General features: G+C 39.4%; 2 protein-coding genes across 2 annotated transcripts; both read right to left on the reverse strand.

Annotated features, from left to right (window-relative positions):
- Nucleotides 1-5,907: 5,907 nt before the first annotated feature.
- On the reverse strand, nt 5,908-54,214 carry LOC146745456 (uncharacterized). The gene is made up of 3 exons (XM_085499483.1): nt 51,926-54,214; nt 6,298-6,369; nt 5,908-5,964 (listed from the first exon to the last, which is right to left on the reverse strand). Exons 1-3 carry the CDS (start codon nt 54,212-54,214, stop codon nt 5,908-5,910), a joined length of 2,418 nt encoding a protein of 805 aa, XP_085355609.1.
- Nucleotides 54,215-54,594: 380 nt separating this feature from the next.
- On the reverse strand, nt 54,595-55,329 carry LOC146745457 (uncharacterized). The gene has a single exon (XM_085499484.1). It carries the CDS (start codon nt 55,327-55,329, stop codon nt 54,595-54,597), a length of 735 nt encoding a protein of 244 aa, XP_085355610.1.
- Between the last annotated feature and the right edge of the window lie 12,486 nt (nt 55,330-67,815).

The following is a 67,815-nucleotide window of genomic DNA, read 5'->3' on the forward strand; positions in this document are numbered from 1 at the left end:
TCATCGATACCCGTCACTGGTTGACTGTACCATATCTCCCACTTTAAGACATCGATACCCATCACTGGTTGACTGTACCATATCTTCCACTTTAAGTCATCGATACCGTCACTGGTTGACTGTACCATATCTCCCACTTCAGGTCATCGATACCTGTCACTGGTTGACTGTACCATATCTCCCACTTTAAGTCATCGATACCCATCACTGGTTGACTGTACCATAGCTCCAACTTTAAGTCATCGATACCCATCACTGGTTGACTGTACCATATCTCCCACTTCAGGTCATCGATACCCATCTCTAGTTGACTGTACCATATCGCCCATTTCAAGTCATCGATACCCGTCACTGGTTGACTGTACCATATCTCCCACTTTAAGACATCGATACCCATCACTGGTTGACTGTACCATATCTTCCACTTTAAGTCATCGATACCGTCACTGGTTGACTGTACCATATCTCCCACTTCAGGTCATCGATACCTGTCACTGGTTGACTGTACCATATCTCCCACTTTAAGTCATCGATACCCATCACTGGTTGACTGTACCATAGCTCCAACTTTAAGTCATCGATACCCATCACTGGTTGACTGTACCATATCTCCCCCTTCAGGTCATTGATACCCATAACTGGTTTACTGTACCATATCGCCCACTTTAAGTCATCGATACCCGTCACTGGTTGACTACACCATATCTCCAACTTCATGTCATTGATACCCGTCACTAGTTGACTGTACCATATCTCCCACTTCAGGTCATCAATACCCATCTCTGGTTGACTGTACCATATCTCCCACTTCAAGTCATCGATACCCATCACTGGTTGACCATACCATATCTCCCACTTCAGGTCATTGATACCCGTCAATGGTTGACTGTACCATATCTCCCACTTTAACTCATCGATACCCGTCACTGGTTGACTGTACCATATTTCCCACTTCAGGTCAATGATACCAATCACTGATTGACTGTACCATATCTCCCACTTTAAGTCATCGATACCCATCACTGGTTGACTGTACCATATCTCCCACTTCAAGTCATCGATACCCGTCACTGGTTGACTGTACCATATCTTCCACTTTAAGTCATGGATGCCTGTCACTGGTTGACTGCATCATATCACCCACTGCAAGTCATCAATACCCGTCTCTGGTAGACTGTACCATATCTCCCACTTTAAGTCATCGATACCCATCACTGGTTGACTGTACCATATCTCCCCCTTCAGGTCATCGATACCCATCACTGGTTGACTGTACCATATCTCCCACTTTAAGTCATCGATACCCATCACTGGTTGACTGTACCATAGCCCCTACTTTAAGTCATCGATACCCGTCACTGGTTGACTGTACCATATCTCCCCTTCAGGTCATTGATACCCATCACTGGTTTACTGTACCATATCGCCCACTTTAAGTCATCGATACCCATCACTGGTTGACTGCACAATATCTCCCACTTTAAGTCTTCGATACCTGTCACTGGTTGACTGTACCATATCTCCCACTTCAGGTCATCAATACCCATCACTAGTTGATTGTACCATATCGCCCATTTCAAGTCATCGATACCCGTCACTGGTTGACTGCACCATATCTCCCACTTCAAGTCATCGATACCCGTCACTGGTTCACTGTACCATATCTCACACGTCAAGTCATCGATATCAGTCAATGGTTGATTGTAACATATCTCCCACTTCAAGTCGACGATACCCGTCACTGGTTGACTGTACCATATCTCCCACTTTAAGTCATTGATACCCATCACTGGTTGACTGTACCATATCTCCTACTTTAAGTCATCGATACCCATCACTGGCTGACTGTACCATATCTCCCACTTCAGGTCATCGATACCTGTCACTGTTTGACTGTACCATATCTCCCACTTCAAGTCATCGATACCCGTCACTGGTTGACTGTACCATATCTCCCACTTCAGGTCATCGATACCTGTCACTGGTTGACTGTACCATATCTCCCACTTTAAGTCATCGATACCCGTCACTACTTGACTGCACCATATCTCCAACTTCCTTTCATCGATACCCGTCACTAGTTGACTGTACCATATCTCCCACTTCAGGTCATCAATACCCATCACTGGTTGACTGTACCATATCTCCCACTTCAAGTCATCGATACCCATCACTGGTTGACCATACCATATCTCCCACTTCAGGTCATTGATACCCGTCAATGGTTGACTGTACCATATCTCCCACTTTAACTCATCGATACCCGTCACTGGTTGACTGTACCATATTTCCCACTTCTGGTCAACGATACCAATCACTGGTTGACTGTACCATATCTCCCACTTCAGGTCATCGATACCCATCTCTAGTTGACTGTACCATATCGCCCATTTCAAGTCATCGATACCCGTCACTGGTTGACTGTACCATATCTCCCACTTTAAGACATCGATACCCATCACTGGTTGACTGTACCATATCTTCTACTTTAAGTCATCGATACCGTCACTGGTTGACTGTACCATATCTCCCACTTCAGGTCATCGATACCTGTCACTGGTTGACTGTACCATATCTCCCACTTTAAGTCATCGATACCCATCACTGGTTGACTGTACCATAGCTCCAACTTTAAGTCATCGATACCCATCACTGGTTGACTGTACCATATCTCCCCCTTCAGGTCATTGATACCCATCACTGGTTTACTGTACCATATCGCCCACTTTAAGTCATCGATACCCGTCACTGGTTGACTGCACCATATCTCCAACTTCATGTCATTGATACCCGTCACTAGTTGACTGTACCATATCTCCCACTTCAGGTCATCAATACCCATCTCTGGTTGACTGTACCATATCTCCCACTTCAAGTCATCGATACCCATCACTGGTTGACCATACCATATCTCCCACTTCAGGTCATTGATACCCGTCAATGGTTGACTGTACCATATCTCCCACTTTAACTCATCGATACCCGTCACTGGTTGACTGTACCATATTTCCCACTTCAGGTCAATGATACCAATCACTGATTGACTGTACCATATCTCCCACTTTAAGTCATCGATACCCATCACTGGTTGACTGTACCATATCTCCCACTTCAAGTCATCGATACCCGTCACTGGTTGACTGTACCATATCTTCCACTTTAAGTCATGGATGCCTGTCACTGGTTGACTGCATCATATCACCCACTGCAAGTCATCAATACCCGTCTCTGGTAGACTGTACCATATCTCCCACTTTAAGTCATCGATACCCATCACTGGTTGACTGTACCATATCTCCTCCTTCAGGTCATCGATACCCATCACTGGTTGACTGTACCATATCTCCCACTTTAAGTCATCGATACACATCACTGGTTGACTGTACCATAGCCCCTACTTTAAGTCATCGATACCCGTCACTGGTTGACTGTATCATATCTCCCCTTCAGGTCATTGATACCCATCACTGGTTTACTGTACCATATTGCCCACTTTAAGTCATCGATACCCATCACTGGTTGACTGCACAATATCTCCCACTTTAAGTCTTCGATACCTGTCACTGGTTGACTGTACCATATCTCCCACTTCAGGTCATCAATACCCATCACTAGTTGATTGTACCATATCGCCCATTTCAAGTCATCGATACCCGTCACTGGTTGACTGCACCATATCTCCCACTTCAAGTCATCGATACCCGTCACTGGTTCACTGTACCATATCTCACACGTCAATTCATCGATATCAGTCAATGGTTGATTGTAACATATCTCCCACTTCAAGTCAACGATACCCGTCACTGGTTGACTGTACCATATCTCCCACTTCAAGTCATCGATACCCGTCACTGGTTGACTGTAACATATCTTCCACTTTAAGTCATGGATGCCTGTCACTGGTTGACTGCATCATATCACCCACTGCAAGTCATTGATACCCGTCTCTGGTTGACTGTACCATATCTCCCACTTTAAGTCATCGATACCCATCACTGGTTGACTGTACCATATCTCCCCCTTCAGGTCATCGATACCCATCACTGGTTGACTGTACCATATCTCCCACTTTAAGTCATCGATACCCATCACTGTTTGACTGTACCATAGCTCCTACTTTAAGTCATCGATACCCGTCACTGGTTGACTGTACCATATCTCCCCCTTCAGGTCATTGATACCCATCACTGGTTTACTGTTCCATATCGCCCACTTCAAGTCATCAATGCCCATCAATAGTTGACTGTACCATATCTCCCACTTCAAGTCATTGATACCCATCACTGGTTGACTGTACCATATCTCCCACTTTAAGTCATCGATACACATCACTGGTTGACTGTACCATATCTCCTACTTTAAGTCATCGATACCCATCACTGGCTGACTGTACCATATCTCCCACTTCAGGTCATCGATACCTGTCACTGGTTGACTGTACCATATCTCCCACTTCAAGTCATCGATACCCGTCACTGGTTGACTGTACCATATCTCCCACTTCAGGTCATCGATACCTGTCACTGGTTGACTGTACCATATCTCCCACTTTAAGTCATCGATACCCGTCACTGGTTGACTGCACCATATCTCCATATCTCCAACTTCATGTCATCGATACCCGTCACTAGTTGACTGTACCATATCTCCCACTTCAGGTCATCAATACCCATCACTGGTTGACTGTACCATATCTCCCACTTCAAGTCATCGATACCCATCACTGGTTGACCATACCATATCTCCCACTTCAGGTCATTGATACCCGTCAATGGTTGACTCTAACATATCTCCCACTTTAACTCATCGATACCCGTCACTGGTTGACTGTACCATATTTCCCACTTCAGGTCAACGATACCAATCACTGATTGACTGTAACATATCTCCCACTTTAAGTCATCGATACCCATCACTGGTTGACTGTACCATATCTCCCACTTCAAGTCATCGATACCCGTCACTGGTTGACTGTACCATATCTTCCACTTTAAGTCATGGATGCCTGTCACTGGTTGACTGCATCATATCACCCACTGCAAGTCATCGATACCCGTCTCTGGTTGACTGTACCATATCTCCCACTTTAATTCATCGATACCCATCACTGGTTGACTGTACCATATCTCCCCCTTCAGGTCATTGATACCCATCACTGGTTGACTGTACCATATCTCCCACTTTAAGTCATCGATACCCATCACTGGTTGACTGTACCATAGCTCCTACTTTAAGTCATCGATACCCGTCACTGGTTGACTGTACCATATCTCCCCCTTTAGGTCATTGATACCCATCACTGGTTTACTGTACCATATCGCCCACTTTAAGTCATCGATACCCATCACTGGTTGACTGCACAATATCTCCCACTTTAAGTCTTTGATACCTGTCACTGGTTGACTGTACCATATCTCCGACTTCAGGTCATCAATACCCATCACTAGTTGACTGTACCATATCACCCATTTCAAGTCATTGATACCCATCACTGGTTGACTGCACCATATCTCCCACTTCAAGTCATCGATACCCGTCACTGGTTGACTGTACCATATCTCACACTTCAAGTCATCGATATCAGTCACTGGTTGATTGTACCATATCTCCCACTTCAAGTCATCGATACCGGTCACTGGTTGACTGTACCATATCTCCCACTTTAAGTCATCGATACCCATCACTGGTTGACTGTACCATATCTCCTACTTTAAGTCATCGATACCCGTCACTGGCTGACTGTACCATATCTACCCCTTCAGGTCATCGATACCTGTCACTGGTTGACTGTACCATATCTCCCACTTCAAGTCATCGATACCCGTCACTGTTTGACTGTACCGTATCTTCCACTTTAAGTCATGGATGCCCGTCACTGGTTGACTGCATCATATCACCCACTGCAAGTCATCGATACCCGTCTCTGGTTGACTGTACCATATCTGGTTTGAACATTTTAGGAAACTGAGTAAAGAAACAAGTAATACAATGAGCGAAAACTCATTGCAGCTACAACTAAAAAATCATGAATCACTCTCTCTACCTAAAGCCAGCTTAGACAAGTACATCTCACAATTAGAAATCCAAAATGCTATAACTAAACTCAAAAATAAAAAAGCTCCAGGCGCAGATAAAATTACCAATGAAATGATCAAGGCCAGCAGGAACCCACTAATAAAACCACTACAAAAACTATTCAATTTAATCCTGCAGAGTGGATACATCCCTAATCGCTGGAATTTAGGTATGATCACTCCTATTTTCAAAAAAGGAGACAAAACAAATCCAAACAATTACAGAGGCATCACACTTCTTAATAGTGTCAGTAAACTTTTCACCTCCATTCTTAAGCAACGGCTTTTGAAACATCTAAAGGAAAACAACACAATTATCAGAGAACAAATAGGATTCATGCCAAACTGTAGCACCAAAGACCATTTATTTGTTCTCAAACAACTAACCACAAAATACCTGAGCAACAAAAAGACTTTGTTTGCTTGTTTCATTGACTTCCAGAAAGCCTTTGATTCCATCTGGCATCTAGGTCTCTTCTGGAAACTTATCCAAAGTGGTATTACAGGTAAATTCTACAACATCATAAAATCCATTTATCTGAACTCAACAGGATGTGTTAAACTTAAACAGTGTGTAACAGACAGCTTCACAATTAATAGAGGAATTAGACAAGGGGATGGACTCAGCCCACTCCTTTTCAATATCTATGTAAATGACATTAAAACATCATTAGACTTGGCTCGTAATGACCCACCAAGTCTCCTAAACACAAGTCTCCCATGTCTGCTATATGCAGACGACCTTGTAGTATTATCCCAATCACATACTGGCTTACAAAATGCCATAAATTCTCTTGAAACTTACTGTCAGAAATGGAAACTCAATATTAATATCTCTAAGTCAAAAATCATCATGTTTAGTAGGTCAAAAAAATCACAGGACAAACTAAAATTCTATGTTGATGGAAAGGAACTTGAAAATACAAAAACCTACACATACCTCGGCATTAAACTACACAAATCAGGTAAATTCATCGGAGCACAAGAAGACCTCAGAGCTAGAGCAATGAAGGCATGTTTCAAAATGAAACAAATGCTATTCTCAGAAAAACTAACTCCAATCAAAACATACTTAAAAATGTTCGATGCAATTGTAAAACCAATTATGCTTTACTGCAGTGAAATTTGGACGAGCGAGAACATCAATAAATCGCATCTAATGGCAAATCTGTCAACACCAATGGAAAAAGTACAAATACATTTCTGCAAATACCTTCTAAAAGTAAATAGCAAAGCAAGTAATTTGGCAAGCCTACTAGAGCTGGGAAGATATCCTCTCCTAGCATCAAGCTTAAAATATATGATCAAATATTGGATCAAAATGAATAATTCTAACCCAAATTCGCTAGTACATGAAGCTTACAATCTTGGGATACATCTTGATAAAAAAGGAAAAGACAACTGGGTAACAGACATAAAACAAATTTTAGAAAATTTAAATATGGGAAATATTTGGGAAAACCATAAATCTCTTGATGAAAAACAAATCACTGAAACAGTAACGCGCAAACTAGAACAATCCTTTGAAACATAGTACAGAAACATTACACGATGACAATAAAGGTAAAAACCATAAAAACAAGTTACGAACCTATAGGAAAATTAAAACAGAATTTGCATATGAAAAATATCTCACCACAATCAAAAATCCAAATCATAGAGCAGCTATGACAAAACTCAGAATAAGTGCTCATACCCTTCAAATCGAAAGGGGCAGATATAATAACATTTTAGCGGAGGACCGAATTTGCCCAGTTTGTGACAAACAGGAAATTGAAAACGAAAAACATTTTCTTCTCAATTGTGATTTATACAAGAAGGAACGAGAAATCATGATCAAGAATATTAAATACAATATAAGCAACTTGGGGACGGATGACGAAAAACTTACAAATATACTAAAAATTAAAAATGACAAAACAATCATTGAACTAGGAAAATTAATCCACACTTGTTTCAAATTACGACAAGAAAAAATCTTAAAATGCCAGTTGCCTCAACCAACCGCCAAATAATTTAATTTATTTTTTTATTTTCTATTGTCTTTGAATGTCTTGTGTTTTGTTTTTTTTGTTTGCTATCTTTTTTGTATTACTTTATTGTATTTTCAACTAAGATCCCACTCCGGGATACGGTTTCAATAAAGATTATAATTATTATTATCTCCCACTTTAAGTCATCGATACCTGTCACTGGTTGACTGTACCATATCTTCTCCTTCAGGTCATCGATACCCATCACTGGTTAACTGTACCATAGCCCCTACTTTAAGTCATCGATACCCATCACTGGTTGACTGTACCATATCTCCCCCTTCAGGTCATCGATACCTATCACTGGTTGACTGCACCATCTCTCCCACTTCAAGTCATCGATACCTGTCACTGGTTGACTGTACCATAGCTCCAACTTTAAGTCATCGATACCCATCACTGGTTGACTGTACCATATCTCCCCCTTCAGGTCATTGATACCCATCACTGGTTTACTGTACCATATCGCCCACTTTAACTCATCGATACCCGTCACTGGTTGACTGCACCATATCTCCAACTTCATGTCATCGATACCCGTCACTAGTTGACTGTACCATATCTCCCACTTCAGGTCATCAATACTCATCTCTGGTTGACTGTACCATATCTCCCACTTCAAGTCATCGATACCCATCACTGGTTGACCATACCATATCTCCCACTTCAGGTCATTGATACCCGTCACTGGTTGACTGTACCATATCTCCCCCTTCAGGTCATCGATACCTATCACTGGTTGACTGCACCATCTCTCCCACTTCAAGTCATCGATACCTGTCACTGGTTGACTGTACCATATATCCCACTTCAGGTCATCGATACCCATCACTAGTTGATTGTACCATATCGCCCATTTCAAGTCATCAATACCCGTCACTGGTTGAATGCACCATATCTCCCACTTCAAGTCATCGATACCCGTCACTGGTTGACTGTATCATATCTCACACTTCAAGTCATCGATATCAGTCACTGGCTGATTGTATCATATCTCCCACTTCAAGTCATCGATACCCGTCACTGGTTGACTGTACTATATCTTCCACTTTAAGTCAAGGAGCCCGTCACTGGTTGACTGCATCATATCACCCACTGCAAGTCATCGATATCCGTCTCTGGTTGACTGTACCATATCTCCCACTTTAAGTCATCGATACATGTCACTGGTTGACTGTACCATATCTCCCCCTTCAGGTCATCGATACCCATCACTGGTTGACTGTACCATATCTCTCACTTTAAGTCATCGATACCCATCACTGGTTGACTGCACCATATCTCCCACTTCAATTCATCGATACCTGTCACTGGTTGACTGTACCATATCTCCCACTTCAGTTCATCGATACCCATCACTAGTTGACTGTACCATATTGCCCATTTCAAGTCATCTATACCCGTCAGTGGTTGACTGCACCATATCTCCCACTTCAAGTCATTGATACCCATCACTGGTTGACTGTACCATATCTCACACTTCAAGTCATCGATATCAGTCACTGGTTGATTGTACCATATCAGCCACTTCAAGTCATCGATACCCGTCACTGGTTGACTGCACCATATCGCCCATTTCAAGTCATCGATACCGTCACTGGTTGACTGTACCATATCGCCCACTTCAGGTCATCGATACCCGTCACTGGTTGACTGTACCATATCTCCCATTTCAAGTCATCGATACCTGTCACTGGTTGACTGTACCATCTCTCCCACTTCAAGTCATCGATACCCATCACTGGTTGACTGTACCATATCTCCCACTTCAGGTCATCGATACCCATCACTGGCTGACTGTACCATATCTCCCACTTCAGGTCATCGATACCCGTCACTGGTTGTCTGTACCATATCTCCCACTTTAAGTCATCGATACCCGCCACTGGTTGACTGCATCATATCACCCACTGCAAGTCATCGATACCCGTCACTAGTTGACTGCCCCATATCCGCCACTTCAAGTAACCAAGCCCCATCACTTGCTGTACTGTACTAAATAACCTACTCTGACGAACAATCCCAAATACTTTTATTTCATATTGTCCCTGACATACACGCGGTGACCATAAAAGCCAGACTCTGTGACAGTTCGCGACCGCCGAATCACAATATAACAAAAGGATGTCTGTAAAATTGTGTTTTAGCGAAAATTAACGAAAATGTACAGCAATAATTAGACAATGTGGATTTATGCTGAATGCAATGTACGAACTAATAAGTCCATAAGTAATTAATCTTCTGGACTCAATTTCTTTTTTTATGAATTATTCTTAATATATTTCTCAATTTTCTTGTCAAAACCTATTTTTGCCCAAAACAATTCACTTTACTTGGTCTTAAAACTGGGACACGCTTGTAGATAACTCTTGGAATTTTGATTGTTTTCATATTCTCAAACGGGGCCTGCATTATTCAGACGTAGTAAATGAATGCAAAGCATACCCATCCCCTTGTATACGATAAATACAGGACATAGGGAGATGTATTTGCGGTCCCAGAATACACTACTCATATCGAATCGAACAATTATTCACAACGTAGTTAAAAGTGTGTATTATTGCTGTGAACAATCACAGTACCGCAACGTCGGCTTTTGAAAATTACTAAGTTGTTAAATGAGAACACCTGGACAAGCGTGGACCGTAAATATCATGCTGTGGTTCAGAATACTTGAATATAAATACGAAAGTGGACTCTGAATGATTCAACAGTGCTCATTATATGTAATTTTTTGTCACAACTAAAATTCAATTGTTTCATTATAGTTAAATTATTGTTTTTATGTTTTTAATTTTTAAGTGTAATCGCCACAATGAAATATGTATTTGAAGAAGATACATCTCAATAGGCTAATGTATGCAATGTGACATCATGTGGTTATTTGACGTCACCACGGTGATGTTACATCATAATATGGGGATGGGTTCGTGATTTCATGGTTATGGAACGGTGAATAATAATGTGATTCATGTTTTTATGTGATCTATCAGTTTATCAGTGACACGTGAATATGGCAACGAGTTGCACAACTCATGCAGTGAATACCTTACAAACCTTTCTGTGTGATCCAATTCTCGCATTAAAAGCACGGGTTACCATCGCATGGATGTAGCAAGTCATATTACTCCATAAAGATGGTTAAATTTACATAGCAATATTGGTTCAATGTTAGCGAGATCACGTCAAGCTATATTGTACGGCACTATGCAATAAAACAACTGCAACTGTCCGAACGAAACCGACACGTGTCAATTCATACCTCCAGTATACTACAGTGTGCTAGAAATCGCCATAACTAAGGTAGATTCTGTATTGATAAACTTGACACTCAGTGAACTATGACCTCGTATTCGCATATATGTCTTGTTAGTTACAATAGTCACTAGTTGATATCACCTGTTAAATGGTAAATAGATAACATGAATAATTGACACGTCACTGTTCCACACGTTTATCCCTCTGACAATCGCAAACCTTTACGTCTTTCATATTAATCTTTTTGCTGGTCCTTGAATTTATTTTCTATCATATAACATAGCTTACAAATCATCCACAACAACTTCAAGCTGCATTCAACTTTTCGTCGAACACTTTGCTGACTTTCTCATCTCTCCCCATCGTTTAAAGCATCCGAACAGCTTTTCTTGCAGTATGTTTACTGGTACATCCCAATACTGGTGTAGAATACCAATGTGCATCTCTCTACTAGTTTATAATAGCCTGGTACATTCATATACTGGTGTTGAATACCAATGTGCATCCCTCTACTAGTATATAAAAACCAGGTACATCCCAATACTGGTGTAGAATACCAATGTGCATCTCTCTACTAGTATATAATAGCCTGGTACATTCGCATACTGGTGTTGAATACCAATGTGCATCCCTCTACTAGTATATAATAACCAGGTACATCCCAATACTGGTGTAGAATACCAATGTGCATCTCTCTACTAGTATATAATAGCCTGGTACATTCCTATACTGGTGTTGAATACCAATGTGCAACCCTCTACTAGTGTATAATAGCTTGGTACATCCCAATACTGGTTTTGAATACCAATGTGCATCCCTCCACTAGTATATAATAGCTTGGTACATTCCCATACTGGTGTTGAATACCAATGTGCATCCCTCCACATAATAGCTTGGTACATCCCAATACTTGTGTAGAATGCCAATGTGCATCTCTCTACTAGTATATAATAGCCTGAAACATCCCAATACTGGTGTTGAATACCAATGTGCATCCCTCTACAAGTATATAATACCATGGTACATTCCCATGCTGGTGTAGAATACCAATGTACATCCCTCTACTAGTATATAATAGCTAGGTACATCCCCATACTGGTGTAGAATGCCAATGTGCATCTCTCTACTAGTATATAATAGCCTGAAACATCCCAATACTGGTGTTGAATACCAATGTGCATCCCTCTACTAGTATATAATACCATGGTACATTCCCATGCTGGTGTAGAATACCAATGTACATCCCTCTACTAGTATATATAGTTTGGTACATCCCAATACTTGTGTAGAATACCAATGTTAATCCCTCTACTAGTATATAATAGCCTGGTACATACCCACACTGGTGTAGAATACCAATGTGCATCCATCTACTAGTATATAATAGCCTGGTACATTCCCATACTGGTGTTGAATACCAATGTGCATCCCTCTACTAGAATATAATAGGTTGGTACATTCCAATACTGGTGAACAATACCAATGTGCATCCCTCTACTAGTATATAATTGCTTGGTACATCCCATACTTGTGTAGAATGCCAATGTGCATCCCTCTACTAGTATATAATAGCCTGGTACATTCCTATACTGGTGTTGAATACCAATGTACAACCCTCTACTAGTGTATAATAGCTTGGTACATCCCAATACTGGTGTTGAATACCAACGTGCATCCCTCCACTAGTATATAATAGCTTGGTACATTCCCATACTGGTGTTGAATACCAATGTGCATACCTCCACTAGTATATAGTAGCTTGGTACATCCCAATACTTGTGTAGAATGCCAATGTGCATCTCTCTACTAGTATATAATAGCCTGAAACATCCCAATACTGGTGTTGAATACCAATGTGCATCCCTCTACAAGTATATAATACCATGGTACATTCCCATGCTGGTGTAGAATAACAATCTACATCTCTCTACTAGTATATAATAGCTTGGTACATCCCATACTGGTGTAGAATGCCAATGTGCATCTCTCTACTAGTATATAATAGCCTGAAACATCCCAATACTGGTGTTGAATACCAATGTGCATCCCTCTACTAGTATATAATACCATGGTACATTCCCATGCTGGTGTAGAATACCAATGTACATCCCTCTACTAGTATATATAGTTTGGTACATCCCAATACTTGTGTAGAATACCAATGTTCATCCCTCTACTAGTATATAATAGGTTGGTACATTCCAATACTGGTGAACAATACCAATGTGCATCCCTCTACTAGTATATAATAGCCTGGTACATCCCTATACTGGTGCGGAATACCAATGTGCATCCATATACTAGTATATAATAGCCAGGTACATCCCAATACTTGTGTAGAATACCAATATTCATCCCTCTACTAGTATATAATAGGTTGGTACATTCCAATACTGGTGAACAATACCAATGTGCATCCCTCTACTAGTATATAATTGCTTGGTACATCCCATACTTGTGTAGAATACCAATGTGCATCCATCTACTAGTATATAATAGCCTAGTACATACCCAATACAGGCGTGGAATACCAATGTGCATCCCTATACTAGTATATAATAGCCTGGTACATCCCAATACTGGTGTTGAATACCAATGAGTATCCCTCTACTAATATATATAGCTTGGTACATCCCAATACTTGTGTAGAATACAAATGTTCATCCCTCTACTAGTATATAATAGCATGGTACATTCCCATACTGGTGTAGAATACCAATATGCATCCCTCTACTAGTATATAATAGCCTGGTACGTTCCCATACTGGTGTAGAATACCAATGTGCATCCCTCCACTAGTATATAATAGCCTGGTACATTCCCATACTTGTGTTGAATACCAATGTGCATCCCTCTACTAATATATAATAGCCTGGTACATCCCAATACTGGTGAACAATACCAATGTGCATCCCTCTACTAGTATATAATTGCTTGGTACATCCCCATACTAGTGTGGAATATCAATGTGCAACTCTCCACTAGTATATAATAGCCTGGTACATCCCCACACTGGTGTAATAATAATAATAATAATAATCTTTATTGAAACCGTATCCCGGAGTGGGATCTTAGTTGAAAATACAATAAAGTAATACAAAAAAGATAGCAAACAAAAAAAAACAAAACAAAAATAACACAAGACATTCAAAGACAATAGAAAATAAAAAATAAAATTAAATTATTTGGCGGTTGGTTGAGGCAACTGGCATTTTAAGATTTTTTCTTGTCGTAATTTGAAACAAGTGTGGATGAATTTTCCTAGTTCAATGATTGTTTTGTCATTTTTAATTTTTAGTATATTTGTAAGTTTTTCGTCATCCGTCCCCAAGTTGCTTATATTGTATTTAATATTCTTGATCATGATTTCTCGTTCCTTCTTGTATAAATCACAATTGAGAAGAAAATGTTTTTCGTTTTCAATTTCCTGTTTGTCACAAACTGGGCAAATTCGGTCCTCCGCTAAAATGTTATTATATCTGCCCCTTTCGATTTGAAGGGTATGAGCACTTATTCTGAGTTTTGTCATAGCTGCTCTATGATTTGGATTTTTGATTGTGGTGAGATATTTTTCATAAGCAAATTCTGTTTTAATTTTCCTATAGGTTCGTAACTTGTTTTTATGGTTTTTACCTTTATTGTCATCGTGTAATGTTTCTGTACTATGTATTTCAAAGGATTGTTCTAGTTTGCGCGTTACTGTTTCAGTGATTTGTTTTTCATCAAGAGATTTATGGTTTTCCCAAATATTTCCCATATTTAAATTTTCTAAAATTTGTTTTATGTCTGTTACCCAGTTGTCTTTTCCTTTTTTATCAAGATGTATCCCAAGATTGTAAGCTTCATGTACTAGCGAATTTGGGTTAGAATTATTAATTTTGATCCAATATTTGATCATATATTTTAAGCTTGATGCTAGGAGAGGATATCTTCCCAACTCTAGTAGGCTTGCCAAATTACTTGCTTTGCTATTTACTTTTAGAAGGTATTTGCAGAAATGTATTTGTACTTTTTCCATTGGTGTTGACAGATTTGCCATTAGATGCGATTTATTGATGTTCTCGCTCGTCCAAATTTCACTGCAGTAAAGCATAATTGGTTTTACAATTGCATCGAACATTTTTAAGTATGTTTTGATTGGAGTTAGTTTTTCTGAGAATAGCATTTGTTTCATTTTGAAACATGCCTTCATTGCTCTAGCTCTGAGGTCTTCTTGTGCTCCGATGAATGTACCTGATTTGTGTAGTTTAATGCCGAGGTATGTGTAGGATTTTGTATTTTCAAGTTCCTTTCCATCAACATAGAATTTTAGTTTGTCCTGTGATTTTTTTGACCTACTAAACATGGTGATTTTTGACTTAGAGATATTAATATTGAGTTTCCATTTCTGACAGTAAGTTTCAAGAGAATTTATGGCATTTTGTAAGCCAGTATGTGATTGGGATAATACTACAAGGTCGTCTGCATATAGCAGACATGGGAGACTTGTGTTTAGGAGACTTGGTGGGTCATTATGAGCCAAGTCTAATGATGTTTTAATGTCATTTACATAGATATTGAAAAGGAGTGGGCTGAGTCCATCCCCTTGTCTAATTCCTCTATTAATTGTGAAGCTGTCTGTTACACACTGTTTAAGTTTAACACATCCTGTTGAGTTCAGATAAATGGATTTTATGATGTTGTAGAATTTACCTGTAATACCACTTTGGATAAGTTTCCAGAAGAGACCTAGATGCCAGATGGAATCAAAGGCTTTCTGGAAGTCAATGAAACAAGCAAACAAAGTCTTTTTGTTGCTCAGGTATTTTGTGGTTAGTTGTTTGAGAACAAATAAATGGTCTTTGGTGCTACAGTTTGGCATGAATCCTATTTGTTCTCTGATAATTGTGTTGTTTTCCTTTAGATGTTTCAAAAGCCGTTGCTTAAGAATGGAGGTGAAAAGTTTACTGACACTATTAAGAAGTGTGATGCCTCTGTAATTGTTTGGATTTGTTTTGTCTCCTTTTTTGAAAATAGGAGTGATCATACCTAAATTCCAGCGATTAGGGATGTATCCACTCTGCAGGATTAAATTGAATAGTTTTTGTAGTGGTTTTATTAGTGTATTAGTGTAGAATACCAATGTGCATCCCTCTACTAGTATATAATAGCCTGGTACATCACAATACTGGTGTAGAATACCAATGTGCATCTCTCTACTAGTATATAATCGCCTGGTACATCCCCACACTGGTGTAGAATACCAATGTGCATCCATCTACTAGTATATAATAGCCTGGTACATACCCACACTGGTGTAGAATACCAATGTGCATCCTTCTACGAGTATATAATAGCCTGGTACATCCCCACACTGGTGTAGAATACCAATGTGCATCCATCTACTAGTATATAATAGCCTGGTACATACCCACACTGGTGTAGAATACCAATGTGCATCCATCTACTAGTATATAATAGCTTGGTACATCACCCCATTCTGGTGTAGAATGCCAATGTGCATCTCTCTACTAGTATATAATAGCCTGGTACATACCCACACTGGTGTAGAATACCAATGTGCATCCATCTACTAGCATATAATAGCTTGGTACATCCCCCATACTGGTGTAGAATGCCGATGTACATCCCTCTACTAGTATATATAGCTTGGTACATCCCAATACTTGTGTAGAATACCAATGTTCATCATTCCACTAGTATATAATAGCTTGGTACATCCCAATACTTGTGCAGAATACCAATTTGCATCCCTCTACTAGTATATAATAGCCTGGTACATTCCCATACTGATGTTGAATACCAATGTGCAACCCTCTACTAGTGTATAATAGCTTGGTACATCCCAATACTTGTGTAGAATGCCAATGTGCATCTCTCTACTAGTATATAATAGCCTAAAACATCCCAATACTGGTGTAGAATGCCAATGTGCATCTCTCTACTAGTATATAATAGCCTGAAACATCCCAATACTGGTGTTGAATACCAATGTGCATCTCTCTACTAGTATATAATACCATGGTACATTCCCATGCTGGTGTAGAATACCAATGTACATCCCTCTACTAGTATATATAGTTTGGAACATCCCAATACTTGTGTAGAATACCAATGTTCATCCCTCTACTAGTATATAATAGGTTGGTACATCCCAATACTGGCGAACAATACCAATGTGCATCCCTCTACTAGTATATAATTGCTCGGTACATCCCATACTTGTGTAGAATGCCAATGTGCATCCCTCTACTAGTATATAATAGCCTGGTACATCCCTATACTGGTGCGGAATACCAATGTGCATCCCTCTACTAGTATATAATAGCCTAGTACATACCCAATACTGGCGTGGAATACCAATGTGCATCCCTATACTAGTATATATAATAGCCTGGTACATACCCACACTGGTGAAGAATACCAATGTGCATCCATCTACTAGTATATAATAGCTTGGTACATCACCCCATACTTGTGTAGAATGCCAATGTGCATCTCTCTACTAGTATATAATAGCCTCGTACATACCCACACTGGTGTAGAATACCAATGTGAATCCATCTACTAGTATATAATAGCTTGGTACATCCCCCATACTGGTGTAGAATGCCGATGTACATCCCTCTACTAGTATATATAGCTTGGTACATCCCAATACTTGTGTAGAATACCAATGTTCATCATTCCACTAGTATATAATAGCTCGGTACATCCCAATACTTGTGTAGAATACCAATGTGCATCCCTCCACTAGTATATAATAGCCTGGTACATCCCAATACCTGTTTAGAATACCAATGTGCATCCCTCTACTAGTATATAATAGCCTGGTACATACCCATACTGGTGTAGAATACCAATGTGCATCCCTGTACAAGAATATATAGTTTGGAACATCCCAATACTTGTGTAGAATACCAATGTGTATCTCTCTACTAGTATATAATAGCTTGGTACATCCCCATACTGGTGTAGAATGCCAATGTGCATCTCTCTACTAGTATATAATAGCCTGAAACATCCCAATACTGGTGTTGAATATCAATGTGCAACCCACTACTAGTATATAATAGCTTGGTACATTCCCAATACTGGTGTAGAATGCCAATGTGCATCTCTCTACTAGTATATAATACCATGGTACATCCCCATACTGGTGTAGAATGCCAATGTGCATCCTTCTACTAGTATATATAGTTTGAAACATCCCAATACTTGTGTAGAATACAAATATGCATCTCTCTACTAGTATATAATAGCTTGGTACATCCCCATACTGGTGTAGAATGCCAATGTGCATCTCTCTACTAGTATATAATAGCCTGAAACATCCCAATACTGGTGCTGAATACCAATGTACAACCCTCTACTAGTGTATAATAGCTTGGTACATCCCAATACTGGTGTAGAATGCCAATGTGCATCGCTCTACTAGTATATAATAGCTTGGTACATCCCCATACTGGTGTAGAATGCCAATGTGCATCTCTCTACTAGTATATAATAGCCTGAAACATCGCCAATACTGGTGTTGAATACCAATGTGCATCCCTCTACTAGTATATAATACCATGGTACATTCCCATGCTGGTGTAGAATACCAATGTACATCCCTCTACTAGTATATATAGTTTGGAACATCCCAATACTTGTGTAGAATACCAATGTTCATCCCTCTACTAGTATATAATAGTTTGGTACATCCCAATACTGGCGAACAATACCAATGTGCATCTCTCTACTAGTATATAATAGCCTGGTACATCCCTATACTGGTGCGGAATACCAATGTGCATCCATCTACTAGTATATAATAGCCTTGTACATACCCAATACTGGCGTGGAATACCAATGTGCATCCCTATACTAGTATATAATAGCCTGGTACATCCCAATACTGGTGTTGAATGCCAATGAGCATCCCTCTACTAGTATATATAGCTTGGTACATCCCAATACTTTTGTAGAATACAAATGTTCATCCCTCTACTAGTATATAATAGCATGGTGCATTCCCATACTGGTGTAGAATACCAATGTGCATTCCTCCACTAGTATATAATAGCCTGGTACGTTCCCATACTGGTGTAGAATACCAATGTGCATCCCTCTACTAGTATATAATAGCATGGTACATTCCCATACTGGTGTAGAATACCAATGTGCATCCCTCTACTAGTATATAATAGCCTGGTACGTTCCCATACTGGTGTAGAATACCAATGTGCATCCCTCTACTAGTATATATAGCTTGGTACATCCCAATACTTGTGTAGAATACAAATGTTCATCCCTCTACTAGTATATAATAGCATGGTACATTCCCATACTGGTGTAGAATACAAATGTGCATCCCTCTACTAGTATATAATAGCCTGGTACATTCCCTTACTTGTGTTGAATACCAATGTGCATCCCTCTACTAGTATATAATAGCCTGGTACATCCCAATACTGGTGAACAATACCAATGTGCATCCATCTACTAGTATATAATAGCCTGGTACATACCCACACTGGTGTAGAATAACAATGTGCATCCATCTACTAGTATATAATTGCTTGGTACATCCCCATACTGGTGTGGAATATCAATGTGCATCCCTCTACTAGTATATAATAGCCTGGTACATCCCCACACTGGTGTAGAATAGCAATGTGCAACCCTCTACTAGTATATAATAGCCTGGTACATCACAATACTGGTGTAGAATACCAATGTGCATCCATCTACTAGTATATAATAGCCTGGTACATACCCACACTGGTGTAGAATACCAATGTGCATCCATCTTCTAGTATATAATAGCCTGGTACATCCCCACACTGGTGTAGAATACCAATGTGCATCTCTCTACTAGTATATAATAGCCTGGTACATCCCCACACTGGTGTAGAATACCAATGTGCATCCATCTACTAGTATATAATAGTCTGGTACATACCCACACTGGTGTTGAATACCAATGTGCATCCATCTACTAGTATATAATAGCCTGGTACATACCCACACTGGGGTAGAATACCAATGTGCATCCCTCTACTAGTATATAATAGCCTGGTACATCCCAATACTGGTGATGAATACAAATGTGCATCTCTCTACTAGTATATAATAGCTTGGTACATCCCCATACTGGTGTAGAATGCCAATGTGCATCTCTCTACTAGTATATAATAGCCTGAAACATCCCAATACTGGTGCTGAATACCAATGTACAACCCTCTACTAGTGTATAATAGCTTGGTACATCCCCATACTGGTGTAGAATGCCAATGTGCATCTCTCTACTAGTATATAATAGCCTGAAACATCGCCAATACTGGTGTTGAATACCATTGTGCATCCCTCTACTAGTATATAATACCATGGTACATTCCCATGCTGGTGTAGAATACCAATGTACATCCCTCTACTAGTATATATAGTTTGGAACATCCCAATACTTGTGTAGAATACCAATGTTCATCCCTCTACTAGCATATAATAGTTTGGTACATCCCAATACTGGCGAACAATACCAATGTGCATCTCTCTACTAGTATATAATTACTTGGTACATCCCATACTTGTGTAGAATGCCAATGTGCATCCCTCTACTAGTATATAATAGCCTGGTACATCCCTATACTGGTGCGGAATACCAATGTGCATCCATCTACTAGTATATAATAGCCTTGTACATACCCAATACTGGCGTGGAATACCAATGTGCATCCCTATACTAGTATATAATAGCCTGGTACATCCCAATACTGGTGTTGAATGCCAATGAGCATCCCTCTACTAGTATATATAGCTTGGTACATCCCAATACTTTTGTAGAATACAAATGTTCATCCCTCTACTAGTATATAATAGCATGGTACATTCCCATACTGGTGTAGAATACCAATGTGCATTCCTCCACTAGTATATAATAGCCTGGTACGTTCCCATACTGGTGTAGAATACCAATGTGCATCCCTCTACTAGTATATAATAGCATGGTACATTCCCATACTGGTGTAGAATACCAATGTGCATCCCTCTACTAGTATATAATAGCCTGGTACGTTCCCATACTGGTGTAGAATACCAATGTGCATCCCTCTACTAGTATATATAGCTTGGTACATCCCAATACTTGTGTAGAATACAAATGTTCATCCCTCTACTAGTATATAATAGCATGGTACATTCCCATACTGGTGTAGAATACAAATGTGCATCCCTCTACTAGTATATAATAGCCTGGTACATTCCCTTACTTGTGTTGAATACCAATGTGCATCCCTCTACTAGTATATAATAGCCTGGTACATCCCAATACTGGTGAACAATACCAATGTGCATCCATCTACTAGTATATAATAGCCTGGTACATACCCACACTGGTGTAGAATAACAATGTGCATCCATCTACTAGTATATAATTGCTTGGTACATCCCCATACTGGTGTGGAATATCAATGTGCATCCCTCTACTAGTATATAATAGCCTGGTACATCCCCACACTGGTGTAGAATAGCAATGTGCAACCCTCTACTAGTATATAATAGCCTGGTACATCACAATACTGGTGTAGAATACCAATGTGCATCCATCTACTAGTATATAATAGCCTGGTACATACCCACACTGGTGTAGAATACCAATGTGCATCCATCTTCTAGTATATAATAGCCTGGTACATCCCCACATTGGTGTAGAATACCAATGTGCATCTCTCTACTAGTATATAATAGCCTGGTACATCCCCACACTGGTGTAGAATACCAATGTGCATCCATCTACTAGTATATAATAGTCTGGTACATACCCACACTGGTGTTGAATACCAATGTGCATCCATCTACTTGTATATAATAGCCTGGTACATTCCCATACTGGTGTTGAATACCAATGTGCATCCCTCCACTAGTATATAATAGCATGGTACATTCCCATACTGGTGTTGAATACCAATGTGCATCCCTCTACTAATATATAATAGCCTGGTACATTCCCATACTGGTGTAGAATACCAATGTGCATCCCTCTACTAGTATATAATAGCCTGGTACATTCCCATACTGGTGTTGAATACCAATGTGCATCCCTCCACTAGTATATAATAGCCTGGTACATTCCCATCCTTGTGTTTAATACCAATGTGCATCCCTCTACTTGTATATAATAGCCTGGTACATACCCACACTGGTGTTGAATACCAATGTGCATCCCTCTACTAATATATAATAGCCTGGTACATTCCCATACTGGTGTTGAATACCAATGTGCATCCCTCTACTACTATATAATAGCCTGGTACATTCCCATCCTTGTGTTTAATACCAATGTGCATCCCTCTACTAGTATATAATAGCCTGGTACATTCCCACACTGGTGTAGAATACCAATGTGCATCCCTCTACATGTATATACTAGCCTGGTACATACCCACACTGGTGTTGAATACCAATGTGCATCCCTCTACTAGTATATAATAGCCTGGTACATTCCCATACTGGTGTAGAATACCAATGTGCATCCCTCTACTAGTATATAATAGCCTGGTACATTCCCATACTGGTGTTGAATACCAATGTGCATCCCTCTACTAGTATATAATAGCCTGGTACATTCCCATACTGGTGTAAAATACCAATGTGCATCCCTCTACTAGTATATAATAGCCTGGTACATACCCATACTGGTGTAGAATACCAATGTGCATCCCTCTACTAGTATATAATAGCCTGGTACATTCCCATTCTGGTGTTGAATACCAATGTGCATCCCTCCACTAGTATATAATAGCCTGGTACATTCCCATCCTTGTGTTTAATACCAATGTGCATCCCTCTACTAGTATATAATAGCCTGGTACATTCCCATACTGGTGTTGAATACCAATGTGCATCCCTCCACTAGTATATAATAGCCTGGTACATTCCCATACTTGTGTTGAATACCAATGTGCATCCCTCTACTAGTATATAACAGCTTGGTGCATCCCAATACTGGTGAACAATACCAATGTGCATCCCTCTACTAGTATATAATAGCCTGTTACATTCCCATACTGGTGTTGAATACCAAGGTGCATCCCTCCACTAGTATATAATAGCCTGGTACATTCCCATCCTGGTGTTGAATACCAATGTGCATCTCTCTACTAGTATATAATAGCCTGGTACATCCCCACATTGGTGTAGAATACCAATGTGCATCCATCTACTAGTATATAATAGCCTGGTACATACCCACACTGGTGTAGAATACCAATGTGCATCCATCTAGTAGTATATAATAGCCCGGTACATACCCACACTGGTGTTGAATACCAATGTGCATCCCTCTACTAATATATAATAGCCTGGTACATTCCCATACTGGTGTAGAATACCAATGTGCATCCCTCTACTAGTATATAATAGCCTGGTACATTCCCATGCTGGTGTTGAATACCAATGTGCATCCCTCCACTAGTATATAATAGCCTGGTACATTCCCATCCTTGTGTTTAATACCAATGTGCATCCCTCTACTTGTATATAATAGCCTGGTACATACCCACACTGGTGTTGAATACCAATGTGCATCCCTCTACTAATATATAATAGCCTGGTACATTCCCATACTGGTGTTGAATACCAATGTGCATCCCTCTACTACTATATAATAGCCTGGTACATTCCCATCCTTGTGTTTAATACCAATGTGCATCCCTCTACTAGTATATAATAGCCTGGTACATTCCCACACTGGTGTAGAATACCAATGTGCATCCCTCTACATGTATATACTAGCCTGGTACATACCCACACTGGTGTTGAATACCAATGTGCATCCCTCTACTAGTATATAATAGCCTGGTACATTCCCATACTGGTGTAGAATACCAATGTGCATCCCTCTACTAGTATATAATAGCCTGGTACATTCCCATACTGGTGTTGAATACCAATGTGCATCCCTCTACTAGTATATAATAGCCTGGTACATTCCCATACTGGTGTAAAATACCAATGTGCATCCCTCTACTAGTATATAATAGCCTGGTACATACCCATACTGGTGTAGAATACCAATGTGCATCCCTCTACTAGTATATAATAGCCTGGTACATTCCCATCCTTGTGTTTAATACCAATGTGCATCCCTCTACTAGTATATAATAGCCTGGTACATTCCCATACTGGTGTTGAATACCAATGTGCATCCCTCCACTAGTATATAATAGCCTGGTACATTCCCATACTTGTGTTGAATACCAATGTGCATCCCTCTACTAGTATATAACAGCTTGGTGCATCCCAATACTGGTGAACAATACCAATGTGCATCCCTCTACTAGTATATAATAGCCTGTTACATTCCCATACTGGTGTTGAATACCAATGTGCATCCCTCCACTAGTATATAATAGCCTGGTACATTCCCATCCTGGTGTTGAATACCAATGTGCATCTCTCTACTAGTATATAATAGCCTGGTACATCCCCACATTGGTGTAGAATACCAATGTGCATCCATCTACTAGTATATAATAGCCTGGTACATACCCACACTGGTGTAGAATACCAATGTGCATCCATCTAGTAGTATATAATAGCCCGGTACATACCCACACTGGTGTTGAATACCAATGTGCATCCCTCTACTAGTATATAATAGCCTGGTACATTCCCATACTGGTGAATAATACCAATGTGCATCCCTCCACTAGTATATAATAGCCTGGTACATTCCCATACTGGTGTTGAATACCAATGTGCATCCCTCTACTAATATATAATAGCCTGGTACATTCCCATACTGGTGTAGAATACCAATGTGCATCCCTCTACTAGTATATAATAGCCTGGTACATTCCCATACTGGTGTTGAATACCAATGTGCATCCCTCCACTAGTATATAATAGCCTGGTACATTCCCATCCTTGTGTTTAATACCAATGTGCATCCCTCTACTTGTATATAATAGCCTGGTACATTCCCATACTGGTGTTGAATACCAATGTGCATCCCTCCACTAGTATATAATAGCCTGGTACATTCCCATACTTGTGTTGAATACCAATGTGCATCCCTCTACTAATATATAATAGCCTGGTACATTCCCATACTGGTGTAGAATACCAATGTGCATCCCTCTACTAGTATATAATAGCCTGGTACATTCCCATACTGGTGTTGAATACCAATGTGCATCTCTCTACTAGTATATAATAGCCTAGTACATCCCCACACTGGTGTAGAATACCAATGTGCATCCATCTACTAGTATATAATAGCCTGGTACATCCCCATACTGGTGTTGAATACCAATGTGCATCCCTCCACTAGTATATAATAGCCTGGTACATTCCCATACTGGTGTTGAATACCAATGTGCATCCCTCCACTAGTATATAATAGCCTAGTACATCCCCACACTGGTGTAGAATACCAATGTGCATCCCTCTACTAGTATATGATAGCCTGGTATATCCCAATACTGGTGCAGAATACCAATGTACATTACTCTACTAGTATATAATAGCCTGGTACATTCCCAATAATGGTGTAGAATACCAATGTGCATCCCTCTACTAGTATATAATAGCCTGGTACATTCCCATACTGGTGTTGAATACCAATGTGCATCCCTCTACTAGTATATAATAGCCTGGTACATTCCCATACTGGTGTAAAATATCAATGTGCATCCCTCCACTAGTATATAATAGCCTGGTACATTCCCATACTTGTGTTGAATACCAATGTGCATCCCTCTACTAGTATATAACAGCTTGGTGCATCCCAATACTCCTGAACAATACCAATGTGCATCCTTCTACTAGTATATAATAGCCTGGTACATTCCCATACTGGTGTTGAATACCAATGTGCATCCCTCCACTAGTATATAATAGCCTGGTACATTCCCATACTGGTGTTGAATACCAATGTGCATCTCTCTACTAGTATATAATAGCCTAGTACATCCCCACACTGGTGTAGAATACCAATGTGCATCCATCTACTAGTATATAATAGCCTGGTACATACCCACACTGGTGTAGAATACCAATGTGCATCCATCTACTAGTATATAATAGCCCGATACATACCCACACTGGTTATGAATACCAATGTGCATCCATCTACTAGTATATAATAGCCTGGTACATTCCCATACTGGTGTAGAATACCAATGTGCATCCCTCTACTAGTATATAATAGCCTGGTACATTCCCAATACTGGTGAACAATACCAATGCGCATCCCTCTACTAGTATATAATAGCCTGGTACATTCCCATACTGGTGTTGAATACCAATGTGCATCCCTCCACTAGTATATAATATCCTGGTACATTCCCATACTGGTGTTGAATACCAATGTGCATCTCTCTACTAGTATATAATAGCCTGTTACAACCCCACACTCGTGTAGAATACCAATGTGCATCCATCTACTAGTATATAATAGCCTGGTACATACCCACACTGGTGTTGAATACCAATGTGCATCTCTCTACTAGTATATAATAGCCTAGTACATCCCCACACTGGTGTAGAATACCAATGTGCATCCATCTACTAGTATATAATAGCCTGGTACATTCCCATACTGGTGTTGAATACCAATGTGCATCCCTCCACTAGTATATAATAGCCTGGTACATTCCCATACTGGTGTTGAATACCAATGTGCATCCCTCCACTAGTATATAATAGCCTAGTACATCCCCACACTGGTGTAGAATACCAATGTGCATCCCTCTACTAGTATATGATAGCCTGGTATATCCCAATACTGGTGCAGAATACCAATGTACATTACTCTACTAGTATATAATAGCCTGGTACATTCCCAATAATGGTGTAGAATACCAATGTGCATCCCTCTACTAGTATATAATAGCCTGGTACATTCCCATACTGGTGTTGAATACCAATGTGCATCCCTCTACTAGTATATAATAGCCTGGTACATTCCCATACTGGTGTAAAATATCAATGTGCATCCCTCCACTAGTATATAATAGCCTGGTACATTCCCATACTTGTGTTGAATACCAATGTGCATCCCTCTACTAGTATATAACAGCTTGGTGCATCCCAATACTCCTGAACAATACCAATGTGCATCCCTCTACTAGTATATAATAGCCTGGTACATTCCCATACTGGTGTTGAATACCAATGTGCATCCCTCCACTAGTATATAATAGCCTGGTACATTCCCATACTTGTGTTGAATACCAATGTGCATCTCTCTACTAGTATATAATAGCCTAGTACATCCCCACACTGGTGTAGAATACCAATGTGCATCCATCTACTAGTATATAATAGCCTGGTACATACCCACACTGGTGTAGAATACCAATGTGCATCCATCTACTAGTATATAATAGCCCGATACATACCCACACTGGTTATGAATACCAATGTGCATCCATCTACTAGTATATAATAGCCTGGTACATTCCCATACTGGTGTAGAATACCAATGTGCATCCCTCTACTAGTATATAATAGCCTGGTACATTCCCAATACTGGTGAACAATACCAATGCGCATCCCTCTACTAGTATATAATAGCCTGGTACATTCCCATACTGGTGTTGAATACCAATGTGCATCCCTCCACTAGTATATAATAGCCTGGTACATTCCCATACTGGTGTTGAATACCAATGTGCATCTCTCTACTAGTATATAATAGCCTGGTACAACCCCACACTCGTGTAGAATACCAATGTGCATCCATCTACTAGTATATAATAGCCTGGTACATACCCACACTGGTGTAGAATACCAATGTGCATCCATCTACTAGTATATAATAGCCCGGTACATACCCACACTGGTGTTGAATACCAATGTGCATCCCTCTACTAGTATATAATAGCCTGGTACATTCCCATACTGGTGTTGAATACCAATGTGCATCCCTATACTAGTATATAATAGCCTGGTACATTCCCATACTGGTGTAAAATACCAATGTGCATCCCTCTACTAGTATATGATAGCCTGGTATATCCCAATAATGGTGTTGAATACCAATGTGCATCCCTCTACTAGTATATAATAGCCTGGTACATTGCCGTACTGGTGTTGAATACCAATGTGCATCCCTATACTAGTATATAATAGCCTGGTACATTCCCATACTGGTGTAAAATACCAATGTGCATCCCTCTACTAGTATATGATAGCCTGGTATATCCCAATACTGGTGCAGAATACCAATGTACATTACTCTACTAGTATATAATAGCCTGGTACATTCCCAATAATGGTGTAGAATACCAATGTGCATCCCTCTACTAGTATATAATAGCCTGGTACATTGCCATACTGGTGTTGAATACCAATGTGCATCCCTCTACTAGTATATAATAGCCTGTTACATTCCCATACTGGTGTTGAATACCAATGTGCATCCCTCCACTAGTATATAATAGCCTGGTACATTCCCATCCTGGTGTTGAATACCAATGTGCATCTCTCTACTAGTATATAATAGCCTGGTACATCCCCACATTGGTGTAGAATACCAATGTGCATCCATCTACTAGTATATAATAGCCTGGTACATACCCACACTGGTGTAGAATACCAATGTGCATCCATCTAGTAGTATATAATAGCCCGGTACATACCCACACTGGTGTTGAATACCAATGTGCATCCCTCTACTAGTATATAATAGCCTGGTACATTCCCATACTGGTGAATAATACCAATGTGCATCCCTCCACTAGTATATAATAGCCTGGTACATTCCCATACTGGTGTTGAATACCAATGTGCATCCCTCTACTAATATATAATAGCCTGGTACATTCCCATACTGGTGTAGAATACCAATGTGCATCCCTCTACTAGTATATAATAGCCTGGTACATTCCCATACTGGTGTTGAATACCAATGTGCATCCCTCCACTAGTATATAATAGCCTGGTACATTCCCATCCTTGTGTTTAATACCAATGTGCATCCCTCTACTTGTATATAATAGCCTGGTACATTCCCATACTGGTGTTGAATACCAATGTGCATCCCTCCACTAGTATATAATAGCCTGGTACATTCCCATACTTGTGTTGAATACCAATGTGCATCCCTCTACTAATATATAATAGCCTGGTACATTCCCATACTGGTGTAGAATACCAATGTGCATCCCTCTACTAGTATATAATAGCCTGGTACATTCCCATACTGGTGTTGAATACCAAAGTGCATCTCTCTACTAGTATATAATAGCCTAGTACATCCCCACACTGGTGTAGAATACCAATGTGCATCCATCTACTAGTATATAATAGCCTGGTACATTCCCATACTGGTGTTGAATACCAATGTGCATCCCTCCACTAGTATATAATAGCCTGGTACATTCCCATACTGGTGTTGAATACCAATGTGCATCCCTCCACTAGTATATAATAGCCTAGTACATCCCCACACTGGTGTAGAATACCAATGTGCATCCCTCTACTAGTATATGATAGCCTGGTATATCCCAATACTGGTGCAGAATACCAATGTACATTACTCTACTAGTATATAATAGCCTGGTACATTCCCAATAATGGTGTAGAATACCAATGTGCATCCCTCTACTAGTATATAATAGCCTGGTACATTCCCATACTGGTGTTGAATACCAATGTGCATCCCTCTACTAGTATATAATAGCCTGGTACATTCCCATACTGGTGTAAAATATCAATGTGCATCCCTCCACTAGTATATAATAGCCTGGTACATTCCCATACTTGTGTTGAATACCAATGTGCATCCCTCTACTAGTATATAACAGCTTGGTGCATCCCAATACTCCTGAACAATACCAATGTGCATCCCTCTACTAGTATATAATAGCCTGGTACATTCCCATACTGGTGTTGAATACCAATGTGCATCCCTCCACTAGTATATAATAGCCTGGTACATTCCCATACTGGTGTTGAATACCAATGTGCATCTCTCTACTAGTATATAATAGCCTAGTACATCCCCACACTGGTGTAGAATACCAATGTGCATCCATCTACTAGTATATAATAGCCTGGTACATACCCACACTGGTGTAGAATACCAATGTGCATCCATCTACTAGTATATAATAGCCCGATACATACCCACACTGGTTATGAATACCAATGTGCATCCATCTACTAGTATATAATAGCCTGGTACATTCCCATACTGGTGTAGAATACCAATGTGCATCCCTCTACTAGTATATAATAGCCTGGTACATTCCCAATACTGGTGAACAATACCAATGCGCATCTCTCTACTAGTATATAATAGCCTGGTACAACCCCACACTCGTGTAGAATACCAATGTGCATCCATCTACTAGTATATAATAGCCTGGTACATACCCACACTGGTGTAGAATACCAATGTGCATCCATCTACTAGTATATAATAGCCCGGTACATACCCACACTGGTGTTGAATACCAATGTGCATCCCTCTACTAGTATATAATAGCCTGGTACATTCCCATACTGGTGTTGAATACCAATGTGCATCCCTATACTAGTATATAATAGCCTGGTACATTCCCATACTGGTGTAAAATACCAATGTGCATCCCTCTACTAGTATATGATAGCCTGGTATATCCCAATACTGGTGCAGAATACCAATGTACATTACTCTACTAGTATATAATAGCCTGGTACATTCCCAATAATGGTGTAGAATACCAATGTGCATCCCTCTACTAGTATATAATAGCCTGGTACATTGCCATACTGGTGTTGAATACCAATGTGCATCCCTCTACTAGTATATAATAGCCTGGTACATTCCCATACTGGTGTAAAATACCAATGTGCATCCCTCTACTAGTATATAATAGCCTGGTACATTCCCATACTGGTGTTGAATACCAATGTGCATCCCTCTACTAGTATATAATAGCCTGGTACATTCCCATACTGGTGTAAAATATCAATGTGCATCCCTTTACTAGTATATAATAGCCTGGTACATTCCCATACTGGTGTTGAATACCAATGTACATCCCTCTACTAGTATATAATAGCCTGGTACATACCCATACTGGTGTAGAATACCAATGTGCATCCCTCTACTAGTATATAATAGCCTGGTACATTCCCATACTGGTGTTGAATACCAATGTGCATCCCTCCACTAGTATATAATAGCCTGGTACATTCCCATCCTTGTGTTTAATACCAATGTGCATCCCTCTACTTGTATATAATAGCCTGGTACATTCCCATACTGGTGTTGAATACCAATGTGCATCCCTCCACTAGTATATAATAGCATGGTACATTCCCATACTGGTGTTGAATACCAATGTGCATCCCTCTACTAATATATAATAGCCTGGTACATTCCCATACTGGTGTAGAATACCAATGTGCATCCCTCTACTAGTATATAATAGCCTGGTACATTCCCATACTGGTGTTGAATACCAATGTGCATCCCTCCACTAGTATATAATAGCCTGGTACATTCCCATCCTTGTGTTTAATACCAATGTGCATCCCTCTACTTGTATATAATAGCCTGGTACATACCCACACTGGTGTTGAATACCAATGTGCATCCCTCTACTAATATATAATAGCCTGGTACATTCCCATACTGGTGTTGAATACCAATGTGCATCCCTCTACTACTATATAATAGCCTGGTACATTCCCATCCTTGTGTTTAATACCAATGTGCATCCCTCTACTAGTATATAATAGCCTGGTACATTCCCACACTGGTGTAGAATACCAATGTGCATCCCTCTACATGTATATACTAGCCTGGTACATACCCACACTGGTGTTGAATACCAATGTGCATCCCTCTACTAGTATATAATAGCCTGGTACATTCCCATACTGGTGTAGAATACCAATGTGCATCCCTCTACTAGTATATAATAGCCTGGTACATTCCCATACTGGTGTTGAATACCAATGTGCATCCCTCTACTAGTATATAATAGCCTGGTACATTCCCATACTGGTGTAAAATACCAATGTGCATCCCTCTACTAGTATATAATAGCCTGGTACATACCCATACTGGTGTAGAATACCAATGTGCATCCCTCTACTAGTATATAATAGCCTGGTACATTCCCATTCTGGTGTTGAATACCAATGTGCATCCCTCCACTAGTATATAATAGCCTGGTACATTCCCATCCTTGTGTTTAATACCAATGTGCATCCCTCTACTAGTATATAATAGCCTGGTACATTCCCATACTGGTGTTGAATACCAATGTGCATCCCTCCACTAGTATATAATAGCCTGGTACATTCCCATACTTGTGTTGAATACCAATGTGCATCCCTCTACTAGTATATAACAGCTTGGTGCATCCCAATACTGGTGAACAATACCAATGTGCATCCCTCTACTAGTATATAATAGCCTGTTACATTCCCATACTGGTGTTGAATACCAATGTGCATCCCTCCACTAGTATATAATAGCCTGGTACATTCCCATCCTGGTGTTGAATACCAATGTGCATCTCTCTACTAGTATATAATAGCCTGGTACATCCCCACATTGGTGTAGAATACCAATGTGCATCCCTCTACTAATATATAATAGCCTGGTACATTCCCATACTGGTGTAGAATACCAATGTGCATCCCTCTACTAGTATATAATAGCCTGGTACATTCCCATACTGGTGTTGAATACCAATGTGTATCCCTTCACTAGTATATAATAGCCTGGTACATTCCCATCCTTGTGTTTAATACCAATGTGCATCCCTCTACTTGTATATAATAGCCCGGTACATACCCACACTGGTGTTGAATACCAATGTGCATCTCCCTACTAGTATATAATAGCCTGGTACATCCCCACACTGGTGTAGAATACCAATGTGCATCCATCTACTAGTATATAATAGCCTGGTACATACCCACACTGGTGTAGAATACCAATGTGCATCCATCTACTAGTATATAATAGCCCGGTACATACCCACACTGGTGTTGAATACCAATGTGCATCCCTCTACTAGTATATAATAGCCTGGTACATTCCCATACTGGTGTTGAATACCAATGTGCATCCCTATACTAGTATATAATAGCCTGGTACATTCCCATACTGGTGTAAAATACCAATGTGCATCCCTCTACTAGTATATGATAGCCTGGTATATCCCAATACTGGTGCAGAATACCAATGTACATTACTCAACTAGTATATAATAGCCTGGTACATTCCCATACTGGTGTTGAATACCAATGTGCATCCCTCCACTAGTACATAATAGCCTGGTACATTCCCATACTTGTGTTGAATACCAATGTGCATCCCTCTACTAGTATATAACAGCTTGGTGCATCCCAATACTGGTGAACAATACCAATGTGCATCCCTCTACTAGTATATAATAGCCTGGTACATTCCCATACTGGTGTTGAATACCAATGTGCATCCCTCCACTAGTATATAATAGCCTGGTACATTTCCATACTGGTGTTGAATACAAATGTCCATCTCTCTACTAGTATATAATAGCCTGGTACATCCCCACACTGGTGTAGAATACCAATGTGCATCCATCTACTAGTATATAATAGCCTGGTACATACCCACACTGGTGTAGAATACCAATGTGCATCCATCTAGTAGTATATAATAGCCCGGTACATACCCACACTGGTGTTGAATACCAATATGCATCCCTCTACTAGTATGTAATAGCCTGGTACATTCCCATACTGGTGAACAATACCAATGTGCATCCCTCTACTAGTATATAATAGCCTGGTACTTTCCCATACTGGTGTTGAATACCAATGTGCATCCCTCCACTAGTATATAATAGCCTGGTACATTTCCATACTGGTGTTGAATACCAATGTGCATCCATCTACTAGTATATAATAGCCCGGTACATACCCACACTGGTGTTGAATACCAATGTGCATCCCTCTACTAGTATATAATAGCCTGGTACATTCCCATACTGGTGTTGAATACCAATGTGCATCCCTATACTAGTATATAATAGCCTGGTACATTCCCATACTGGTGTAAAATACCAATGTGCATCCCTCTACTAGTATATGATAACCTGGTATATCCCAATACTGGTGCAGAATACCAATGTACATTACTCTACTAGTATATAATAGCCTGGTACATTCCCAATAATGGTGTAGAATACCAATGTGCATCCCTCTACTAGTATATAATAGCCTGGTACATTCCCATACTGGTGTTGAATACCAATGTGCATCCCTCTACTAGTATATAATAGCCTGGTACATTCCATACTGGTGTTGAATACCAATGTGCATCCCTCTACTAGTATATAATAGCCTGGTACATTCCCATACTGGTTTAAAATATCAATGTGCATCCCTTTACTAGTATATAATAGCCTGGTACATTCCCATACTGGTGTTGAATACCAATGTGCATCCCTCTACTAGTATATAATAGCCTGGTACATTCCCAATAATGGTGTAGAATACCAATGTGCATCACTCTACTAGTATATAATAGCCTGGTACATTCCCATACTGGTGTTGAATACCAATGTGCATCCCTCCACTAGTATATAATAGCCTGGTACATTCCCATACTGGTGTTGAATACCAATGTGCATCTCTCTACTAGTATATAATAGCCTGGTACATCCCCACACTGGTGTAGAATACCAATGTGCATCCATCTACTAGTATATAATGGCCTGGTACATACCCACACTGGTTTAGAATACCAATGTGCATCCATCTAGTAGTATATAATAGCCCGGTACATACCCATACTGGTGTTGAATACCAATGTGCATCCCTCTACTAGTATATAATAGCCTGGTACATTCCCATACTGGTGAACAATACCAATGTGCATCCCTCTACTAGTATATAATAGCCTGGTACATTCCCATACTGGTGTTGAATACCAATGTGCATCCCTCTACTAGTATATAATAGCCTGGTACACTCCCATACTGGTGTAAAATATCAATGTGCATCCCTTTACTAGTATATAATAGCCTGGTACATTCCCATACTGGTGTTGAATACCAATGTGCATCCCTCTACTAGTATATAATAGCCTGGTACATTCCCAATAATGGTGTAGAATACCAATGTGCATCCCTCTACTAGTATATAATAGCCTGGTACATTCCCATACTGGTGTTGAATACCAATGTGCATCCCTCCACTAGTACATAATAGCCTGGTACATTCCCATACTTGTGTTGAATACCAATGTGCATCCCTCTACTAGTATATAACAGCTTGGTGCATCCCAATACTGGTGAACAATACCAATGTGCATCCCTCTACTAGTATATAATAGCCTGGTACATTCCCATACTGGTGTTGAATACCAATGTGCATCCCTCCACTAGTATATAATAGCCTGGTACATTCCCATACTGGTGTTGAATACCAATGTGCATCCCTCTACTAGTATATAATAGCCTGGTACATTCCCAATAATGGTGTAGAATACCAATGTGCATCCCTCTACTAGTATATAATAGCCTGGTACATTCCCATACTGGTGTTGAATACCAATGTGCATCCCTCCACTAGTACATAATAGCCTGGTACATTCCCATACTTGTGTTGAATACCAATGTGCATCCCTCTACTAGTATATAACAGCTTGGTGCATCCCAATACTGGTGAACAATACCAATGTGCATCCCTCTACTAGTATATAATAGCCTGGTACATTCCCATACTGGTGTTGAATACCAATGTGCATCCCTCCACTAGTATATAATAGCCTGGTACATTTCCATACTGGTGTTGAATACCAATGTGCATCTCTCTACTAGTATATAATAGCCTGGTACATCCCCACACTGGTGTAGAATACCAATGTGCATCCATCTACTAGTATATAATAGCCTGGTACATACCCACACTGGTGTAGAATACCAATGTGCATCCATCTAGTAGTATATAATAGCCCGGTACATACCCACACTGGTGTTGAATACCAATGTGCATCCCTCTACTAGTATGTAATAGCCTGGTACATTCCCATACTGGTGAACAATACCAATGTGCATCCCTCTACTAGTATATAATAGCCTGGTACATTCCCATACTGGTGTTGAATACCAATGTGCATCCCTCCAATAGTATATAATAGCCTGGTACATTCCCATACTGGTGTTGAATACCAATGTGCATCCATCTACTAGTATATAATAGCCCGGTACATACCCACACTGGTGTTGAATACCAATGTGCATCCCTCTACTAGTATATAATAGCCTGGTACATTCCCATACTGGTGTTGAATACCAATGTGCATCCCTATACTAGTATATAATAGCCTGGTACATTCCCATACTGGTGTAAAATACCAATGTGCATCCCTCTACTAGTATATGATAACCTGGTATATCCCAATACTGGTGCAGAATACCAATGTACATTACTCTACTAGTATATAATAGTCTGGTACATTCCCAATAATGGTGTAGAATACCAATGTGCATCCCTCTACTAGTATATAATAGCCTGGTACATTCCCATACTGGTGTTGAATACCAATGTGCATCCCTCTACTAGTATATAATAGCCTGGTACATTCCATACTGGTGTTGAATACCAATGTGCATCCCTCTACTAGTATATAATAGCCTGGTACATTCCCATACTGGTTTAAAATATCAATGTGCATCCCTTTACTAGTATATAATAGCCTGGTACATTCCCATACTGGTGTTGAATACCAATGTGCATCCCTCTACTAGTATATAATAGCCTGGTACATTCCCAATAATGGTGTAGAATACCAATGTGCATCCCTCTACTAGTATATAATAGCCTGGTACATTCCCATACTGGTGTTGAATACCAATGTGCATCCCTCCACTAGTATATAATAGCCTGGTACATTCCCATACTGGTGTTGAATACCAATGTGCATCTCTCTACTAGTATATAATAGCCTGGTACATCCCCACACTGGTGTAGAATACCAATGTGCATCCATCTACTAGTATATAATAGCCTGGTACATACCCACACTGGTTTAGAATACCAATGTGCATCCATCTAGTAGTATATAATAGCCCGGTACATACCCATACTGGTGTTGAATACCAATGTGCATCCCTCTACTAGTATATAATAGCCTGGTACATTCCCATACTGGTGAACAATACCAATGTGCATCCCTCTACTAGTATATAATAGCCTGGTACATTCCCATACTGGTGTTGAATACCAATGTGCATCCCTCTACTAGTATATAATAGCCTGGTACACTCCCATACTGGTGTAAAATATCAATGTGCATCCCTTTACTAGTATATAATAGCCTGGTACATTCCCATACTGGTGTTGAATACCAATGAGCATCCCTCTACTAGTATATAATAGCCTGGTACATTCCCAATAATGGTGTAGAATACCAATGTGCATCCCTCTACTAGTATATAATAGCCTGGTACATTCCCATACTGGTGTTGAATACCAATGTGCATCCCTCCACTAGTACATAATAGCCTGGTACATTCCCATACTTGTGTTGAATACCAATGTGCATCCCTCTACTAGTATATAACAGCTTGGTGCATCCCAATACTGGTGAACAATACCAATGTGCATCCCTCTACTAGTATATAATAGCCTGGTACATTCCCATACTGGTGTTGAATACCAATGTGCATCCCTCCACTAGTATATAATAGCCTGGTACATTCCCATACTGGTGTTGAATACCAATGTGCATCTCTCTACTAGTATATAATAGTCTGGTACATCCCCACACTGGTGTAGAATACCAATGTGCATCCATCTACTAGTATATAATAGCCTGGTACATACCCACACTGGTGTAGAATACCAATGTGCATCCATCTAGTAGTATATAATAGCCCGGTACATACCCACACTGGTGTTGAATACCAATGTGCATCCCTCTACTAGTATATAATAGCCTGGTACATTCCCATACTGGTGAACAATACCAATGTGCATCCCTCTACTAGTATATAATAGCCTGGTACATTCCCATACTGGTGTTGAATACCAATGTGCATCCCTCCACTAGTATATAATAGCCTGGTACATTCCCATACTGGTGTTGAATACCAATGTGCATCCATCTACTAGTATATAATAGCCCGGTACATACCCACACTGGTGTTGAATACCAATGTGCATCCCTCTACTAGTATATAATAGCCTGGTACATTCCCATACTGGTGTTGAATACCAATGTGCAACCCTATACTAGTATATAATAGCCTGGTACATTCCCATACTGGTGTAAAATACCAATGTGCATCCCTCTACTAGTATATGATAACCTGGTATATCCCAATACTGGTGCAGAATACCAATGTACATTACTCTACTAGTATATAATAGCCTGGTACATTCCCAATAATGGTGTAGAATACCAATGTGCATCCCTCTACTAGTATATAATAGCCTGGTACATTCCCATACTGGTGTTGAATACCAATGTGCATCCCTCTACTAGTATATAATAGCCTGGTACATTCCATACTGGTGTTGAATACCAATGTGCATCCCTCTACTAGTATAGAATAGCCTGGTACATTCCCATACTGGTTTAAAATATCAATGTGCATCCCTTTACTAGTATATAATAGCCTGGTACATTCCCATACTGGTGTTGAATACCAATGTGCATCCCTCTACTAGTATATAATAGCCTGGTACATTCCCAATAATGGTGTAGAATACCAATGTGCATCCCTCTACTAGTATATAATAGCCTGGTACATTCCCATACTGGTGTTGAATTCCAATGTGCATCCCTCCACTAGTACATAATAGCCTGGTACATTCCCATACTTGTGTTGAATACCAATGTGCATCCCTCTACTAGTATATAACAGCTTGGTGCATCCCAATACTGGTGAACAATACCAATGTGCATCCCTCTACTAGTATATAATAGCCTGGTACATTCCCATACTCGTGTTGAATACCAATGGTGCATCCCTCCACTAGTATATAATAGCCTGGTACATTCCCATACTGGTGTTGAATACCAATGTGCATCTCTCTACTAGTATATAATAGCCTGGTACATCCCCACACTGGTGTAGAATACCAATGTGCATCCATCTACTAGTATGTAATAGCCTGGTACATACCCACACTGGTGTAGAATACCAATGTGCATCCATCTAGTAGTATATAATAGCCCGGTACATACCCCACACTGGTGTTGAATACCAATGTGGGCATCCCTCTACTAGTATATAATAGCCTGGTACATTCCCATACTGGTGAACAATACCAATGTGCATCCCTCTACTAGTATATAATAGCCTGGTACATTCCCATACTGGTGTTGAATACCAATGTGCATCCCTCCACTAGTATATAATAGCCTGGTACATTCCCATCTGGTGTTGAATACCAATGTGCATCCATCTACTAGTATATAATAGCCCGGTACATACCCACACTGGTGTTGAATACCAATGTGCATCCTTCTACTAGTATATAATAGCCTGGTACATTCCCATACTGGTGTTGAATACCAATGTGCATCCCTATACTAGTATATAATAGCCTGGTACATTCCCATACTGGTGTAAAATACCAATGTGCATCCCTCTACTAGTATATAATAGCCTGGTACATACCCACACTGGTTTAGAATACCAATGTGCATCCATCTAGTAGTATATAATAGCCCGGTACATACCCATACTGGTGTTGAATACCAATGTGCATCCCTCTACTAGTATATAATAGCCTGGTACATTCCCATACTGGTGTTGAATACCAATGTGCATCCCTCTACTAGTATATAATAGCCTGGTACATTCCATACTGGTGTTGAATACCAAGGTGCATCCCTCTACTAGTATATAATAGCCTGGTACATTCCCATACTGGTTTAAATATCAATGTGCATCCCTTTACTAGTATATAATAGCCTGGTACATTCCCATACTGGTGTTGAATACCAATGTGCATCCCTCTACTAGTATATAATAGCCTGGTACATTCCCAATAATGGTGTAGAATACCAATGTGCATCCCTCTACTAGTATATAATAGCCTGGTACATTCCCATACTGGTGTTGAATACCAATGTGCATCCCTCCACTAGTACATAATAGCCTGGTACATTCCCATACTTGTGTTGAATACCAATGTGCATCCCTCTACTAGTATATAACAGCTTGGTGCATCCCAATACTGGTGAACAATACCAATGTGCATCCCTCTACTAGTATATAATAGCCTGGTACATTCCCATACTGGTGTTGAATACCAATGTGCATCCCTCCACTAGTATATAATAGCCTGGTACATTCCCATACTGGTGTTGAATACCAATGTGCATCTCTCTACTAGTATATAATAGTCTGGTACATCCCCACACTGGTGTAGAATACCAATGTGCATCCATCTACTAGTATATAATAGCCTGGTACATACCCACACTGGTGTAGAATACCAATGTGCATCCATCTAGTAGTATATAATAGCCCGGTACATACCCACACTGGTGTTGAATACCAATGTGCATCCCTCTACTAGTATATAATAGCCTGGTACATTCCCATCCTTGTGTTTAATACCAATGTGCATCCCTCCACTAGTATATAATAGCCTGGTACATTCCCATCCTTGTGTTTAATACCAATGTGCATCCCTTTACTAGTATATAATAGCCTGGTACATTTCCATACTGGTGTAAAATATCAATGTGCATCCCTCTACTAGTATATAATAGCATGGAACGTTCCCATACTGGTGTAGAATACCAATGTGCATCCCTCTACTAGTATATAATAGCCTGGTACATTCCCATACTGGTGTTGAATACCAATGTGCATCCCTCCACTAGTATATAATAGCCTGGTACATTCCCATCCTTGTGTTTAATACCAATGTGCATCCCTATACTAGTATATAATAGCCTGGTACATTCCCATACTGGTGTAAAATACCAATGTGCATCCCTCTACTAGTATATGATAGCCTGGTATATCCCAATACTGGTGCAGAATACCAATGTACATTACTCTACTAGTATATAATAGCCTGGTACATTCCCAATAATGGTGTAGAATACCAATGTGCATCCATCTACTAGTATATAATAGCCTGGTACATACCCATACTGGTGTAAAATACCAATGTGCATCCCTCTACTAGTATATGATAGCCTGGTATATCCCAATACTGGTGCAGAATACCAATGTACATTACTCTACTAGTATATAATAGCCTGGTACATTCCCAATAATGGTGCAGAATACCAATGTGCATCCATCTACTAGTATATAATAGCCAGGTACATACCCATACTGGTGTAAAATATCAATGTGCATCCCTTTACTAGTATATAATAGCCTGGTACATTCCCATACTGGTGTTGAATACCAATGTGCATCCCTCTACTAGTATATAATAGCCTGGTACATTCCCATACTGGTGTAAAATACCAATATGCATCCCTCTACTAGTATATAATAGCCTGGTACTTTCCCATACTGGTGTTGAATACCAATGTGCATCCCTCTACTAGTATATAATAGCCTGGTACATTCCCATACTGGTGTAAAATATCAATGTGCATCCCTTTACTAGTATATAATAGCCTGGTACATTCCCATACTGGTGTTGAATACCAATGTGCATCCCTCTACTAGTATATAATAGCCTGGTACATTCCCAATAATGGTGTAGAATACCAATGTGCATCCCTCTACTAGTATATAATAGCCTGGTACATTCCCATACTGGTGTAGAATACCAATGTGCATCCCTCTACTAGTATATAATAGCATGGTACATTCCCATACTGGTGTAAAATATCAATGTGCATCCCTTTACTAGTATATAATAGCCTGGTACATTCCCATACTGGTGTAAAATATCAATGTGCATCCCTCTACTAGTATATAATAGCCTGGTACATTCCCATACTGGTGTTGAATACCAATGCGCATCCCTCTACTAGTATATAATAGCCTGGTACATTCCCAATAATGGTGTAGAATAATAATGTGCATCCCTCTACTAGTATATAATAGCCTGGTACATTCCCATACTGGTGTAAAATATCAATGTGCATCCCTTTACTAGAATATAATAGCCTGGTACATTCCCATACTGGTGTAAAATACCAATGTGCATCCCTCTACTAGTATATAATAGCCTGGTACATTCCCATACTGGTGTAAAATATCAATGTGCATCCCTTTACTAGTATATAATAGCCTGGTACATTCCCATACTGGTGTTGAATACCAATGTGCATCCCTCTACTAGTATATAATAGCCTGGTACATTCCCAATAATGGTGTAGAATACCAATGTGCATCCCTCTACTAGTATATAATAGCCTGGTACATTCCCATACTGGTGTAAAATACCAATGTGCATCCCTCTACTAATATATAATAGTCTGGTACATTCCCATACTGGTGTTGAATACCAATGTGCATCCCTCTACTAGTATATAATAGCCTGGTACATTCCCATACTGGTGTAAAATATCAATGTGCATCCCTTTACTAGTATATAATAGCCTGGTACATTCCCATACTGGTGTTGAATACCAATGTGCATCCCTCTACTAGTATATAATAGCCTGGTACATTCCCATACTGGTGCTGAATACCAATGCGCATCCCTCCACTAGTATATAATAGCCTGGTACGTTCCCATACTGGTGTTGAATACCAATGTGCATCCCTCTACTAGTATATAATAGCCTGGTACATTCCCATACTGGTGTTGAATACCAATGTGCATCCCTCCACTAGTATATAATAGCCTGGTACATTCCCATACTTGTGTTGAATACCAATGTGCATCCCTCTACTAGTATATAACAGCTTGGTGCATCCCAATACTGGTGAACAATACCAATGTGCATCCCTCTAGTAGTATATAATAGCCTGGTACATTCCCATACTGGTGTTGAATACCAATGTGCATCCCTCCACTAGTATATAATAGCCTGGTACATTCCCATACTGGTGTTGAATACCAATGTGCATCTCTCTACTAGTATATAATAGCCTGGTACATCCCCACACTGGTGTAGAATACCAATGTGCATCCATCTACTAGTATATAATAGCCTGGTACATACCCACACTGGTGTAGAATACCAATGTGCATCCATCTACTAGTATATAATAGCCCGGTACATATCCACACTGGTGTTGAATACCAATGTGCATCTCTCTACTAGTATATAATAGTCTGGTACATTCCCATACTGGTGAACAATACCAATGTGCATCCCTCTACTAGTATATAATAGCCTGGTACATTCCCATACTGGTGTTGAATACCAATGTGCATCCCTCTACTAGTATATAATAGCCCGGTACATTCCCATACTGGTGTTGAATACCAATGTGCATCCCTATACTAGTATATAATAGCCCGGTACATTCCCATACTGGTGTTGAATACCAATGTGCATCCCTATACTAGTATATAATAGCCTGGTACATTCCCATACTGGTGAACAATACCAATGTGCATCCCTCCACTAGTATATAATAGCCTGGTACATTCCCATACTGGTGTTGAATACCAATGTGCATCTCTCTACTAGTATATAATAGCCTGGTACATCCCCAAACTGGTGTAGAATACCAATGTGCATCCATCTACTAGTATATAATAGACTGGTACATACCCACACTGGTGTAGAATACCAATGTGCATCCATCTACTAGTATATAATAGCCCGGTACATACCAACACTGGTGTTGAATACCAATGTGCATCCCTCTACTAGCATATAATAGCCCGGTACATTCCCATACTGGTGTTGAATACCAATGTGCATCCCTATACTAGTATATAATAGCCTGGTACATTCCCATACTGGTGAACAATACCAATGTGCATCCCTCTACTAGTATATAATAGCCTGGTACATTCCCATACTGGTGAACAATACCAATGTGCATCCCTCTACTAGTATATAATAGCCTGGTACATTACCATACTGGTGTTGAATACCAATGTGCATCCCTCTACTAGTATATAATAGCCTGGTACATTCCCATACTGGTGTTGAATACCAATGTGCATCCCTCTACTAGTATATAATAGCCCGGTACATTCCCATACTGGTGTTGAATACCAATGTGCATCCCTATACTAGTATATAATAGCCTGGTACATTCCCATACTGGTGTAAAATACCAATGTGCATCCCTCCACTAGTATATAATAGCCTGGTACATTCCCATACTGGTGTTGAATACCAATGTGCATCCATCTACTAGTATATAATAGCCCGGTACATACCCACACTGGTGTTGAATACCAATGTGCATCCCTCTACTAGTATATAATAGCCTGGTACATTCCCATACTGGTGTTGAATACCAATGTGCATCCCTATACTAGTATATAATAGCCTGGTACATTCCCATACTGGTGTAAAATACCAATGTGCATCCCTCTACTAGTATATGATAGCCTGGTATATCCCAATACTGGTGCAGAATACCAATGTACATTACTCTACTAGTATATAATTGAATGGTACATTCCCAATAATGGTGTAGAATACCAATGTGCATCCCTCTACTAGTATATAATAGCCTGGTACATTCCCATACTGGTTTTGAATACCAATGTGCATCCCTCTACTAGTATATAATAGCCTGGTACATTCCCATACTGGTGTAAAATACCAATGTGCATCCCTCTACTAGTATATAATAGCCTGGTACATTCCAATACTGGTGTTGAATACCAATGTGCATCCCTCTACTAGTATATAATAGCCTGGTACATTCCCATACTGGTGTAAAATATCAATGTGCATCCCTTTACTAGTATATAATAGCCTGGTACATTCCCATACTGGTGTTGAATACCAATGTGCATCCCTCTACTAGTATATAATAGCCTGGTACATTCCCAATAATGGTGTAGAATACCAATGTGCATCCCTCTACTAGTATATAATAGCCTGGTACATTCCCATACTGGTGTTGAATACCAATGTGCATCCCTCCACTAGTATATAATAGCCTGGTACATTCCCAATAATGGTGCAGAATACCAATGTGCATCCCTCTACTAGTATATAATAGCCTGGTACATTCCCATACTGGTGTTGAAAACCAATGTGCATCCCTCTACTAGTATATAATAGCCTGGTACATTCCCAATAATGGTGTAGAATACCAATGTGCATCCCTCTACTAGTATATAATAGCCTGGTACATTCCCATACTGGTGTTGAATACCAATGTGCATCCCTCACACTAGTATATAATAGCCTGGTACATTCCCATACTTGTGTTGAATACCAATGTACATCCGTCTACTAGTATATAATAGCCTGGTACATTCCCATACTGGTGTTGAATACCAATGTGCATCCCTCCACTAGTATATAATAGCCTGGTACATTCCCATCCTTGTGTTTAATACCAATGTGCATCCCTCTACTAGTATATAATAGCCTGGTACATTCCCATACTGGTGTTGAATACCAATGTGCATCCCTCCACTAGTATATAATAGCCTGGTACATTCCCATACTGGTGTTGAATACCAATGTGCATCTCTCTACTAGTATATAATAGCCTGGTACATCCCCACACTGGTGTAGAATACCAATGTGCATCCATCTACTAGTATATAATAGCCTGGTACATACCCACACTGGTGTAGAATACCAATGTGCATCCATCTACTAGTATATAATAGCCCGGTACATACCCACACTGGTGTTGAATACCAATGTGCATCCCTATACTAGTATATAATAGCCTGGTACATTCCCATACTTGTGTAAAATACCAATGTGAATCCCTCTACTAGTATATGATAGCCTGGTATATCCCAATACTGGTGCAGAATACCAATGTACATTACTCTACTAGTATATAATAGCCTGGTACATTCCCAATAATGGTGTAGAATACCAATATGCATCCCTCTGCTAGTATATAATAGCCTGGTACATTCCCATACTGGTGTTGAATAAGAATGTGCATCCCTCTACTAGTATATAATAGCCTGGTACATTCCCATACTGGTGTAAAATACCAATGTGCATCCCTCTACTATTATATAATAGCCTGGTACATTCCCATACTGGTGTTGAATACCAATGTGCATCCCTCTACTAGTATATAATAGCCTGGTACATTCCCATACTGGTGTTGAATACCAATGTGCATCCCTCTACTAGTATATAATAGCCCGGTACATTCCCATACTGGTGTTGAATACCAATGTGCATCCCTATACTAGTATATAATAGCCTGGTACATTCCCATACTGGTGTAAAATACCAATGTGCATCCCTCCACTAGTATATAATAGCCTGGTACATTCCCATACTGGTGTTGAATACCAATGTGCATCCATCTACTAGTATATAATAGCCCGGTACATACCCACACTGGTGTTGAATACCAATGTGCATCCCTCTACTAGTATATAATAGCCTGGTACATTCCCATACTGGTGTTGAATACCAATGTGCATCCCTATACTAGTATATAATAGCCTGGTACATTCCCATACTGGTGTAAAATACCAATGTGCATCCCTCTACTAGTATATGATAGCCTGGTATATCCCAATACTGGTGCAGAATACCAATGTACATTACTCTACTAGTATATAATTGACTGGTACATTCCCAATAATGGTGTAGAATACCAATGTGCATCCCTCTACTAGTATATAATAGCCTGGTACATTCCCATACTGGTTTTGAATACCAATGTGCATCCCTCTACTAGTATATAATAGCCTGGTACATTCCCATACTGGTGTAAAATACCAATGTGCATCCCTCTACTAGTATATAATAGCCTGGTACATTCCAATACTGGTGTTGAATACCAATGTGCATCCCTCTACTAGTATATAATAGCCTGGTACATTCCCATACTGGTGTAAAATATCAATGTGCATCCCTTTACTAGTATATAATAGCCTGGTACATTCCCATACTGGTGTTGAATACCAATGTGCATCCCTCTACTAGTATATAATAGCCTGGTACATTCCCAATAATGGTGTAGAATACCAATGTGCATCCCTCTACTAGTATATAATAGCCTGGTACATTCCCATACTGGTGTTGAATACCAATGTGCATCCCTCCACTAGTATATAATAGCCTGGTACATTCCCAATAATGGTGCAGAATACCAATGTGCATCCCTCTACTAGTATATAATAGCCTGGTACATTCCCATACTGGTGTTGAAAACCAATGTGCATCCCTCTACTAGTATATAATAGCCTGGTACATTCCCAATAATGGTGTAGAATACCAATGTGCATCCCTCTACTAGTATATAATAGCCTGGTACATTCCCATACTGGTGTTGAATACCAATGTGCATCCCTCACACTAGTATATAATAGCCTGGTACATTCCCATACTTGTGTTGAATACCAATGTACATCCGTCTACTAGTATATAATAGCCTGGTACATTCCCATACTGGTGTTGAATACCAATGTGCATCCCTCCACTAGTATATAATAGCCTGGTACATTCCCATCCTTGTGTTTAATACCAATGTGCATCCCTCTACTAGTATATAATAGCCTGGTACATTCCCATACTGGTGTTGAATACCAATGTGCATCCCTCCACTAGTATATAATAGCCTGGTACATTCCCATACTGGTGTTGAATACCAATGTGCATCTCTCTACTAGTATATAATAGCCTGGTACATCCCCACACTGGTGTAGAATACCAATGTGCATCCATCTACTAGTATATAATAGCCTGGTACATACCCACACTGGTGTAGAATACCAATGTGCATCCATCTACTAGTATATAATAGCCCGGTACATACCCACACTGGTGTTGAATACCAATGTGCATCCCTATACTAGTATATAATAGCCTGGTACATTCCCATACTTGTGTAAAATACCAATGTGAATCCCTCTACTAGTATATGATAGCCTGGTATATCCCAATACTGGTGCAGAATACCAATGTACATTACTCTACTAGTATATAATAGCCTGGTACATTCCCAATAATGGTGTAGAATACCAATATGCATCCCTCTACTAGTATATAATAGCCTGGTACATTCCCATACTGGTGTTGAATAAGAATGTGCATCCCTCTACTAGTATATAATAGCCTGGTACATTCCCATACTGGTGTAAAATACCAATGTGCATCCCTCTACTATTATATAATAGCCTGGTACATTCCCATACTGGTGTTGAATACCAATGTGCATCCCTCTACTAGTATATAATAGCCTGGTACATTCCCATACTGGTGTTGAATACAAATGTGCATCCCTCCACTAGTATATAATAGCCTGGTACATTCCCATTCTTGTGTTTAATACCAATGTGCATCCCTCTACTAGTATATAATAGCTTGGTGCATCCCAATACTGGTGAACAATGCCAATGTGCATCCCTCCACTCGTATATAATAGCCTGGTACATTCCCATACTTGTGTTGAATACCAATGTGCATCCCTCTACTAGTATATAATAGCTTGGTGCATCCCAATACTGGTGAACAATACCAATGTGCATCCCTCTACTAGTATATAATAGCTTGGTGCATCCCAATACTGGTGAACAATACCAATGTGCATCCCTCCACTAGTATATAATAGCCTGGTACATTCCCATACTGGTGTAGAATACCAATGTGCATCCCTCTACTAGTATATAAAAGCCTGGTACATTCCCATACTGGTGTAGAATACCAATGTGCATCCCTCTACTAGTATATAATAGCCTGGTACATTCCCATACTGGTGTTGAATACCAATGTGCATCCCTCTACTAGTATATAATAGCTTGGTGCATCCCAATACTGGTGAACAATACCAATGTGCATCCCTCTACTAGTATATAATTGCTTGGTACATCCCCATACTGGTGTGGAATATCAATGTGCATCTCTCTACAAGTATATAATAGCCTGGTACATCCCCACACTGGTGTAGAATACCAATGTGCATCCCTCTACTAGTATATAATAGCCTGGTACATCACAATACTGGTGTAGAATACCAATGTGCATCTCTCTACTAGTATATAATAGCCTGGTACATCCCCACACTGGTGTAGAATACCAATGTGCATCCATCTACTAGTATATAATAGCCTGGTACATACCCACACTGGTGTAGAATACCAATGTGCATCCATCTACTAGTATATAATAGCCCGGTACATACCCACACTGGTGTTGAATACCAATGTGCATCCATCTACTAGTATATAATAGCCTGGTACATCCCCACACTGGTGTAGAATACCAATGTGCATCCATCTGCTAGTATTTAATAGCCTGGTAATACCCATACTGGTGTAGAATACCAATGTGCATCCATCTACTAGTATATAATAGCCTGGTACATCCCCACACTGGTGTAGAATACCAATGTGCATCCATCTACTAGTATATAATAGCCTGGTACATACCCATACTGGTGTAGAATACCAATGTGCATCCTTCTACTAGTATATAATAGCCTGGTACATCCCCGCACTGGTGAAGAATACCAATGTGCATCCATCTACTAGTATATAATAGCCTGGTACATACCAATACTGGTGTAGAATACCAATGTGCATCCATCTACTAGTATATAATAGCCTGGTACATCCCCACACTGGTGTAGAATACCAATGTGCATCCATCTACTAGTATATAATAGCCTGGTACATACACATACTGGTGTAGAAAACCAATGTGCATCCATCTACTAGTATATAATAGCCTGGTACATACCCATACTGGTGTAGAATACCAATGTGCATCCATCTACTAGTATATAATAGCCTGGTACATACCCACACTGGTGTTGAATACCAATGTGCATCCCTCTACTAGTATATAATAGCTTGGTACATACCCATACTGGTGTAGAATACCAATGTGCATCCATCTACTAGTATATAATAGCCTGGTACATACCCACACTGGTGTTGAATACCAATGTGCATCCATCTACTAGTATATAATAGCCTGGTACATTCCCATACTGGTGTTGAATACCAATGTGCATCCCTCTACTGGTATATAATAGCCTGGTACGTTCCCATACTGGTGTTGAATACCAATGTGCATCCCTCTACTAGTATATAATAGCCTGGTACATCCCAATACTGGTGTTGAATACCAATGTGCATCCCTATACTAGTAATAATAATAATAATAATAATCTTTATTGAAACCGTATCCCGGAGTGGGATCTTAGTTGAAAATACAATAAAGTAATACAAAAAAGATAAAAAATAACACAAGAAATTCAAAGACAATAGAAAATAAAAAATAAAATTAAATTATTTGGCGGTTGGTTGAGGCAACTGGCATTTTAAGATTTTTTCTTGTCGTAATTTGAAACAAGTGTGGATGAATTTTCCTAGTTCAATGATTGTTTTGTCATTTTTAATTTTTAGTATATTTGTAAGTTTTTCGTCATCCGTCCCCAAGTTGCTTATATTGTATTTAATATTCTTGATCATGATTTCTCGTTCCTTCTTGTATAAATCACAATTGAGAAGAAAATGTTTTTCGTTTTCAATTTCCTGTTTGTCACAAACTGGGCAAATTCGGTCCTCCGCTAAAATGTTATTATATCTGCCCCTTTCGATTTGAAGGGTATGAGCACTTATTCTGAGTTTTGTCATAGCTGCTCTATGATTTGGATTTTTGATTGTGGTGAGATATTTTTCATATTCAAATTCTGTTTTAATTTTCCTATAGGTTCGTAACTTGTTTTTATGGTTTTTACCTTTATTGTCATCGTGTAATGTTTCTGTACTATGTATTTCAAAGGATTGTTCTAGTTTGCGCGTTACTGTTTCAGTGATTTGTTTTTCATCAAGAGATTTATGGTTTTCCCAAATATTACCCATATTTAAATTTTCTAAAATTTGTTTTATGTCTGTTACCCAGTTGTCTTTTCCTTTTTTATCAAGATGTATCCCAAGATTGTAAGCTTCATGTACTAGCGAATTTGGGTTAGAATTATTAATTTTGATCCAATATTTGATCATATATTTTAAGCTTGATGCTAGGAGAGGATATCTTCCCAACTCTAGTAGGCTTGCCAAATTACTTGCTTTGCTATTTACTTTTAGAAGGTATTTGCAGAAATGTATTTGTACTTTTTCCATTGGTGTTGACAGATTTGCCATTAGATGCGATTTATTGATGTTCTCGCTCGTCCAAATTTCACTGCAGTAAAGCATAATTGGTTTTACAATTGCATCGAACATTTTTAAGTATGTTTTGATTGGAGTTAGTTTTTCTGAGAATAGCATTTGTTTCATTTTGAAACATGCCTTCATTGCTCTAGCTCTGAGGTCTTCTTGTGCTCCGATGAATTTACCTGATTTGTGTAGTTTAATGCCGAGGTATGTGTAGGTTTTTGTATTTTCAAGTTCCTTTCCATCAACATAGAATTTTAGTTTGTCCTGTGATTTTTTTGACCTACTAAACATGATGATTTTTGACTTAGAGATATTAATATTGAGTTTCCATTTCTGGCAGTAAGTTTCAAGAGAATTTATGGCATTTTGTAAGCCAGTATGTGATTGGGATAATACTACAAAGTCGTCTGCATATAGCAGACATGGGAGACTTGTGTTTAGGAGACTTGGTGGGTCATTATGAGCCAAGTCTAATGATGTTTTAATGTCATTTACATAGATATTGAAAAGGAGTGGGCTGAGTCCATCCCCTTGTCTAATTCCTCTATTAATTGTGAAGCTGTCTGTTACACACTGTTTAAGTTTAACACATCCTGTTGAGTTCAGATAAATGGATTTTATGATGTTGTAGAATTTACCTGTAATACCACTTTGGATAAGTTTCCAGAAGAGACCTAGATGCCAGATGGAATCAAAGGCTTTCTGGAAGTCAATGAAACAAGCAAACAAAGTCTTTTTGTTGCTCAGGTATTTTGTGGTTAGTTGTTTGAGGACAAATAAATGGTCTTTGGTGCTACAGTTTGGCATGAATCCTATTTGTTCTCTGATAATTGTGTTGTTTTCCTTTAGATGTTTCAAAAGCCGTTGCTTAAGAATGGAGGTGAAAAGTTTACTGACACTATTAAGAAGTGTGATGCCTCTGTAATTGTTTGGATTTGTTTTGTCTCCTTTTTTGAAAATAGGAGTGATCATACCTAAATTCCAGCGATTAGGGATGTATCCACTCTGCAGGATTAAATTGAATAGTTTTTGTAGTGGTTTTATTAGTGGGTTCCTGCTGGCCTTGATCATTTCATTGGTAATTTTATCTGCGCCTGGAGCTTTTTTATTTTTGAGTTTAGTTATAGCATTTTGGATTTCTAATTGTGAGATGTACTTGTCTAAGTTGGCTTTAGGTAGAGAGAGTGATTCATGATTTTTTAGTTGTAGCTGCAATGAGTTTTCGCTCATTGTATTACTTGTTTCTTTACTCAGTTTCCTAAAATGTTCAAACCAGGTTTGACTGTCAACATTATCAGAGTCATTATTTATTTTGGTGTCTTTTAGCTCTCTTAATAAATTCCAGTACTCACTGGGGTTTGATTCACTAAAACTTTCGAGCTTGTTCAATATATCATTTTTAAAATCTCTCTTTTTCTTTTTTATTAGCCGCTTGTATTCCCTCTTCAGACTGTAGCATTTTTCTCTCAGTTTAATGTTGTATGGGTTTGCACTAAATTTACTGCAGATACCCAAAATTTCTTTCTTTAGATTATATAGGTCCTTGTTGAACCATTTTGGTTTACATTTATTTTTTTTTGGTTTTCTCCTGATATGTTTTTTCAGACATCTGCCAGCTGCTTCAATGTAAATACTTGAAAACATAGTATTTGCCTCATCAATTGATTGTTGTGTATTGTCAAAATGTTTAATGTTAAAGTTATTAATTAAATTTGTAATATCTCTGCTTTGTAGCGTTAGGTTGAATATCAAATTTGACTCGCTATTCCAAATGTAAGTGTCAGTTTCATGTACTAATTTATCACTGTGGGAGTGTGTTATTTTCGAAATATTATTTGTGTAAATTGCATTTGTTTGAAGATGAAAAGTTATTTGGCAGTGATCTGAGAGTAATAAATTAAGAGGGTGAACATAGAATAGATTAATTTTGTTAAATAGATTATTGCTAACAATAGTGTAGTCAACTACACTGCTGCCTTTAGTTTGATGACAAGTGTACTTGCCAGTTTTATCTCCTATACATCTACCATTGAGGATGGTTAGTTCTGCGGATAAACATAGATCCAACAATGAGTCACCATAATGATTTTTTACTGCCAAGTCTTGAGATGCCCTTTTTCTAATGTTAATATTTGGAGCAGATGACTGATAGTTAATTTTACTGAAAGAGGTCAATTCCATAATGTTTTTGGTTCTGGCATTGAAATCGCCTGATAGAATAACTGAACCACGTTTTGAATATCTATTAATATCATCCTCCAATACTTGAAATAAATTTGCGTCTTTCCATTTAAAAATACTTGAATACTGCGGGCTAAGATAAATGGTGCCGTAATAAATATCCTCGTCAAGATTAAAAAATTCTTTGTCTAGGAGCAGCCAGAGAAAATCATCACTTCCACTCTTCACTTGTTTAATGCCCTTTTTTAAAGTGTTTCTGAAATAGACAATGATTCCTCCCGAGTTAGAGCGGGCTTTTTTGTGTTTATCAGCTCGAAATGAATGAAAATGGCAAAAATTTGGCAATTGGATACAGGAATCTGCACCCGTTTTGGTTTCCACCAGACTAATAATATCAAAGTCACTAATAAGATCTAAAAAGTTATTATCTCTAATTTTGAGATCTAAACTACCATGAATGTTCCAGGAAGTACATTTAAGGGAGGGCTTATTAGCAACATTCATCATATAAAAAAAAATACATTGAAAGCACACAATACCTGAATTCTAGGTCAGAAAATGTTTTCTAAAATGAGAATTTTTTGGAGTGAGTTCATTGAATCTATTGTTTTTTTATATAGCTCGCCAGGCTGGTAAGTAGGTCATCAAGTAATGAATATTGTCTACTGTGTTTTCTTCTGTTGAGTGTTGTTTGCTCTTTGTTTCTGTGACCATTGTTTCGCTCCATGTTGTGTTTAGTGTTTTGCTGGCCCAAAGGGTTGGTGTTAAAATCGTAATCTTGTGATTTGCCTTGATCCATTCTTTGCTCTGTAGCATCTGTACGTTTTATGATGGTCTGATATATATTACGTTTGAAGTTGGTGACTAGGAATTTAGTTCCTCTGTCATTTAGAACGATGAGGCAGGTAGTGACCGACGGATGGGTTGCCGTTGTTGACTTCTTCAAAGAATCCACGATTTAGTTGGTCAGAAATTACCTTATCGTAAATACTGACAATTTCACGTGGTAATTTGTGGATCATGTTACGTGTACGTTTCTCTGCCGACTTGTAGTTTGTAGGCAGAGGGTTGTGATTCGCCTTCCATGGTAGTTTAGCGATGAATCTGCCATCTTGTTGTGATAAATAATTGTCAGTGTATTGTTTATACTGCTCTTGATTGTTAGTGAGTTCGTCCGAAGTGGTTATCGCGTCACGTATACCGATGGCTTCCAGATCCCAATACGATGTAACGTTTGCTTCTAGTTGGTCCTGGGTTGAAGGCAACGCGGTGATGTGGAAAGTTTGCACTCGTGATGATCGAGGTTCACCAGTGGGTGTTGGTCCGGAAAGCAGGTAGCCGAACGGCGATGAAACAGCTGTAGGCCCTGGACCACGAATTATGTGGTCACCAACGAAATCCCAATATTTGTCGACTCCTATGAGAATATCAATTGTTATCGTTGGTTCGCTTGAAATGGGATGTGCTAGTTCCAATTCTCGAAGGTACGGCAGTTGTAAAATGTCCGCGGTGACATTGTTCATCAGATCATCGGATATTTCGTTGACGTAAAGCAAGTCAATAGGAGCGGTGGTACCATCACGTTTATGTATATAATAGTATATAATAGCCTGGTACATTCCCATACTGGTGTAAAATACCAATGTGCATCCCTCTACTAGTATATGATAGCCTGGTATATCCCAATACTGGTGCAGAATACCAATGTACATTACTCTACTAGTATATAATAGCCTGGTACATTCCCAATAATGGTGTAGAATACCAATGTGCATCCTTCTACTAGTATATAATAGCCTGGTACATTCCCATACTGGTGTTGAATACCAATGTGCATCCCTCCACTAGTATATAATAGCCAGGTACATTCCCATACTGGTGTTGAATACCAATGTGCATCCCTATACTAGTATATAATAGCCTGGTACATTCCCATACTGGTGTAAAATACCAATGTGCATCCCTCTACTAGTATATGATAGCCTGGTATATCCCAATACTGGTGCAGAATACCAATGTACATTACTCTACTAGTATATAATAGCCTGGTACATTCCCAATAATGGTGTAGAATACCAATGTGCATCCCTCTACTAGTATATAATAGCCTGGTACATTCCCATACTGGTGTTGAATACCAATGTGCATCCCTCTACTAGTATATAATAGCCTGGTACATTCCCAAACTGGTGTAAAATACCAATGTGCATCCCTCTACTAGTATATAATAGCCTGGTACATTCCCATACTGGTGATGAATACCAATGTGCATCCCTCTACTAGTATATAATAGCCTGGTACATTCCCATACTGGTGTAAAATATCAATGTGCATCCCTTTACTAGTATATAATAGCCTGGTACATTCCCATACTGGTGTTGAATACCAATGTGCATCCCTCTACTAGTATATAATAGCCTGGTACATTCCCAATAATGGTGTAGAATACCAATGTGCATCCCTCTACTAGTATATAATAGCCTGGTACATTCCCATACTGGTGTTGAATACCAATGTGCATCCCTCTACTAGTATATAATAGCTTGGTGCATCCCAATACTGGTGAACAATACCAATGTGCATCCCTCTACTAGTATATAATTGCTTGGTACATCCCCATCCATGTGTTTAATACCAATGTGCATCCCTCTACTAGTATATTATAGCTTGGTGCATCCCAATACTGGTGAACAATGCCAATGTGCATCCCTCCACTAGTATATGATAGCCTGGTACATTCCCATACTGGTGTTGAATACCAATGTGCATCCCTCTACTAGTATATAATAGCTTGGTGCACCCCAATACTGGTGAACAATACCAATGTGCATCCCTCTACTAGTATATAATAGCTTGGTGCATCCCAATACTGGTGAACAATACCAATGTGCATCCCTCCACTAGTATATAATAGCCTGGTACATTCCCATACTGGTGTTGAATACCAATGTGCATCCCTCTACTAGTATATACTAGCTTGGTGCATCCCAATACTGGTGAACAATACCAATGTGCATCCCTCTACTAGTATATAATTGCTTGGTACATCCCCATACTGGTGTGGAATATCAATGTGCATCTCTCTACTAGTATATAATAGCCTGGTACATCCCCACACTGGTGTAGAATACCAATGTGCATCCCTCTACTAGTATATGATAGCCTGGTACATCCCCCACACTGGTGTAGAATACCAATGTGCATCAATCTACTAGTATATAATAGCCCGGTACATACCCACACTGGTGTTGAATACCAATGTGCATCCATCTACTAGTATATAATAGCCTGGTAATACCCATACTGGTGTAGAATACCAATGTGCATCCATCTACTAGTATATAATAGCCTGGTACATCCCCCACACTGGTGTAGAATACCAATGTGCATCAATCTACTAGTATATAATAGCCCGGTACATACCCACACTGGTGTTGAATACCAATGTGCATCCATCTACTAGTATATAATAGCCTGGTAATACCCATACTGGTGTAGAATACCAATGTGCATCCATCTACTAGTATATAATAGCCTGGTACATCCCTACACTGGTGTAGAATACCAATGTGCATCCATCTACTAGTATATAATAGCCTGGTACATACCCATACTGGTGTAGAATACCAATGTGTATCCTTCTACTAGTATATAATAGCCTGGTACATCCCCACACTGGTGAAGAATACCAATGTGCATCCATCTACTAGTATATAATAGCCTGGTACATACCCATACTGGTGTAGAATACCAATGTGCATCCATCTACTAGTACATAATAGCCTGGTACATCCCCACACAGGTGTAGAATACCAATGTGCATCCATCTACTAGTATATAATAGCCTGGTACATACCCATACTGGTGTAGAATACCAATGTGCATCCATCTACTAGTATATAATAGCCTGGTACATACCCATACTGGTGTAGAATACCAATGTGCATCCATCTACTAGTATATAATAGCCTGGTACATACCCACACTGGTGTTGAATACCAATGTGCATCCCTCTACTAGTATATAATAGCTTGGAACATACCCATACTGGTGTAGAATACCAATGTGCATCCATCTACTAGTATATAATAGCCTGGTACATACCCACACTGGTGTTGAATACCAATGTGCATCCATCTACTAGTATATAATAGACTGGTACATACCCACACTGGTGTAGAATACCAATGTGCATCACTATACTAGTATATAATAGCCTGGTACATACCCACACTGGTGTTTAATACCAATGTGCATCCCTATACTAGTATATAATAGCCTGGTACATTCCCATACTGGTGTTGAATACCAACGTGCATCCCTCTACTGGTATATAATAGCCTGGTACGTTCCCAAAATGGTGTTGAATACCAATGTGCATCCCTCTACTAGTATATAAGAGCCTGGTACATCCCAATACTGGTGTTGAATACCAATGTACATCCCTATACTAGTATATAATAGCCTGGTGCATTCCCATACTGGTGTAAAACACCAATGTGCATCCCTCTACTAGTATATGATAGCCTGGTATATCCCAATACTGGTGCAGAATACCAATGTACATTACTCTACTAGTATATAATAGCCTGGTACATTCCCAATAATGGTGTAGAATACCAATGTGCATCCCTATACTAGTATATAATAGCCTGGTACATTTCCATACTGGTGTAGAATACCAATGTGCATCCTTCTACTAGTATATAATAGCCTGGTACATTCCCATACTGGTGTTGAATACCAATGTGCATCCCTCCACTAGTATATAATAGCCTGGTACATTCCCATACTGGTGTTGAATACTAATGTGCATCCCTCTACTAGTATATAATAGCCTGGTACATCCCAATACTGGTGTTGAATACCAATGTGCATCCCTATACTAGTATATAATAGCCTGGTACATTCCCATACTGGTGTAAAATACCAATGTGCATCCCTCTACTAGTATACGATAGCCTGGTATATCCCAATACTGGTGCAGAATACCAATGTACATTACTCTACTAGTATATAATAGCCTGGTACATTCCCAATAATGGTGTAGAATACCAATGTGCATCCCTCTACTAGTATATAATAGCCTGGTACATACCCATACTTGGTGTAGAATACCAATGTGCATCCCTCTACTAGTATATAATAGCCTGGTACATCCCCGCACTGGTGAAGAATACCAATGTGCATCCATATACTAGTATATAATAGCCTGGTACATACCAATACTGGTGTAGAATACCAATGTGCATCCATCTACTAGTATATAATAGCCTGGTACATCCCCACACTGGTGTAGAATACCAATGTGCATCCATCTACTAGTATATAATAGCCTGGTACATACCCATACTGGTGTAGAATACCAATGTGCATCCATCTACTAGTATATAATAGCCTGGTACATACCCATACTGGTGTAGAATACCAATGTGCATCCATCTACTAGTATATAATAGCCTGGTACATACCCACACTGGTGTTGAATACCAATGTGCATCCCTCTACTAGTATATAATAGCTTGGTACATACCCATACTGGTGTAGAATACCAATGTGCATCCATCTACTAGTATATAATAGCCTGGTACATACCCACACTGGTGTTGAATACCAATGTGCATCCATCTACTAGTATATAATAGCCTGGTACATACCCACACTGGTGTAGAATACAATGTGCATCCCTATACTAGTATATAATAGCCTGGTACATACCCACACTGGTGTTTAATACCAATATGCATCCCTATACTAGTATATAATAGCCTGGTACATTCCCATACTGGTGTCGAATACCAATGTGCATCCCTCTGCTGGTATATAATAGCCTGGTACGTTCCCATACTGGTGTTGAATACCAATGTGCATCCCTCTACTAGTATATAATAGCCTGGTACATCCCAATACTGGTGTTGAATACCAATGTGCATACCTATACTAGTATATAATAGCCTGGTACATTCCCATACTGGTGTAAAATACCAATGTGCATCCCTCTACTAGTATATGATAGCCTGGTATATCCCAATACTGGTGCAGAATACCAATGTACATTACTCTACTAGTATATAATAGCCTGGTACATTCCCAATAATGGTGTAGAATACCAATGTGCATCCTTCTACTAGTATATAATAGCCTGGTACATTCCCATACTGGTGTTGAATACCAATGTGCATCCCTCCACTAGTATATAATAGCCAGGTACATTCCCATACTGGTGTTGAATACTAATGTGCATCCCTCTACTAGTATATAATAGCCTGGTACATTCCCATACTGAAGTAGAATACCAATGTGCATCATTCTACTAGTATATAATAGCCTGGTACATCCCATACTGGTGTTGAATACCAACGTGCATCCCTCCACTAGTATATAATAGCCAGGTACATTCCCATACTGGTGTTGAATACTAATGTGCATCCCTCTACTAGTATATAATAGCCTGGTACATCCCAATACTGGTGTTGAATACCAATGTGCATCCCTATACTAGTATATAATAGCCTGTTATATCCCAATACTGGTGCAGAATACAAATGTATGTTACTCTACTAGTATATAATAGCCTGCTACATTCCCAATAATGGTGTAGAATACCAATGTGCATCCCTCTACTAGTATATAATAGCCTGGTACATACCCATACTGGTGTAGAATACCAATGTGCATCCCTCTACTAGTATATAATAGCCTGGTACATTCCCATACTGGTGTTGAATACCAATGTGCATCCCTCTACTAGTATATGATAGCCTGGTATATCCCAATACTGGTGTAGAATACCAATGTGCATCCCTCTACTAGTATATAATAGCCTGGTACATACCCATACTGGTGTAGAATACCAATGTGCATCCCTCTACTAGTATATAATAGCCTGGTACATTCCCATACTGGTGTAGAATATCTATGTGCATCCCTCTACTAGTATATAATAGCCTGGTACATCCCAATACTGGTGTTGAATACCAATGTGCATCCCTATACTAGTATATAATAGCCTGGTACATTCCCATACTGGTGTAAAATACCAATGTGCATCCCTCTACTAGTATACGATAGCCTGGTATATCCCAATACTGGTGCAGAATACCAATGTACATTACTCTACTAGTATATAATAGCCTGGTACATTCCCAATAATGGTGTAGAATACCAATGTGCATCCCTCTACTAGTATATAATAGCCTGGTACATACCCATACTTGGTGTAGAATACCAATGTGCATCCCTCTACTAGTATATAATAGCCTGGTACATCCACGGACTGGTGAAGAATACCAATGTGCATCCATCTACTAGTATATAATAGCCTGGTACATACCAATACTGGTGTAGAATACCAATGTGCATCCATCTACTAGTATATAATAGCCTGGTACATCCCCACACTGGTGTTGAATACCAATGTGCATCCATCTACTAGTATATAATAGCCTGGTACATACCCATACTGGTGTAGAATACCAATGTGCATCCATCTACTAGTATATAATAGCCTGGTACATACCCATACTGGTGTAGAATACCAATGTGCATCCATCTACTAGTATATAATAGCCTGGTACATACCCACACTGGTGTTGAATACCAATGTGCATCCCTCTACTAGTATATAATAGCTTGGTACATACCCATACTGGTGTAGAATACCAATGTGCATCCATCTACTAGTATATAATAGCCTGGTACATACCCACACTGGTGTTGAATACCAATGTGCATCCATCTACTAGTATATAATAGCCTGGTACATACCCACACTGGTGTAGAATACAATGTGCATCCCTATACTAGTATATAATAGCCTGGTACATACCCACACTGGTGTTTAATACCAATATGCATCCCTATACTAGTATATAATAGCCTGGTACATTCCCATAATGGTGTTGAATACCAATGTGCATCCCTCTGCTGGTATATAATAGCCTGGTACGTTCCCATACTGGTGTTGAATACCAATGTGCATCCCTCTACTAGTATATAATAGCCTGGTACATTCCCATACTGGTGTAAAATACCAATGTGCATCCCTCTACTAGTATATGATAGCCTGGTATATCCCAATACTGGTGCAGAATACCAATGTACATTACTCTACTAGTATATAATAGCCTGGTACATTCCCAATAATTGTGTAGAATACCAATGTGCATCCTTTTACTAGTATATAATAGCCTGGTACATTCCCATACTGGTGTTGAATACCAATGTGCATCCCTCCACTAGTATATAATAGCCAGGTACATTCCCATACTGGTGTTGAATACTAATGTGCATCCCTCTACTAGTATATAATAGCCTGGTACATTCCCATACTGAAGTAGAATACCAATGTGCATCATTCTACTAGTATATAATAGCCTGGTACATTCCCATACTGGTGTTGAATACCAATGTGCATCCCTCCACTAGTATATAATAGCCAGGTACATTCCCATACTGGTGTTGAATACTAATGTGCATCCCTCTACTAGTATATAATAGCCTGGTACATCCCAATACTGGTGTTGAATACCAATGTGCATCCCTATACTAGTATATAATAGCCTGTTATATCCCAATACTGGTGCAGAATACAAATGTACGTTACTCTACTAGTATATAATAGCCTGCTACATTCCCAATAATGGTGTAGAATACCAATGTGCATCCCTCTACTAGTATATAATAGCCTGGTACATACCCATACTGGTGTAGAATACCAATGTGCATCCCTCTACTAGTATATAATAGCCTGGTACATTCCCATACTGGTGTTGAATACCAATGTGCATCCCTCTACTAGTATATGATAGCCTGGTATATCCCAATACTGGTGTAGAATACCAATGTGCATCCCTCTACTAGTATATAATAGCCTGGTACATACCCATACTGGTGTAGAATACCAATGTGCATCCCTCTACTAGTATATAATAGCCTGGTACATACCCATACTGGTGTAGAATATCTATGTGCATCCCTCTACTAGTATATAATAGCCTGGTACATTCCCAATAATGGTGTAGAATACCAATGTGCATCCCTCTACTAGTATATAATAGCCTGGTACATTCCCATACTGGTGTTGAATACCAATGTGCAACCCTCTACTAGTATATAATAGCCTGGTACATTCCTATACTGGTGTTGAATACCAATGTGCATCCCTCTACTAGTATATAATAGCCTGGTACATTCCCAATAATGGTGTAGAATACCAATGTGCATCCCTCTACTAGTATATAATAGCCTGGTACATTCCCATACTGGTGTTGAATACCAATGTGCAACCCTCTACTAGTATATAATAGCTTGGTACATTCCCATACTGGTGTTGAATACCAATGTGCATCCATCTACTAGTATATAATAGCCTGGTACGTTCCCATACTGGTGTAGAATACCAATGTTCATCCCTCTACTAGTATATAATAGCCTGGTACATTCCCATACTGGTGAAGAATACCAATGTGCATCCCTCTACTAGTATATAATAGCCTGGTACATTCCCATACTGGTGTTGAATACCAATGTGCATCCATCTACTAGTATATAATAGCCCGGTACATACCCACACTGGTGTTGAATACCAATGTGCATCCATCTACTAGTATATAATAGCCTGGTACATCCCCACACTGGTGTAGAATACCAATGTGCATACATCTACAAGTATATAATAGCCTGGTAATACCCATACTGGTGTAGAATACCAATGTGCATCCATCTACTAGTATATAATAGCCTGGTACATCCCCACACTGGTGAAGAATACCAATGTGCATCCATCTTCTAGTATATAATAGCCTGGTACATCCCCACACTGGTGTAGAATACCAATGTGCATCCATCTACTAGTATATAATAGCCTGGTACATACCCATACTGGTGTTGAATACCAATGTGCATCCCTCTACTAGTATATAATAGCCTGGTACATTCCCATACTGGTGTTGAATACCAATGTGCAACCCTCTACTAGTATATAATAGCCTGGTACATTCCTATACTGGTGTTGAATACCAATGTGCATCCCTCTACTAGTATATAATAGCCTGGTACATTCCCAATAATGGTGTAGAATACCAATGTGCATCCCTCTACTAGTATATAATAGCCTGGTACATTCCCATACTGGTGTTGAATACCAATGTGCAACCCTCTACTAGTATATAATAGCTTGGTACATTCCCATACTGGTGTTGAATACCAATGTGCATCCATCTACTAGTATATAATAGCCTGGTACGTTCCCATACTGGTGTAGAATACCAATGTTCATCCCTCTACTAGTATATAATAGCCTGGTACATTCCCATACTGGTGAAGAATACCAATGTGCATCCCTCTACTAGTATATAATAGCCTGGTACATTCCCATACTGGTGTTGAATACCAATGTGCATCCATCTACTAGTATATAATAGCCCGGTAATACCCACACTGGTGTTGAATACCAATGTGCATCCATCTACTAGTATATATAGCCTGGTACATCCCCACACTGGTGTAGAATACCAATGTGCATACATCTACAAGTATATAATAGCCTGGTAATACCCATACTGGTGTAGAATACCAATGTGCATCCATCTACTAGTATATAATAGCCTGGTACATCCCACACTGGTGAAGAATACCAATGTGCATCCATCTTCTAGTATATAATAGCCTGGTACATCCCCACACTGGTGTAGAATACCAATGTGCATCCATCTACTAGTATATAATAGCCTGGTACATACCCATACTGGTGTTGAATACCAATGTGCATCCATCTACTAGTATATAATAGCCCGGTACATACCCATAATGGTGTAGAATACCAATGTGTATCCATCTACTAGTATATAATAGCCTGGTACATACCCATACTGGTGTAGAATACCAATGTGCATCCCTCCACTAGTATATAATAGTCTGGTACATTCCCATACTGGTGTTGAATACCAATGTGCAACCCTCTACTAGTATATAATAGCCTGGTACATTCCTATACTGGTGTTGAATACCAATGTGCATCCCTCTACTAGTATATAATAGCCTGGTACATTCCCAATAATGGTGTAGAATACCAATGTGCATCCCTCTACTAGTATATAATAGCCTGGTACATTCCCATACTGGTGTTGAATACCAATGTGCAACCCTCTACTAGTATATAATAGCTTGGTACATTCCCATACTGGTGTTGAATACCAATGTGCATCCATCTACTAGTATATAATAGCCTGGTACGTTCCCATACTGGTGTAGAATACCAATGTTCATCCCTCTACTAGTATATAATAGCCTGGTACATTCCCATACTGGTGAAGAATACCAATGTGCATCCCTCTACTAGTATATAATAGCCTGGTACATTCCCATACTGGTGTTGAATACCAATGTGCATCCATCTACTAGTATATAATAGCCCGGTACATACCCACACTGGTGTTGAATACCAATGTGCATCCATCTACTAGTATATAATAGCCTGGTACATCCCCACACTGGTGTAGAATACCAATGTGCATACATCTACAAGTATATAATAGCCTGGTAATACCCATACTGGTGTAGAATACCAATGTGCATCCATCTACTAGTATATAATAGCCTGGTACATCCCCACACTGGTGAAGAATACCAATGTGCATCCATCTTCTAGTATATAATAGCCTGGTACATCCCCACACTGGTGTAGAATACCAATGTGCATCCATCTACTAGTATATAATAGCCTGGTACATACCCATACTGGTGTTGAATACCAATGTGCATCCCTCTACTAGTATATAATAGCCTGGTACATTCCCATACTGGTGTTGAATACCAATGTGCAACCCTCTACTAGTATATAATAGCCTGGTACATTCCTATACTGGTGTTGAATACCAATGTGCATCCCTCTACTAGTATATAATAGCCTGGTACATTCCCAATAATGGTGTAGAATACCAATGTGCATCCCTCTACTAGTATATAATAGCCTGGTACATTCCCATACTGGTGTTGAATACCAATGTGCAACCCTCTACTAGTATATAATAGCTTGGTACATTCCCATACTGGTGTTGAATACCAATGTGCATCCATCTACTAGTATATAATAGCCTGGTACGTTCCCATACTGGTGTAGAATACCAATGTTCATCCCTCTACTAGTATATAATAGCCTGGTACATTCCCATACTGGTGAAGAATACCAATGTGGCATCCCTCTACTAGTATATAATAGCCTGGTACATTCCCATACTGGTGTTGAATACCAATGTGCATCCATCTACTAGTATATAATAGCCCGGTAATACCCACACTGGTGTTGAATACCAATGTGCATCCATCTACTAGTATATATAGCCTGGTACATCCCCACACTGGTGTAGAATACCAATGTGCATACATCTACAAGTATATAATAGCCTGGTAATACCCATACTGGTGTAGAATACCAATGTGCATCCATCTACTAGTATATAATAGCCTGGTACATCCCCACACTGGTGAAGAATACCAATGTGCATCCATCTTCTAGTATATAATAGCCTGGTACATCCCCACACTGGTGTAGAATACCAATGTGCATCCATCTACTAGTATATAATAGCCTGGTACATACCCATACTGGTGTTGAATACCAATGTGCATCCATCTACTAGTATATAATAGCCCGGTACATACCCATAATGGTGTAGAATACCAATGTGTATCCATCTACTAGTATATAATAGCCTGGTACATACCCATACTGGTGTAGAATACCAATGTGCATCCCTCCACTAGTATATAATAGTCTGGTACATTCCCATACTGGTGTTGAATACCAATGTGCATCTCTCTACTAGTATATAATAGCCTGTTACATCCCCACACTGGTGTAGAATACCAATGTGCATCCATCTACTAGTATATAATAGCCTGGTACATACCCACACTGGTGTAGAATACCAATGTGCATCCATCTACTAGTATATAATAGCCCGGTACATACCCACACTGGTGTTGAATACCAATGTGCATCCCTCTACTAGTATATAATAGCCTGGTACATTCCCATACTGGTGTTGAATACCAATGTGCATCCCTATACTAGTATATAATAGCCTGGTACATTCCCATACTGGTGTAAAATACCAATGTGCATCCCTCTACTAGTATATGATAGCCTGGTATATCCCAATACTGGTGCAGAATACCAATGTACATTACTCTACTAGTATATAATAGCCTGGTACATTCCCAATAATGGTGTAGAATACCAATGTGCATCCCTCTACTAGTATATAATAGCCTGGTACATTCCCATACTGGTGTTGAATACCAATGTGCATCCCTCTACTAGTATATAATAGCCTGGTACATTCCCAAACTGGTGTAAAATACCAATGTGCATCCCTCTACTAGTATATAATAGCCTGGTACATTCCCATACTGGTGATGAATACCAATGTGCATCCCTCTACTAGTATATAATAGCCTGGTACATTCCCATACTGGTGTAAAATATCAATGTGCATCCCTTTACTAGTATATAATAGCCTGGTACATTCCCATACTGGTGTTGAATACCAATGTGCATCCCTCTACTAGTATATAATAGCCTGGTACATTCCCAATAATGGTGTTGAATACCAATGTGCATCCCTCTACTATTATATAATAGCTTGGTGCATCCCAATACTGGTGAACAATACCAATGTGCATCCCTCTACTAGTATATAATTGCTTGGTACATCCCCATCCTTGTGTTTAATACCAATGTGCATCCCTCTACTAGTATATAATAGCTTGGTGCATCCCAATACTGGTGAACAATGCCAATGTGCATCCCTCCACTAGTATATAATAGCCTGGTACATTCCCATACTGGTGTTGAATACCAATGTGCATCCCTCTACTAGTATATAATAGCTTGGTGCACTCCAATACTGGTGAACAATACCAATGTGCATCCCTCTACTAGTATATAATAGCTTGGTGCATCCCAATACTGGTGAACAATACCAATGTGCATCCCTCCACTAGTATATAATAGCCTGGTACATTCCCATACTGGTGTGGAATATCAATGTGCATCTCTCTACTAGTATATAATAGCCTGGTACATCCCCACACTGGTTAGG

This window comes from Saccoglossus kowalevskii, chromosome 5 (genome assembly GCF_978046115.1).
Source record: "Saccoglossus kowalevskii chromosome 5, keSacKowa6.1, whole genome shotgun sequence".
In the NCBI taxonomy this organism is placed as follows: domain Eukaryota; kingdom Metazoa; phylum Hemichordata; class Enteropneusta; family Harrimaniidae; genus Saccoglossus; species Saccoglossus kowalevskii.

Bases quoted from the DNA above. Each gene is read 5' to 3' on its own strand.
- LOC146745456 (XM_085499483.1), bottom strand. From the start codon at position 54,214: ATGAATGTTGCTAATAAGCCCTCCCTTAAATGTACTTCCTGGAACATT. The intron at 6,370-51,925 runs GTATTATCCCAA...GTTTTCCTTTAG, and splicing joins TATATGCAGACGACTTTGTA to ATGTTTCAAAAGCCGTTGCT. The intron at 5,965-6,297 runs GTAATTGTTTGG...TTCTTTACTCAG, and splicing joins TTAAGAAGTGTGATGCCTCT to TTTCCTAAAATGTTCAAACC.
- LOC146745457 (XM_085499484.1), bottom strand. From the start codon at position 55,329: ATGTACCAGGCTATTATATACTATTATATACATAAACGTGATGGTACC.